Source organism: Pempheris klunzingeri, chromosome 7 (assembly GCF_042242105.1).
Source record: "Pempheris klunzingeri isolate RE-2024b chromosome 7, fPemKlu1.hap1, whole genome shotgun sequence".
Classification (NCBI taxonomy): Eukaryota; Metazoa; Chordata; class Actinopteri; order Acropomatiformes; family Pempheridae; genus Pempheris; species Pempheris klunzingeri.
The window spans coordinates 22,852,501-22,924,589 of record NC_092018.1 but is presented as its reverse complement, the minus strand read 5'-3'; the positions used below and the strand labels follow the sequence as shown (position 1 = coordinate 22,924,589).

At 41.1% G+C, this 72,089-nt stretch overlaps 3 protein-coding genes across 3 annotated transcripts; 2 read left to right on the top strand and 1 right to left on the bottom strand.

Annotated features, from left to right (window-relative positions):
• Nucleotides 1-2,449: 2,449 nt before the first annotated feature.
• Nucleotides 2,450-4,787, bottom strand: LOC139204275 (Golgi-associated plant pathogenesis-related protein 1-like). Its single transcript, XM_070834271.1, has 6 exons — nt 4,761-4,787; nt 4,516-4,538; nt 4,141-4,347; nt 3,945-4,022; nt 3,447-3,596; nt 2,450-2,792 (listed from the first exon to the last, which is right to left on the bottom strand). Exons 2-6 carry the CDS (start codon nt 4,520-4,522, stop codon nt 2,788-2,790), a joined length of 447 nt encoding a protein of 148 aa, XP_070690372.1. The 5' UTR covers nt 4,523-4,538; nt 4,761-4,787; the 3' UTR covers nt 2,450-2,787.
• Nucleotides 4,788-14,193: 9,406 nt separating this feature from the next.
• Nucleotides 14,194-23,147, top strand: LOC139203659 (folylpolyglutamate synthase, mitochondrial-like). Its single transcript, XM_070833486.1, has 15 exons — nt 14,194-14,252; nt 14,414-14,542; nt 16,016-16,069; nt 16,157-16,221; nt 17,504-17,618; nt 18,435-18,512; nt 18,686-18,747; nt 18,875-18,977; nt 19,541-19,618; nt 20,043-20,199; nt 20,281-20,361; nt 20,676-20,823; nt 21,949-22,024; nt 22,108-22,171; nt 22,713-23,147. Exons 1-15 carry the CDS (start codon nt 14,205-14,207, stop codon nt 23,072-23,074), a joined length of 1,620 nt encoding a protein of 539 aa, XP_070689587.1. The 5' UTR covers nt 14,194-14,204; the 3' UTR covers nt 23,075-23,147.
• A 9,661-nt stretch (nt 23,148-32,808) lies between these two features.
• LOC139204089 (protein crumbs homolog 1-like) lies at nt 32,809-57,150 on the top strand. Its single transcript, XM_070834052.1, has 13 exons — nt 32,809-32,878; nt 38,559-39,254; nt 39,989-40,184; nt 41,854-41,993; nt 43,964-44,149; nt 44,259-44,372; nt 48,629-49,582; nt 50,813-51,354; nt 51,852-52,017; nt 53,387-54,248; nt 55,404-55,520; nt 55,666-55,792; nt 56,929-57,150. Exons 1-13 carry the CDS (start codon nt 32,809-32,811, stop codon nt 57,148-57,150), a joined length of 4,392 nt encoding a protein of 1,463 aa, XP_070690153.1.
• Nucleotides 57,151-72,089: the final 14,939 nt, after the last annotated feature.

The following is a 72,089-nucleotide window of genomic DNA, read 5'->3' as shown; positions in this document are numbered from 1 at the left end:
CCCTCAGGTGCAGCTTTCAGGAAGCGGAAAAGAGGTCCCAGTGTAGGGGTGTGTCGTCTTTTCTAACATTAAAAAATGCTGTTTGACTTTTCATCTGTACAGCTAGATGCCAGCTAAGTTGAAATAAAGCAAAGTTGTCTAATAATGCTGCTGTAGATACTGTGTAACTATATAACTGTAGTGCAACCTCTTTTATGTTAGTAATGCATGACCACTACTAGATAATGATTCATGTTCTGTTGAACACATCAGTAGTCTGTCTGCTGCAGCTCCATGTTTTCCTTGTGCCGTACATTCTAGTTTTATGTTGTCTTGTTTGCACATTCTGCTTCTATAAGGCCCGTTTGTTACCAAGTATTCACTGACTTTCCATTTATGCTGTTGAAGAAAAAAAAGGAAAACAGATTTGCTGCCACTGGGACTGACTTTGAGTTAAACCCACACTGCAACTTTTGTATTCTGTTTTTATATTATATTGCACTGTTTTGTGTTGTTTGAACAAAGCACCTTTTTATTGTTCACATTGTGGGAGCTGTCAGGACTTTCTAAATATTTGCACAAAACCTGAACGGGAACTCTGGTTTTATTTCATTTCATTATCTTTATTGTTATTTTAGTGTGTGTTTGTTTGTGTGTCGGTGTGTTAACAATTGAATCTTTAAGGTCTGTCATACGGCTGTTGTCCATTAATGACTTTGGTGGTGTGTGCGTGCGGAGGGGTGGGGGCACCAAACCATAATCTCGCCTAGGGCACCAAAATGGCTAGAGCCGGCTCTGAGAGGAAAATGTCTGCAAACCAAATCCTGAGCAGGTGCTGATACAAAAGTTCAAACCAGAACACAGAGGGACCAGCTGTATACTGTGCAAACAGGATGGACTCTCTTTTAGTCCTCAAACCTCAAAGGAAGAACTGATCATGTTTCTCTCATCGCTGCATTCACTCCAGTGTTCAGTCAGTGAGGTGGAGGTGCTGTACATGAGAGCCTACAGCAACCAGGGGGCGCCTTATGGCAGCATGACACAGGACTGAGAGGGATCAGGCACATTCTTCATGAATGCCTGTGGGGTATTTCGAGGTCAATTTCTCCTATTTGGGATTAAGATGGTGATCATAGCCACATCCGGTTGGCCAGAAATGAATTTAACCTTAAAGAGACTCATACTTGTAGCTGTGATCACACCTGTGACAGGTTTTCCCAGCATACCATCCTGCTGACATTAGGCAAAACAGGCAGACACAGAGTACATTCATTCATTCATTCATTCATTCAGAGTACATTCATTCTTCTCTCTACATCCTCCTCCTGAAACACTGGATCTTTGTGTCAGGCTAGTGATGATGGTGGACTGCAGTTCCCCATAACAGTCTAAAGTTGTTAGTAACCTCCACTTGATTTTGAACTATAAATCGATGTTAATGAAATGAATGTACACCATCATTAACCTCGTAAGAAACAGTGGTTTATGGGGAATGAAGTCATTAGGTACACTGACTGAACTTTAAATGATAACAAGCATTGTCAAGCAAGTTTCATTAAATAGTTTAAAATATGTTTGGATCATAAATATCAAAGGTAAATGAATAAAACTCACTTAGTTTCGCTTTATTAGATTTCTGTTCCCTGTGCAGATCCTACTTCTTCTCTCACCATGCAGAGGAGGAAGCTCTCTCTGTTGGGTTTTGCTGCCACCTAGTGGTAGTTTTGGAAGTGTTCGCTGTAGAAAGATGCTACAGCAGCTCAACCTGGAGGTCAAGATACACGTTTGTTCTAGTGGGTATGAAAGTAGCAGTAGTCGCTTTTGGAATTCTGCACTTGAATTGTATGTTTTGATGAGTCATTTCAAAATCTCTAACAAATGTTCAGCTTGGTTGAGACCTGGGCTCATATTCATCAAACTGGTAAGAACAAATGCATTAAGGAATGCTCTTAAGAGCCACCTTAGGGACAGAATGCTTTGTGAATAACATTTATCCTGTGATTTACCCCTACTCATGACAAGGGGTCAGCATAACCTTTAAGACTAGCTCTCAGTGATCCCATGATTAATCCCATGTATGCTCAGAGAAGGAACGGCCTACTGTATACATTTAAAAGAGGGATGAATGTTGGAAACTAGAAATAGAAACATAATAGTTTGCAACTGTGAAAAATAAGAACTACAGTCATTATGGCAATGTCAGCCTTCAGAATCTTAATCTCAAGTTTACCCATCGATAATTGTTCATATAAGACTTTTCTTTTACAGCCATGCTGACAAAATTCATGCATTCTATTATTATTCCTAAAAATCTTAAATAAGCTAAAGAAAGATACAGTTGCCGATGTTTGTGGTGGAGTGTGGTGGTTTGATGAAGTCAAAGTATGGCAGTCATATATTATTTAACTGTTTAGGTTAAATAATATTAGGTGGGCCCATCAATAACGTGTTTCATTGACTCATGCATGGCATTTATTTGTGATTCTAAGCATTAGGATGAAATTACATCATTCTTTTCAGCAGAATTTTTGCCACAGATTACACACATTACACAACATAGACTGTTGTATCTATATCAAAGTTCAACACAATTAAGAGCATGCTTAATCAAGACAGTCAAGGTGGGTTAAAAAGAAAAGCTTGGTTTGCTTATTTTATAACTTTTAAGCAATTGTGTGCTGGGGGTTGCAGGGATGGTCCAGGTCATCTACAGCAGTGTGCATGTTTTCTTTGGTCTCATTCCACCTCCCTTATCGGAAGTGGTGTGTGCACCGTCCTCCTCTCTGCCAGCTGTAAAATGCACATCCTTTATGCTGAAAAATGACAGTGAATGAGCTTAAAACCAACACCAGGTAAAGTCAATCATCAATGGTTATTGCATGCACCCTAGAGGATGAAGTCAAACTAAAATTTTACAACCCATTCTTTCACACCTCCAGTGCTGTGGCATTCTTTTCTCTGTGCTATTTGCAAAATGAAACCAAAACAGCCAAAAGTTGTGATGTACAAGGGTCTTGTTAATGTCACGCATTATTTGGATACCAACACATTTACAACAAGCTGTCACAGAGGTTCAGCTAGTAACGTGCAACTTGCATTGCTGCCAAATACATGAAGTGGAGTATATAATATTTCTCTGTGACATGGAGTGGAAGTATTAAGTAGCAGAAAACAGGAGTCCTCAAGTCAAGCAAAGTGCTTGAGTAAATGTATTTAGTTACTTTCTACCATTGGTCTTTGGTGCGACATAGTCCTTGTATGAACAATAGACTAGACATAGTGTGAAGGTGCAATGATGCTGTATTTACTAGTTGTCTGGGCAATGAACTTATCCAAATCCAAAAAGACACTTTTTGTTCCCCTCGGGAGCTACAAACTCGTAAAAGCTGACTCCAGCAGCCTCGTGTGATCATTTGCTCCATCTCCTACTAAGACAAAAAATGTGTAAAATGACTGTAATATGTTACCTATTGGGAGGACATTTTTCTCAAAATATCCCTCCATGTCCATATTGCCAGCAGGGCGGTACCTCCCAACCACAAAGGCTTTGTGGCCATCGGAGGCCATGCCCACGCCCAGCTGAGTGCTGTCTTTCCACACCACTTGCGTAAAATGGCCTGGAGGAAGGAGCACGACAGTGTGAGTAACGTGTTGCTATGTTTTTAATTCGCAAAAGAAGACACCACCTTCCAGTGTTGTATTAAATGCATAATACTGTATACCCACATCTAAAACTAAATGGAACTAAATTCCTAGAAACTACAACATAATGGCCAGTATAAATCTTGATCTTTCCACGTGATGAAACAATTTATTACAGAGAAACATAACAACTTCATAATTGCAATTATTCTTATTCTAAGAAATCTATGTTTTACTTATGGAGGTATGCACATGCATGAAACATTAATCTACTAATTCCAAGTCTTTCTCTATTTATGGACTTCATATAGGACTCATTTTACCAGTATCGTTGCCGAATCCAGGCTGGCTCCACTTGTAATCCTTGATCTCACTGTACCAGGAATCTACAGCTTCTTTCCCTGAACCATGAAAGAGAAAGCATAAAGTTGACATCATTTTAACATTACAATAAAGGAATCAGTGTGGTTTAGAATACTGAAATGAATAACTGGCTAAAAGGATGGGTCTGTGATTCACCTGTCAGTTTGATGGTTGCTGAGCTCCACGTGTTAAAGATGTTCTCCCCCTTTTCATCACTGTGCTGCAGCTGTCCAGTTTCCAACAGGTGATCGGCCCATTTCTGAGCTGAAGCAGTCATCTCACTGTTAAGTTTCATTGGTGGCGTGCCGTGCTTCGCCCTGTAGGCGTTGTGGGTTGCCAGGAACTCCTGCTGAAAGCTCGCATCTGTCGATAAAAGGACATTAGCAATCAAGGAGCTTTTAGTGCTTAGAAGAAGATGTCTTGTGCAGTTCTGAAGCTGGTATGGCTGACAGGATGACTGTGATAATAGAACTCTCCTCAGTGATGCCTTTTCGGGTTCTTATTGTGGAAAACAAATTGCAACAGACTAACCTGCCATTGTGTCTGTGGTGTGTCTGAAATGAAATAAGATCAGAGTTCAAAATAATGAACAAAGATTGGAAAGTGATCCAAAACTCCAATAAATGGTCACAAATTCACAAGTTTTCAAAAACAAAGCATTAGCCAGGTGCTCAGGCACAGTGTGGTGGTGATGAAAGGACTCATTTCATGCAGTCTTATCTAGCAGTAGTAAATACAAACGCTCTCCTGTGCGCGCGCCAATCTCCGGCACTTACCTGTTTCACGGCCTGGAGGGATGTCTTGTTAAGATTCCTTTTGTAGTCTTGAGGCTGGTATTTATATACATGAGCCAGAGCTCTCCTTCCTCGTCTACATGTAGGAGGGACCAGACATATCAGGTTGCAGATGGAAGGTAATCAAACATGTGATGATAAATGGGTGTTTTTCTGTTTCCTTGTAATTTCTGGATCTACACTGTTGCCCATAAAGTTGGAATCAAATGTTTTTTACCTCTTCTCATGAAATGATTGTGACAATGTGATTTATTCTTGATAAATAAAGTGTATATCTTAATTCAACTTTATTGATCAAACTCTTCCAAACATATCACAGTGAAACTTAAACCACAATTAACCTTTGCAAACTGTGTATTCAGGCTTTAACAACATTGGGGGTATTGAACAATTATTCCAACTTTATGGGCAACAGTGTAGATAAGCGCCCTGTAACTGGAAGTGACTGATAAAAGAATTAAAGAGCAGCAGACATACTTAAGGCTAGAGAAAACATGTAAACAGAGAGCCGATGAATGAGGATATGTTACCGTCAAACAGGTCGTGGAAGAACAGGTTCCTTCCTGCCAGCAGTTGTCTATAGTTGGTGCTAATTTGAACTAATACTAAACAGAGGAGTTCAAACACACATGGATCTCATTAGCTCACTAAAAAACACTGTACTCAAATGGTTTCCAGGTTTCTGATCATCTGCATACATGTCTGTCTTTGTCTCCTCATATGTCAGACCCAGTTTGCCTAGAGTTGCATTTCTCTTCTCCGGCTCTAATGACAGGTAGGAGCAACACCACAACCTGTCTCTAGACTTCCCCTTTCATTTCAGCACCGAGATCATCATTACAGTATGCACCCCTAATGTTTTTTTTTTGCTTTACTACTATGTACATTAAGACACTGCACAGATACCTAGATGAGGTTTTTAAATGTCAGTGTATCCCACTTTCAACTGCAGTACATTAAACGGGGATGAGGCCTTACTGATGTTCCTGAAGCCAGGATACGGTGTTGATGAGTAAACACCCACCAAGGAGATCTGTATTGTCTAAGACATTTGATTGGCTCATAAGATCGGGAGCTCTGATTTGCATGTAGACAACTGGCAGAGTCTGTTTTGACATGTCCAGAGTGATTATTTTCAATGTACAATGTACAGATTCATTTGTGGGATACAAAGATGGAACCTTTCAGTGTGAACATGTTGTAAGGCATGTAAAGATTCATCAGAAACTTCAACTTAAAAGCCTCTCTCAGGCCCCAAGGGAGCTTGGAATTGCCACTTTGTGCAATCATGCAACCACGGTCTATAATTTGACAGACCATAAAATTTGCATGTCATGGACCCTTAATTTCAGCCTTTGTGCAACATAACAGAGACACATGTACGGACACGAAAACAAACACAAACACACCAAAGATATGCTGTTGATTAGCCTGTTGATTAAACTGTCAGATTTTTGTGGTTTGTGTGTCTTTGGGCAGATTAAATTCTGTGGATTGATGGCATGTGAGCTCACGGTGTAATTGCTTGTTGAGACTATTCTTTCACACACATTCACACACTGTAGCTGCTTCAGGAGCAAGTTGGGGCTCAGTGTCTTGCCCAAGGACACTTGGTGTTGGGTAGATTGCGTCCAGTGGGACACAGCTGCCTGCTACTACTAGAGATGACAATGATGAATCAGTCGACAGTAGCACTGAGAGTATTTACAAAAATAATGTGTAGGAGACAGGGCTTCAAAATGTTACTGCTTCCTCTACTTACTTGTTGTCATTACTAACTGAATGGGACTGTTTAATCTTACTCCTGTTCTTAAAGGATTGTGTGGGAGTGAATGGAGTGTTGTCTCTGAGTATCCACAGTGTGACGGGAGCACCGTTGCCATCGGAGCTTATCAGGGATTGCATTTTTATTATAGATTATTATGATGTGATTGGCCACATGGAAAGACATAAACAGATTAAAGGGGTTATCATAGAACCACAGTACAAATTTATATATATTTATATTAAACATTTGAAATGATTTCAGTATACCTGTATTATCAAATCGCTCACAATTGGAACAAAGTCTTTTGCTCCAGCAGACCACTTACTGCCAACATGTCAGAACAAACCAGTGTCACCACCACAGAGAATCAAAGGAATTTTGTTTCCTCCTATCAGCTTCAAGGTTTCCCAACACTGACACCAGTCTGCACAGAAAACCATATGTAGCTCAATTTGGTCGCTGACCTCAACCTTTCTACTTGTGAAACCCTGATGTAGATTCCCCAAAGAGGTTGTGCACAGCTGATGTTTTGTTACAATATGCATCCATATAGTCTTAAAATGTGAACTTAAGTGACAGAAAAATCCATATTCAATGTGGAATCAAACTTTAGAATGACAAACTGCATCATATCTGTGGCTTTATGCTGATTGATCCACTACAAATACACATACCACAAGTTTCCTTTTATTACTGACTTAAAAAACACGTGTTAAAGTCTGCCATTATACTAGATCAAAGCAACGTTCCGCACAAGGCGACATAATAAACTGTAAGTGATACTTTAATTGGCAGTTTACAACATCATAACACGCTGTCAAGTCCCCAGAGTGGTTCTGCAGAAATGGGAAATATGAACAAACATGCTGCTCCTAGAAATGGACAAAGACAGGAGACACACCTGCACATATCTGATTAATAACCAGCGTGAGAAAACATGCACACAAAGGAAGAAAACCAAGAGAATTGAAATCCATGAAAGTGTTAATTAAGTTATGTAATGGAAAATTTTAACTTGTGCACTTTTGACATTTTTATGAACCTTTGACATCTATCAAAAGGACACTGTGGCCTTAACTCTCTGTCTCAGACAGGGCGGCTGTGGGTCGTCCATCAATCGGAAGGTCGCTGGTTCGATCCCCGGATCCTATGAGTCAGCATGTCGAAGTGTCCTTGGGCAAGATGCTGAACCTGAAGCATGGCTTCAGTGTGTGAAAGAAGAGTCACCTCCAACTTAAATTCCTCCTGCATGAACGACATGTGAATGTAAAAGCGCTTTGAGTGGTCGAAATGACTAGAAAGGTACTATACAAACACTGACCATGTCTGTTTTCACCAGTATGCACCTCAGTTCCACTTTCAACAGCAATAATGCACACATCCCGTTTTTCCCTTGGTATAAAGATGACGCTCGAGATGCACACCTTGAGTCTCCTCTACAGGCTGCTCCTTCTTGCAAGAATAAAATATTCAAAGTCATTCTCTTTGCTTCAGAAACATTATTCTTATAGAGGAAAAATCCACAACAGTTTTTTCTCTAAAGTGGCTGATGGCTCCTTCTGAGAGATCAGAGATAAGACTGCAGAACATGGTGAAAATATGTGTTTTGATCATAAGTCAAAAGAGATGTTTTAATTTCTGGAAGATAATTTTAAGAAAAACACAAGTGAGAGAATAAAAGAGATATTCCAACCTGTGGTGTACGGATGTAAAAGACACTGAAATGTATAATCACAATGATTTTATGGAATACATTACTGAACAGATGGCCAAAAGAAAGCCTAATGTGACTTAAAAACCTTTTTGGAATAACACCTGAAGAAATTCACTGCAGAATTCTTTCGATGACCTTGTGTGCTTGTATGCATCGTTTCTAACGTCTGAATTCTTATCTCCATAGTCTGAGCAAATCAAAGCATTAAAAAAAGACTTAATCAAGCTTACCCTTAAAGTTAAACCTAAGTAAATAGTTTCTTCATTCCACATGATGGTGAAAATAAAGTTTACAAGCCTACAATCAATCAATCCATACAAATCCATACATCTTAGAACAAGAGGGAGCAGAAGGCAATAAAACAGTCTGAAATACAACCCTATCATCTTGTTTTACAAGCAGTGACGAATATAAAGAAGTTAAATAGATCTTCATTGTCACCGTGCTCAAAGAACAATGATGCAACTTTTCAGCAATGCACGGCATAAAAGTTGAATAAAAACAAATGAAAACATAAGTAAAATTAAATAGAAATCAGAGCAAAATATATACAAAGATAATGAGACAAATTGACCTCAATAGTTGATGTTTAGGTGGAAGCATATGGGCCGGGCTGTGCAAAGCTGCAATATGTGAAATATTAAGGTTATTGCTAACAGAAATCAGCCTTTCTCAGTCTTTGGCAATAGAAGGCAAACAGAGGTCACAGCTCTTGGAAAGATTTTGTTTTATAATATGATACAACCGGCTGACTGGGTCGTCTTATTTCTCAGTTCCGATCAACACTGACAATTGAGTTTTTAATGAGCTGTCAACATTGATACTAGAGAGCAATCACAAGCACAACCACTACCAATATGCACTTTATTATTATCATTACTATATATATTATACTATAATCCACATCATGTTTCCATCCCATCCCACCCTGTTGTTGTTTCTTTGTAATTATTGAATTCAGTGTACATTTTGTTTCTTTGTGTATATAAGGGAGCTGCTGTAACAGCAAACTTTCCCCACTGAGGGATCAGTAAATGCTATCTTATCTTATCTTATTACAAAAAAAAAATGTCAGAATGAAATGGTATCATTCCGGAGGGCACTTGATCATGTTGTGGCTAGACTTGTAGCCAAGCGCTTTGAGGTGATTCAATTAATTGCATGTTTCTGTAATATGCACTATAGCAAAAACAACTCTCAAATGTTAAGAGCATACTTTTATTTGCATCATATCAATCATATTCATGACAATCAGGTCTGCAGAGAGGATAACTGGGGCCGATCTGCCCTCCATCCAGGACTTGTACCTGTCCAGGGTCAGGAGGAGGGCAGGTAACATCTCTGCAGACCCCTCACACCCCGCACATAAACTCTTTAAACTCCTCCCGTCCGGTAGGCGCTACAGATCGCTGTACACCAAAACCACCAGACACAGACACAGTTTCTTCCCCCAGGCCGTTACCCTGATGAACTCTCACTAGCCTCAGAGTCTCAGGATCCACTGTGCAATAGTTCCACACCCCTGCACACCCCACCCCATGCGACATTTTTGCACTGCAATTCTGCACTACACCTACCTCTATTGTACATACCGTTGTTAGAGAGTTCTATATTGTTTATATTGTCCTGTTCTTTTCCTATTATTGTAGTTTATTTCTATTTTTCTCCTCGCTGTACATAGAGAGGCAAGTTTCACAGAGTCAAATTCCTTGTTTGCCTGTTCAAACCAATAAAGTTGATTCTGATTCTGATATATCCTACATTTGGCTTATTTTTGAGCACCATGTGCACATCGACCCTTGGTTAAAAGCTATCATCATCAGCGGCAGGTGTGGTTTAATACTACAGGTCCCATCATTCTTTTTAGCTGCACTGTTGACAGTGTTAATTATTTGGATCATAAAAAAATACAATATAAATCTGGACCGCGAAGAGTTAGAGTGTAAGACAGCAACATTTTTCCTGTCATCAGTTATGAAACCGTTCATGCTATGAAAGTCAGCAAGTCTGATTGGTTTTTAATTAAAGATGGAATTATATGCCTTTGCACTTTTACCCACATGGAGGCACTATTATACAAAGAAACTTCGTTATGTAAATGAAACTCCTCACCTGTACAGGTTTACAGAAAGGAGTGGGGAAAAGTGGGCAACCATTTGGTTTACCCATCTCCACAATTAATACCTCAGAAAATGAATGATTAGTATACATGTACATTTTTAGCTGTGGAATATAAGTAGGAGATAGGTCTGTCCGTTTGATAGTCTGCCCATGCCCTGAAGTGATCTCCTGTGACAAGATGGCTGTTTTGTTGATGCATGCTTGATGAACAATTGCTAACCTCACCGACACACGACATGTGAAGCAGCAGCAGTAGGAAACGTTAGGTTGACATTACTAGTATCTAAATACAACACTATGACTGAAAGAGAGTAAACAGTGAACAGCGAGACTGAGATCAGATCAGATCAAATTACAAATAGTAGCATTGGACTTCATGCTGCACCATTTCACATCATTCATCCTTCATTCAGGCAAATGCAACTAAATCCAGAGCAGGAATGGTGGACTAGAGAGGTAATTAGTGTACAATACATTGGAAGGCTATTGTTTGAAAAATGCTGACCATTTTGCATACCCTCAATCAAATTATAACTAAACTTTATGCCCATAGCCCCCATTTGGGTTAATCCAATCCTGAATTCCTGATCCACGTGAACAGGACCAAATCTTTCTGTATCTTGCAGGCTATGCTCATTTGTTGTTGTTGAGTTTTTGGAATATTAACATTTAAAAATGAATCTGCATAGCAAACAAACATCTGGCCTCGAAGACCTGCTTGCTGGCCCCTTCTAACTTTGCAAACGCTGGAGTTAATGACCCCTCGGCCACAAAATGTAACCATTACTGTACAGACCACAGAGGCCGGAGGTAACAACCACATTAAAGAGTCATGGAATCCAGCACACCGGGCCAACTTTCCATCTTAAAACCTCACTAGACACTTGCGGTACTGCAGGTAAAATGTAAGTTCCACACTGCATGAGCGAGATGTCATGTTATTTGTTTTTCATGAACTTCAGCTTCAGTCAAAGAGGTGCCTATAATAATACATTAAACATATAAAACATGATCATAGATTGCTTTCAGCACCCAAACAGTTGATAAGTAGCTCATTACTGTTTTTATTGCGCACGTACATACCATATACTCATCAATTACACCCATTGTGGTTGCTTTTTACCAGCCGGTACCTCAACTTAATGGTGGAGCAGCTATAGAGAGCAAGAGTAATTGGGCCTGTAACATTAAGGAAGGAAGCAGCTATCATTAAACATTTGGATGTAATTACCTCATGTTTGGAGATTTGGCAAATAAAGCTACAATCAATTGACAACTAAAGATAAAACTGATGAAATAAACCCCACAGTTTTATTTGTCAGATATTCTACTTTCATTTCTTTGTTTCTTGTCTGCTCTCTACTGACAAATAAATGCTATCATAGAATATCAAAGAACATCACTAGACGTGGATCACGAGTTACAGTAACATTATGAACTGTGTTGTGTTTAAATCTTTCCGTGCTGAATGATATATGATATCTCTGAAAGAACTTTGCAGAAGAGTTCAGTCAAAATAGACCAATAGAAATGAAACGAACACGAGGGCATGATGCACATTATACAATGTGAAAAAAATGCAACACAGATGTATCGGTGACGCCACGGATGTTAGCAAATTTCCAGGCGAGAGCACACATGTTTTAAAATTATTCTATTATATCCTGTCATTTTAACTTCCACTAGTCATTCATTTTTTGAGGAATTCATTTTGGAGACAGGGACTGCACCAGGAGCGGTAAGCGGAAAGGAGGGGGGGCTTGCCGTTCTGGTGAACAACAGGTGGTGCAGTCCTGCTCATGTTACTATCAAGGAGCGCATCTGCAGCCTGGACATTGAACTGTTTGCTGTTGGTCTTCGTCCACGTTGCCTGCCACGGGAGTTTTCACATGTTGTCATGGTGACCACCCAACTTCGGCGTGTGACGTCATCCACTCCGCCATAGCCCGGGTACAGACTCTACACCAGAGTGCATTCACTGCTATCTCTGTCTTCAACCATGTCACCATGGCAAAGGCACTGCCCAACTTCACCCAGTACAGGCACTGTTTCACCAGAGAGGAGAGGACCCTGGACTCTGGACTCACCTGATTTACTTTTGTGTTTGAAGTTTATTCTTATTCTTTTGGAGCTGTGTGTAACAAAAAGCAATTTCCCCCTGGGGATTATTAAAGGAATTCTGATTCTGATTCTGATTCTGAAAGAAGTCTGAAACCAAAACATGCAAGTCCCAAGACAAAATTAAGTAGTAAAACAAATAGTAGTAGTAAGTAGTAAACATTACACACAGTCAAAAACAGGATGCCTGGCTGGGCTTGTTGAATGCCACCTGTTTTGCATGTGAGGAAAATGCCTTCAGCACAAACTACCACTTTACAGCTTTTGGTAATCAAAGTGCCTCATCTCTCAGTTGAAGCGCTCAAGATTTTAAAAGCATTCTCAGACTCCAGTAAAAGCACCCTGCTATTTACAACATCTACTGTATAATTTAGTTGCTGTTTTTCATGATTTGGTGGACATTTACATTTTCTATAGCATCAGCAAACAAAGTACAGCTCTATAGCTTGAGTTAAAGTGCAGATACTCCAGGTAAAATATTGCTCCAGAACAAGTGAAAGTTGTCCAAGTGAAATTTGGTTGGTTGGAAGTGTAAATAAAATAAAGATTGAAGTGCAGCTTCACTGCTAGATGCCACTACGTTCTGCACTCCGGTCCTTTAAGAAGAAGAGAACAGTCACGCACGCATGTATGCAGGTCATAACAAAGACTTTTTGACCAGGCTTCCTAGATAAAAAAACATACATTCCATAAACTAATCCTAATTCTTAATTTGCATGTCTTCAGACTGTGGGACTTTATTGCCTTGCCTATATTAATGCACGTACCTGGTTTAATTCTTTCTGCAGGCGCTTCTGTTAGAGAAGAAGAGTGGGGAAGCCTTTCTTGCACACGTCTCCAAAATGAATTTCACAGAAAATAAGTCGATTAGTACACATTTTAGCTGAACCATATAACTGAAAGAAGTGCTTCAACTAAACTTGAGCTGCTCCGTTCACATGACATGCAGCTCAGTTTAGGTGGCAATCTTCTCTAAAAGTGTATACATCTTCTCTGACTCAGCTAAAATAAACCAGTCAGCAGACAGAGGAACCTGAAAATGTGTCCAGGCAGCTTAACCTCATCTATGGACAACTAAGCTGATCTGAGACCAGCAGAGGCTTATTTCTGATGGATTATGAGGTAGGACGAATACTTCACCATAGAACCCAGAAACTGATTTTACCATCTTATTGCCACATCAGGTGATAAATCTGCTAATCATCAATGCACTAACACGACCCCATCAGTGTATGAAGCCGGTCAACTGTATCAAAAACTGTCCTGCATTCAGTATGATTGCTTTCAACTGTTTCACTGTGCAGTATTGAAAGGTGTGGTGTAGTTTTTAGTATGACGTTTTCAATTGCTGGTTAATAAAAATCAGACTTATTAAGATAAATATTTTGACAGTACTGGCCCACTGTCTTTGAATGTGTCTTTGTGTCTCTGTCTGCAGGCGTACACGAGGCGGTAAAACTGGCAGAAATCTTGTGCAAACAGCCGCCTCGTGGACCGAAGGACAGAAACCTGATCACGCCAGTTTGCTATCTCTTGTGCTCAGTCTGTCATAATGCCACCATGAGAGCTTATTGCTGGGCAATATCACATGGAATATTCCTTTTGTTGGCTTTACCTGCGTGTAAATTCACACTTCTGTAGTTTTCATGTAGAGGCACAGCTGTAGCAGTAGTGGCTGTTTATTAACTGATAAGGTTTCACCAGCATGGTGCTCGGTCAAACTGCTGTCGCGAACAGGACCAAAACTTTTCAAGTGAGTATTGTTAAACATGTGACTATTTTAACACGTGTTCATGCTTGCTTTGCATGATCATTGATAGGTAAGATGTGAATAAAAATCTATTCAGATTTTGGCTAAATCTCTAAAAGTAGCGCTCTTTTTGTTTGTATGTTTGTGTGCCTGCATGTTCTCAGGGAGCTGTGTGCGTCCTAGACAGCCTGCAGAATAATGCCACAGTGTTGGAACGGCTGCGTGGACGCCAAGAAAATCCAGGTCTGCAGCTCCAGGCCATGCAGGGCTTCCTGCATCGCACCGGCATTACAGTATGTACAAACATAGCAATTATTCCATCATCATCATCATCCAAGTGTAGCTGAATTATTGACATTCCTATGTGTTTATCTCTGCATCTTAAAGGACCCCTGAACAATTTGAGACACACTGAGGCACCCCCAGTCTTTTCAGACTGCATAAAGTACTTGTAAAGTAGCTCAAAACAATAATGGGAGTAAAAAGATAAACCTGTTTTACACACGAGCGTCCACAGACAGCTATAGCTGATGGCTGTAGTGTAACTTTCAAGTAGTATGACCAGATTGCATCTTTTCAGTGACTCCCATAACTGCTGTGGCTTATTAAAGTGGTAGAATAACTATTTAGATCCTTTAAGCAAACTTACTAAAACCCCAGCGCAAAGAAGGAAACAATCCATTACAGAGAGGTTAAGGTGAAAGTCCTCAAAGGTTAATTAAGTATAAAGGCATTCAAAAGTAAATATAAAAAAAAGTAAAAAGTAAAAAGCTAAATGTATTTTTGGTACCAAAAGTGCTCCTTATACCATGCCGTGCTATACTATATTATTTCATTCTTATTATTCAATTCAATTCAATTCAATTTATTTTGTATAGCCCAATATAACAACAGAGTGTCTCACAGTGATTTACAAAGTTCACTGAAATAAACAAGAAGTGTAAGCGAACAAACAATCTAATAAAGAGTCCAGCAGTCGATGAGGCCAATGGATCAGTCCGGTGGATCAGTCCGAGGCATCACCTGCCCTCTATGACCCTCCTTCTTCGGGAAGGAAAAACTCAAAAAACCCAGTGGGAAAAGAGAAACCTCCGGGAGCACCACAGTGAAGGAGAGATCCAGCTCCCAAGGACGGACAGGCTGTAGCAGGGGTGTCCAAACTTTTTTCACTGAGGGCCACATACAGAAAAACATCCAAAGAGCTGGGCCACTCACTAGAAGTGAGCTATGCTGCTAACTTTAATCCACTAGAGGTGATGTATATCGCCTCCCCTCTGGTGGGTTAAAGTTGGCAAAATCAATCAAATGAAGGTAAATTCTGCTTGATGACTGAATATGATTCAAGAAAACAGCCTTTCCATTAGAGGGCTTTCATTTATTAGTTGTGGTACAAGCTGGTCTTTGCCTTGTAGGCTCTTGTTCAGGTGATCAGTGAGATCCACTAAACATGCCAACCAGAGAGGGTCACTGAGCTCATGAAGAGCTCCTTCTCTCCTCAAATCTGCTCCATTTTTGATCTCAGGGAATAAAACCGCTGCAGCACAGAGCCACGACTCAGCCAGCGCTACTACTACTATCACTACTACTACTATCACTACTACTACTATCACTACTACTACTACTGTTCACTACTGTATCTACTACTACTACTACTACTACTACTACTGCTACTACTATTACTAACTACTACTACTACTACTACTACTGCTAATACTACCACTACTGCTACCTCAGTAATTCCCCTAACCATTTGGACATGTCTTCAGGTGGGTGAACTGGACAAACTCAACATAATCCACGTCACTGGGACCAAAGGGAAGGTATGAAACAACAAAACGAGCTGTCTTCAGTACTCAGAGTTAACAATGAAACCCCACATGGACTGATCAGTGCTTTCTTTTTTCCAGGGATCAACATGTGCTTTTACTGAAAGAGTACTCAGGAGTTATGGTTTGCGGACCGGATTTTTCAGGTAACCCAAACACATGTTACATGAATTGTAGAGGAATCTGAGCAAAATAAATGCCATTTGGCATTCTAATGCTAACAGGTTTGAAGCTGCTCTTCAGTTTGCAGCCTGGACTTTGTCTTACTGATTAACTCTCCAACAATTAATGGTTAACCAACACCACTGTTGAAAGCCTACCTGTCTGAGAGATAGTACGAGATTATCTGTAGTTTGTTTTGGGTAGGAACGGTCATGTCCAGTCTTTCAACTTAACTATATACGATATAACTATATACACTACTCACAAAAAGTTAGGGATATTCGACTTTCAGATGACATTTATGGAAAATGTAAAAAGTGAATGCTACAGTGATATTATATCATGAAAGTAGGACATCTAAGTAGAAGCATGCACTGGTCATTTCTTCATCTTAAACTATTTATTGAAAGAAAAGCTAACAACAGTGGTGGGTATACCACAACAAAACATGTTCAGTGTCTCAATAAATTGGGATGTGGCCAAAGGACGTCCACTCCTCTCCTTTCTGTGACTCTTCCAGTCTCTGTATCACTGTTACAACCTCCTGATGACACTCTGTGACCCTCTAAGCTCAGTGAACACCTCTGTCTGAGGACTTCCTGTTTGAAGCCTCCAGTGTTGAGGTGCTGCTGATCAGTTGTTAGGTGGCGTCTTGGTCTCATGATGTCAGAATGTGAACAGCACGATGAGGAGGACTGTTTAAATACCAATTCTAACTGAAGCAGGAAATGTATTGGTGGATTCATGGATCAAACCTGTTGTGAATTTTGCTGTTAAGCTTCTTGTTAGAGAACAGCAACTGGTGCAAAAAGTACTGAGACACTGAACAGTTGGACAAGTTTAGAGAAGGTCACATTAAGTTCACCTGGAAAGGTTAGAATGCATTTTAGGTTCATCCTGAGATTTCACCCGAAAGCTGAATATCCCTAACTTTTTGTGAGAAGTGTATTTTCATCACTTGAAATTCATTGATTTGCAATTGTTTGCATGTTAATTGTATTTGGGCATTGGGGAAACACTTTCATGTCTCTTGGAGAAATTGAACTCACTGCATCAGGACAGCTAAGGTGGTGACATTTAGACAAATTACAATTTTAAACTACTATTGTGTTATTTCTCTGCTCTTTACTTAATCCTTGGTGCTTTTCATGTTTGAATGTCAGTTTAATGAAACGGTGCTTTGACTTTTGGTGCATATAAAACCGGATGCTCCTCAGATATTCACTCTTTTAGCTGTAAATATAATCGCAGTCTTTCTGCCCTCAGCTCTCCACATTTGGTTCATGTCAGGGAGAGAATCCGCATCAATGGATGGCCAATCAGCAAGCAGCTTTTCACCAAGTACTTTTGGGAGGCTTATGAGCGGTTAGAGGACACAAAGGTAGGCTCTGTAGATCCATACATGATACCAGTTCATGTGAATTCAGTGAAGGGTGGATGTTGGATGGATCTGTCTGGAATCTTCTTTGATTTTAATACCAAATAAAAACGTCTTAATTTTGCACATCCATCGTCATGATCTTCTGTTAAGTTTTTTATGTTCTCATGACAATTCACAGCAAACATTCCTACGGGTCTTGGTGCAGTCACAGCGGTGCTGCTGTAGTTAACATTACACTTCTGTAAAGTTGGGGGATGTACAAGAGACAGGTTGGAGCCATGTGTCGTAGAATATGGACAGTACCCCCATGAACAATCATTGATTGCAATGAGTTAAAGGACATAAAGGACGTGAATGTGTGTGCTAGATTTTATAGTTATTGAGACATTCCAGTCTGGACAAAGTGGTGCACTGACAGACTGACAGACTGACAGACTGACGGACTGACGGACTGACAGGCTGACATTGCCTTCCACAGAGCCACAGCACTAAGATTGGCCTCTTAGGAGCTGGAAGGAGAAAACAGGAACACCAGGGAAATGAATGTAGACATTTGTGAATGAAAATTGGGCATATTTAAAGATAGCAAATATTATTACCAGATACAGAAACATTGGAAAAGTCAGTCAAGCCCTGATGTTTATCAGATCCACAGCAGTTGTCCCTCCTGAAGCCAAATAAAAAGAAAACGTTTTTTATCCTAATATCAGCATCTCATTTTTCCTGTTAATATTTAAGCTAAAAATATTGCTTAGTGAGACGTCATCAAGTTAAACCTCTTCAACACATGATAATATGATTTCCACGAATGTACAGGACGTCCACGGAGGCACTATGCCCTTCTATTTCCAGTTCCTGACTCTGCTGGCCTTCCACGTCTTCATGCAGGAGCGGGTAAACTGCGAGCGCACACACACACACACACACACGCGCACACACACACACACACACACTGAACCTGCCCACAACAGCAAATCACACCCCTCACACCTAACCTACACATACAGTATGCTCACACACTCACATTAAGCCTGAATCTGTTCTCAGTGGCATTTTTGTGAACACAGGTGGATTTAGCAGTGATTGAAGTTGGGATTGGAGGACAGTATGACTGCACAAACATAATCCGGTAATGCTTTGATCAATGTGATTGAATAATTGAAAAATGCGGCTTCATTATCTGTCTTGCTTAATAAAAGGAAAGAAAATGTTTTCTGTTGATGCTGCGGCATTTAAACATTATGTCTGGTCCACAGGAAGCCATGGGTGTGTGGGATCACGTCTCTTGGCTTCGATCACTGCAGTTTGCTTGGAGACACCATGGAGAAGATTGCTTGGCAGAAGGCCGGAATATTCAAGGTTATACAAAGTCCTTTCACTGAGTGTCAAAGCAGACAATATAATGTATATGTTATATATACGTGTTATATAATCTTTATCAGGTAATCTCATCAAGATCTCTTTTGCAAAAGAGGCATGACTACAGCAGATAAAAAGAAAAAGAAAATAACCAGACAAAAGAAAAGCAAAAACAGCATCAGAGACAATCAAACTCGTCATTAAATCGATTCAGTTACAAGTTTAAAATCAGCCTTTAGAACAGGGTTTTATATTTAACAAGAGAAGAGACCTATATAAATAAAAATCACACGATCTTTTAAGATGTTATTCCACAACTTTCATTCTCTTCACTCTAGACCTCAGACCGTGGCCACTTTGTAGGGCTAAAAGATTCCAGAGAAAGTCAGGTGGCAGTGAAGACGTGAAGAAACAGCTGCACTAAAAACAGAGTATCACGAATAACTTTGGCTTTTAGAATCACAGAGAAAAGCAGTAAGAGACTACACTTGTAACAGCATGAAGGCAGACTGACAGATGTGCTGTTTGCATGTCAGTGCTCTGATGGCTGCCTCTGTCCTCAGCCAGGTGTCCCGGCATTCACTGGCAGACAACAGCCTGGCCCGATGAGAGTCCTGCAACGCAGAGCTGAAGAGATCAGGGTGAGCACACCGCACTCAGCCCCGGCACTTATAAGATACTACACGAGACAGATACACATTTTTGTCACCGAAATTCAAACACAATGGGGGACAGTATGGATACAAGCCACAGTTGAGTGAGTGCGTGAGTAAAAAAAAATGTAAATAAATAATAAATAAAATCCTGCATTGTATAACTATTTCAAAACAGTTTTTACCACAAACACGTGTGGATAACATTCACTGATTCCTTGTGGGATTCTCATTTTCACAGCTTAGATTCTTCCATTCTTCATAGCAGTCACCAATAAAGGCAGCACAGCCTTTAGGATTTAAAAATACAGGCCCTCAGCCGGAGGGTGGATTTGATGTTCTTTTGAATTTTCTCTTTTGAAATGCAGGCCCCTAAACCTGCCTGTGACTCACGAATCTCTGCCCCCTGCAGTGCCCTCTGCGGATCTGTCCTGAGCTGGATCAGTATGAAGCTATAGTTGGTCCTATGAGTCTGGGACTGATGGGAGAACACCAGCGCCTGAATGCATCACTCGCACTGCAGCTTAGCTACAGCTGGTTGCAGCGCCGTGAGGCCGAGGAGAAAGGTGGTACGTGCATTTATGATTGCGCAAATGGAGCTTAAAGATTGCAAAGTCGTTAAACTCATCTTCAAATGCGACTCCTTTCAGATGACCTCAGTTTAGCTCAACACACCTGCAGACCAGGCTCCCAGGCAGTCACGTTCCAACCAAGTACAACCATGCTGGAAGGCAAGTTTGTCAACAGCATGAAGGATGTTTGCAGATGGCTGGAGTTGTGATGTGAAATTAGAATTTACTGTACATTAATTATCTCTGATATTGCTTCCAAACTGTTTAAAAGCCGTATGAGTAGAGGTTCTTTACCCTGCCATAGTATTAAGTTAATCTAATCTCCCACTTCATTAATCTATAAGATGCTTGCAGATATATTAGTTTATTCCAACTGTCTGTGTCCATGTGTTACCTATCGGATGTTCTTTACACTCTAATTGTAAAAAAAGCCTGACACATGAGTTTTACTTCTCCCTTCCTAATGCCTCCAGGCCTACAGGAGACGCAGTGGTTAGGACGAAACCAGACTCTGAGCTGCGGTTCTGTCACATATTACCTGGATGGAGCCCATACTACAGCCAGCATGCAGGCCTGTGTCTGCTGGTTTAAACAGGAGACGCTGCAGAGAGACCAGACTCAGTATGAGAACACTAACAACACTGCGGCTTAACTCTACAGCCTCGAGACAGGCGTACTGTGGTGTTTGAACTTGTAGATCCCAATGCATAAGTACATGATACCTAAAATAAGATGCTTTAGGGCCATGAAGTTTAGGCACTAACCCCAAATTAAAATTTAGTGCACAAACACAAGACAGTTTGCACCACATCCCAACACCACGAAAAGAATCTTCAAACATGAGTGTCTGAATGCTGTTTCCAAAGCCTCTACGCTGCATTTACTATCAAGATTGAATGGAATTTAATGTTCATACATCTGTCGTATATTACGAGAACTGTTCAGTTGATCAACTCCACACTTGGCTGGTGATCCAAAGGAAGGCAGGGTTGAGTGTGAAGTACCAGAAATGGCGTTTATATACAGCAGGGGAACATAATGCCAGATGCCAGAATTGCATTTTCTATTAACATAATGAGGAAATCTTTCGTTAATTAGCCCATCTGGCAATCGGAAAAATGTTCATACTGAACGCACCGACCGGTAAAATGTGCTTTTTGTATTTCATTTCACATGTATTTTATTTTTTCATTAGGTTTCCGCCACATTAACCAAAAGGAAAATCTTTCCTTAATCTTAACCAAAGTGCTTTAGTTTCCTAAACAGTTCAAACTGTGAAACATTTCTATTATAATGGTGCGTATGTTTGTTTTTGGTTTTTATTAGTCCAGGTTTTGAGATCTCTGCCTCCAGTTGGCTCAAAGTGTTGAAAACTACAAAACTACATTTTGACAGTTTGACAGCAACGCTTCTTTTCCCCAAACACTCTCCCAGATATTTGCAGAGCTTGCCGCGAACGAGAACGTGTCATTACTTCCCACCAAAGGGATAGTAAAAACTGTTGATAGTGTGTTCTGTGGATCTGACGTGGGCAATCTTCAGGAAAGAGACGTCGTGTTGTTTTGCAGCAATGCTGTGAGCGCCGCAGATGAACCTGCATTCCCCGCTGCACTGCGGTGGCGACAGAAATGTCAGAGACTGCCATCTCCAAACCTGGACAAGTACAACCAAAGCCATCTTCATAGCTAGGTACCAGTAGAAATAACTAAGAAAAATCTGTCCATTACATCTCATTCTGTCTTCCAGGGGCCCTGGGGTTAAGATCTTGCTCTTTAACACAACAGGAGAGAGGAACTCTGCTGCTTTACTCAGACTGCTGGTGGTGAGTATGACGCCAACTATAGTGCTACAACATCAACACAAATGGATGCACCATTAAACTAAGTGACTCTGTGTGACTCCCAGCCCTGTCGCTTTGACTACGCACTGTTCTGCCCCAACATTACTGAAACACCTACGATCAGTTCAGGTGAGTGTGATGTATGTTTTCAAGATTTAAGATTCAAGACTTTATTGTCACATGCTCAGCAGTTACACGGAGCAATCACTGGCAGTGAAATTCTTGTGTCTCTGGTTCCCGGTAACACTGCTAACAGTATGATTCAGAAAAACACACCAGTGTCGTGGTCATTCAGCTGCAAGGTAGAGATCCAGTGTTGATCGAGAACACTTTGGTAAGGATCAGTGTGTTTGGGCCGATGGATGACGGATGGCACAAGAGGTCCCTTCGGATCTGAAAGAGCTCTATAAGTTTTCTGTTTTCCCACAAAGTTTATTTTCACTACCAGTGACTCTGATCGGAAATTTCACACAGCTTGTTTACATGTTCCACACATGTTGAAACAGTTCTCAAGCAGGCCGCTGCAAAGCTTTATGCAAGCATTTGACTGACAGCTTATGGGGACACGGACGATAGATAATAGATGTCATCAAATGTATTAATTTCTCTTAACCTGCTTTTGAATGTGTAACATCTACTCTTGCCTTCCCCGTGCTGCTGTTCTCTGCAGTTCACCGCAGCATGGATGTGTGTGTGCAGAACAGGTTGGCTCGCTGCAGAGAAAACCAGAGCAGCTGGCGGAGCCTGAACGCAACAGAAACAATAAATCACCACCATCGCCATCTGCTGATCAGCTCCGTGAGTCACAGCCTGGTGTTCCCCTGCATCGCCAGCGCCCTCCAGTGGATCACCCAGAGGAACAAGCCGCAGCCGGCCTCTGCTGGATCCTTGGGGTCTGTCTGGGTCCCTCCCCAGTCCGCTGAGCTCCCAGACAGGCTGAGGGAGGCAGATCACGTCTCTGTGCTGGTGACTGGCAGCTTGTACCTGGTGGGAGGAGTGTTGAAGCATCTGGAACCTTCACTTGACTCCTAGGGGATCAGAAGTCATCATCACTATTGATCACTGATCAGTCTCAGGAACATATATTTTCACATATATTTCAGCAGCAACACTACGCTCAAGAATTATTCATAGCGCCCTTTTTCCCCCCTCCGTTTTTTTTAGTACAACAGTATCTCTATAATATTCCATAATCTGTTCTGCTCAACAGTCAGTGTTGTCACGTTAAGTGCTTAACATCTTATTTATCTCGATCTTCTATAGTATCCACAAAACTGTGGGCCTATAACAATCCCATCACAGTGGCTACATTTATAGGAGACAATACTTCCTGTTGTTGGTGGGTTTTTTTTTTTCATTGTGTCACTTTGACATTGAGTAATAAATATCACACAGTGTAGCCAAAGGTTCGTGGGGTCCACATACTTTTGGCCACGTATAATCATACCAACTAGTATAAGATGAATATTATGCATAAGATAAAATGTAACAACAATTTCAAGGTCCTCTGATTTCACCTTCCTATTGGGACAATATTCCTTTTAGTACTGTGCAGTCACACGTCCCCGTACTGTATGTTGAATCTGACTGTAAGCCGATGACAGCACCACCATGAGCAGCTCACGGTCCAGAGGTGTTCCCTGCGCCGATTTAATTTATTTTCTGAAGTTTACAGCTCCAATAAGGGGAAGTCTTTCAGTCTTACTTTTTGGTGTGCTTAACCCTTGTATGGTGTTCAGGTCTGTGGACCAGATTTCACCTGTTTTTTATGTTCTTCATCAAAAGAAAAATTATACGATTAATAATTTTTTCAAACTCAGATTCATCAATAGGAGCCAAGGCCGAGTCTGAGTTTGAAAAAATAATTTATCGGATCATTTTGCTCTTGATAAAAAGATGAGAACGGGTCCCACAGACCTGAACACCATACAAGGGTTAATATGGAAAAAACAGCCTAATATCAGACCATGAAATTATTGCTGTAATCTGTGTAACATTCCTGTAATAACTAACTTGAGTGTGCTTTATAGTTTATAGATCTTTGGAATTTTCTTTTGAAAGTTTTACACATGCCATTTTAAACAGGATTTAGGGTTATTTGTGAGTTGAAAAGTATTTTAAAACAGATTCTTCTCTTTCATTTGAGCTGCATGTGCAGGATGTCATTTTCTCCATGCATAATTATGTGTTTTCTTTCAATTTCCAAAAATAATGCGCACTACTTGAAAGCTGTGTCCCTGATTATACCACTGTTTACACTCTACCTGCAGAGTTATGATGATATTTAATAAACCAAAATGATATTTGTTAATATGTTTTTCACTAGAACGTATTTGGGGGTCCTCTATTTGGAATAGCAATGGTTGATGATAAACACTGACACCTTAACTTGCCTTTGCTGCTACTTTAACATGGAATAAAATCTTTCCACAAGTTTGTGTTTAAATAGTTGGACTACATTTTTGACAAAGTCTGTATATATGTATACATATGTATGTAAGACAAAGACTGCATTATGTGAACAAACATTAAAGAACCCAATATGTCCGCGAAATGTTCACAAGCCAAAACACCGCTGATGACCGATGCCAAGCCTGGATTGCTGCTGCTCACATCCACAAACCCTCAGGTGCTCTGAAGGCCCCAGGCTGACTGGGAGGCGGTTGATGTGTGATTATTTGACTTATGGAAAATCAAGAAGGGATTCAGATCCAGAAGAACCATATCTATGAACTTTAATTAATAATATTAATATTAATAATTTGCCGTTGGCTTATGACAACGTCTTGTAGGAAACTTCTCTGTTTTTAATTGTGCTGCACTTGAATGGGCTCGTTTTGTCATCAGAATGATTGGTTCACCATATGTACAAGTAAACCGACCTTTATGTGTAAAACATGCTGGATGCTTCATTTCTAAATGCACACGATCACTCACTCACGTATGTTATGTTGCACGTTCAACAGATAGCGTTCCCTTGTATATATAACAAGAGCCATGAAGTGCAGAGTACTTTAATACAATAACACTGCTGCACCAGACAGCAAAAACATGTCTGGTCCGTCCTCACTCCCCTGCTGTGAATTCCTTGTAGTAATGTCAGAGCTAAGCTGACAGACAGACACAATCTCAGAGGCTAAATGGAATGCACTGTTTTACTATTACATTTACGTTCCAAATATAACTGGGGGAAGTTTGCTTTGATCCCTGCCAGCTTTGTTCAAATCCCTTTCATTACTTGAGCATTTGAGCAGGCATACTTCAGACCAGGTTTGGGTGATGAAGGGTTAATGGAGGATGTTATGGAAGGTCGTGGGGCCTACTGGGTGGTGGTGGTGGTGGGGGGGGGTCACTGCTGGGAGTCGCTGTCTTTCTGGCCTATTAGCCCCTCATCAAGATTACTGCAGACAGGAGGCCAGGGGACAGGACAACAGATTGAGGCCTGAAAATCTCTTTATACCATACAGAGAAAATATCATTAGAGAAGAGGTCAGCTGTTTCTCTCAACGGCAGACATTCTCATATTAAAACTTGAAGATTTAGCCAAACATCCACCTAGTTTACTGGAAACAAAGCGTATAAGCTGTGCAGGACGGTGCATTGCAGACTGGCTCGTGGATGACACCTTAATAAAAGCCAGAAAAGAACAAAGACCCTCACACAGACAGGTAGTGAGAAAGGCCCTAGTTGGCGTGTAAACTTCACTTCCTTGTGCTAATCAGCTATTAGAGACAGCCGGAGCAATTAGTGAATTCACAGCAGAGATTTGTTTTGGTGGGCTGCAGTCAGGCAACAGCATTTTTCCCCTCAATGAAAAACCTCGGGGATTTGGTCATGTATCCAAGTATAAGATGCTTGAACGGGCCAGAATCCTCTTACTGGGACTCCCACTGTCCACTCTAATTCCCAGTGGAGGAGGTGACCTGCTGTGTTGTGGTAATCACAGCCTCTTATCGTAGCTTCGGCTAGCTTCAGCTGTCAGACCGCTGTAGAGAAACTCGTTTTCATTTAAAGTGTGTTTGCAGAGGGAGGCTCTGGTGAGTAGCACGGCCCTTTTCAGCAGCATTTATACAGTTAAATGCAGGACTACTACAGTACATTTAGAAGGAAAACAGGTGGAGTGCCTGGTGCAGAAATAAGCTACATAAATTCAGTTACTCGCCCTTTTATTTGCACAACCAAGACCAAGAAACTTTAACAGACTAACTTCCATGCTTTGATCTTAACAATAACTGCTCACATTGCTGTTGAATTTTGTACAGAAACTCTTTTCTCTAGTTCACTCTTATATCAAAATTTCCCCATGACCAACACTTCTATCTGTGACAAGGTATACACAGAAATACTGGCTAACAATTCCCACTGAATTTACAGTTGACTTTCATTGTCCAAAGAGGATGTACCCTCACGTTTCTGCGACCTGGGACATGCTCAGCTCAGAAACCGTGTCGACAACAAACAAAAATGCCCTCATTTGCTGCAGAAAGGAGATCACCCACTGGTGAACGTACATTTGACTTTTCACACCCGTTTGTGGCATTCAACTTTTTCAAAAGCATCAAAACAAACACTTACACTTAGTCTACTGCGAAGCTGAGCTGCTGTGGACATGGGAACATAGATGTGAGTAATGGTGGGCTGGTTGTTAAATGGAGTTGAAGTGCCTCTCCATCTGAACCCTAGCAGCATTCTTTGTTGGCAAAGTTTAAAAAAAGGGGGGGGGGTGGGGGAGGGGGGGGTGAAGTTAGGGGTCACAAAGCAATTGGAGCTCTTTTGAGATGCCATTGTTGTGGAGGGCCAGACAGGAATGGATGTTAAGATGTGCAGGGGAGGAAATGTGTGTGTGTTTGTGTGTGAGCGGGGGAGAGAGAGAGAGAGAGAGAGAGAGAGAGGGAGGGAGGATGAGCTGGAGTAACCACTGCAAATCTCCTGTCTGGACCTTTATAAGGAACCCCATATATTATAAACAACCCTCTCCCTCCTCTCAAGGGAAGGTGGGATATGTTAGCTTGAAATGTTCTCATAGAAAACACAGAAGAAGAGACATCCCACTGTTGCACGCTCTCTACAAAAATCAGTGTTACCTGTTGCAGTACTAATCTTTCATATGTTTCATTCCAGATGCTTTAAGCCAGGTGAGAATTATTGCTTAAAAGCTTCATACATGAAGCGTGTTAAAGTTAGTCTGACTGTAGCTCTGTGGTCAGTGTAATAATAATCATAATAATAATCATAATAATAATAATACATTTTATTTATAGGCGCCTTTCAAAACTCCCAAGGACACCGTACAAGACACAGATAAAAACAAACAGTGAAAAAAACAAGTTAAAAGTTAATAGAGAGTGTTAATAGCTGCACCTCAATGGGCAATGATTTACTGTCATGAACCTCTATTACCATTCAATAGCAGAATTAGCGTCGGCTCCCTACGAGCAGGCAGCTGCAGTTCTTCCCACTGCTTGTAAAATACCACCAACAGTGTTTGCTCTTTAACTGCTCTGCACCAGTGGGAACCTGAGCGGACAGAGGACACGTGAGTGCTCTGTTCATATCAGAGATGACTCACAATTTAACAGAGTGGGAACATTTTTATTAGAATTCACACGGTAAGTTCTTTACCTCGAGATATTTATGGTGAATTATGACAAAAACTACAAACAAACACCTGTGTGCTACGCCCTGGGGGAGGTCAACTTCAGTCCGGTTTAAGTTGATGTTTTCCCCAATTGTTCCTTACTGTAGAGCATCAGTTCTCAAATTCCCAAAACAAACTAACTACAAATAAGGGTTTTATGTGATTTCCGTGTAATTTTTATGAAACATTACTCAAACAGGACGAAATAGTTTATTTGCAATTTATTTGTGTAAATCTATATTTGGTGCTCTTGTGAGTGTTTGGGGAGGAGGACGGTGTGTGTGTGTGTGTGTGTGTGTGTGCGGGGGGGGGGGGGGGGGGGGGCTGAGTCAGAATAAACTAGTGTGTGTTCAAGGTAATGAAGAGACATGTCACCCAATGCATCAGTGTGGCTCACTGATTGTTGGTTTTGCTGTTTTTATTGAATTTTTTGGCAGAAACTTAAATATAGAATATAAGCCTTACTCTTTTCCGACCCGTCTGAATGCAACAGTTACAAAATGATACACAAATTGCATCATTTTGTAATGATCCCAATCTGTCTCCACTGTGATTAAGGTTTGGTTAGGTTCTTGCACAAAAAGTGTTTGGTGAATTTTGTGGGATAAGACTCACAACAAATGTGCAGTATGTAAAAATAGGGGTCAGTATTTCACCTTCTCCTCAACCTTATAGTATCCTGAAAAGTGTGTCATCATGGCCTCATCTCATAGAAGGTTCATGATTCATTTGTTTGTCATTTTCAAACATATGGAACAGAAACATCAACATCCTAAAGAATACACAGTTGTTTATATGCATGTATAATATACACAAACAGAAATAATTCAGTTGTCCTTTTTTTGAATTTGCATCAGGAGGAATGTAAACAGCAGATACAGGTTAGTGATGATAATATGGTCTGGGAAACATTGTCCATCAACTTTGACTGCGTTTGAGCACCAAGCTTCACTGATGTCTGCCTCAGTCATCCTCCTCTCCCTGTGTGGGTCAGTGCAGCTCCTGTCCTGGCTCTCCTCTCTCTCCTCTGGAGCGGTCGCACCACCTTCGTCTGGCTGGCGGTTGTAAGATGCCGTGGGCAGTGATTGTCTGCTGCTCTTCATCTAAAACCCCTACATTTCCAATGTCTGTTAAATTTGTCAAATCTAAATTTGTGAATATTTCTGTCACTCCGCCCGCTGCACCGTTTGGCTGGAAGCTGTGGGCAGTGATCTTTTCAAAGCCCACTGGTCTTAATCCAGTTGTTAGTTGCACTAAAGGTCCCACGTTAGCTTTTAGCTGGGACAGCGCTACCTCCTCCTGGATGCTACAGTGACTCACTAACAGTACTGTTATTTCTACACATTCTGGTGATAGTGATTTTTTAAAGTTCTGCCCAATTCTTACATGTTGTACCTTGATGGGATGCTAATAACGGTCTACCGTGTCGAAGTCACGCATTTGACTTAATTATACTAATTATTATGTTCAGTGAATAATTATGTTGACTTAAGCTTCAACACCAACCTTCTCTCATCCCTGAAAGGATTTGTGACATTGTGTTTCATACTTTCCCTGTGGGTTGAAGATTCTTTAAAAAAAAGTCTTGTGATGAGTGTTAATGTCATGTTCCTGAAATGCACCATTTGGTTTTGGAGCCTTTTTACTGGAAAATTTGGATAGAAAACATTCTGGTGAGTTATTTCCCCAGCTAATCATAATCATGATATTCCCTCAGCCTTCCAACTGTGAAATCAGTTAAAACAGGACAAAATCACTTGACTTCTGCAGACCCCCCCCCCTCCCCCCCATTTATTGTCTATTAGAACATCACTGTGTGTACACAGTGGAATGGAACATTTCCTGTGACCGTCAAATGGTTGATGATATTTATATATATATTTTGTATATATTTCTTTATTCTGTACAGTCTATTTAATTTCTTTTACACTATTTTCATCTTTGCACATTCTGTCTTTTTGCACTGTCCATGAGAGCTGCTGCTTCTATTTCAATTTCGTTGTGCTTCGTGCTCAATGACAAATAAAAGAATTCTGATTCTGATTCAGTGAAAAGGCTCATTTTACTTTTTTTCTTTCCAGTCACGATGCAACAGTTGCTATTACCAGCTGTTTTTGATGTTTGTGATGTTCTTTCTGTTGCACTCTCTGTAGATCCATCTGCATTACCATACAGTGCAGGTGTAAAGGAGGAAGGAGTACTGGCATCCTGTTAGCTGGCACTTTCCAGGCGTGAAGTTTAGAATTGAATGCGACTCTATTGTGTATTGTGAGCACATTTGTGTACCCACAGATCTCTGCCACCAGCTCCCCAGCAGATCTCTCAGCCCACTGCTCCTTATGGTGCCGTGGGTAAGCTGCAGATACTGACTTAGAGGAACAGATTGGCTTGTAATCTGCACAGTATTTGTTTAGAAAGATGATGACCCCCTCGTGGTTTGTCTGCACCCTGGATGAAACTGTCATACTGCACTGAAAGGAGACTGCAGCAGTCATCCAAGGGCTGAGATGATGACAAGCTGCACCTCTAATTAATACTTATGTCACCTGTAGATCATTAGATTGTCCTAATAATGACTTACTGAATGATTAATTCTACCAGTGGGAGTGTGACGATTACTTATCACACTTGTTACACATGATACAGTACCACTTCTGATATGTATTTTCCCCTCACTACATTTTTTTTAATCTCTTATGTCAGTTGTTGTTTAAAGACAGGGTGTGCATCATTGAAGAAACTAGCAAGAGAAGCTAGACATATGATAAAATAAATTGGAGATGCGGGTGGTGATGTGGAACCAGGCTATTACTCCTTTACACTGGGGAGTGGTGTTCTGTAGTGGCATGTGAGACACAAATCTGAAGTAATAAATTAATCAGTCTTTCAGGGAAAGCATAGCAGCATATTAAAGAAATGTGTTCCCACTTTTCCTTGACAGAAAGACAGATAGTCAGACGGACTATCAGCATCCTCGGGCCTGCTCTCTGTGAGACTCGGTGTCAGCCTGCTGTCTATTTCTCTATTGTGTGGAAGCTTTAATGAAAGCAGCAGCCAGTCACTGAGGAATGCGGAGCTGTGACTCACTACTTTACACATTTGCATGTTGCTTGTGTAGGGTGCTGAAGTGAGGAGGCCTGCCTCCCCTTAACAGCCCCCACCCGCTCACCTCCACACCCCTCGCAGAGTATTTAATTAAACTTTTTGTTATTGTGAACGCAGCAGGTTGGACTTAAGCCTGACGCTGGGCTCAGGGCCTGGGGTTGCATTTGGTGTTGGGGGTGGGAATAGGAGTCCATGTGGGAGTGGGGGTGAATAAAGCATGTGTCTAGCTGCCGCAGAGGCCTCCCCCAACCAGATAGGTGCTGGATAAGCTCCCTCCACCACTGATTCCAAAGGTGGGGGTGGAAGTTGAGCGGGCCATTGATCCAAAATCTACACCGATAATAATCCTGGACTGGACTCCAGGCTTGGCTCAAAACAAACTTGTCAGTGGCTGAGAGTTAGGAGTTTACATTTTATATTGAAAATGCAAATTTCATTCTTCACATTAATTTAAAAAAAAAAGTTATTTGATCTCATATTTAGTAAACTTATGTCAGTGATGAGTTTTGCTACTGCTGATTCATTAATGCGCGCATCATGTTATTACATTAAAATGGCACTTCACTAAAAAAAAGTTACAAGTGCACCTTGAATGGATGACATCCACCCTGACCACCTCCCTTGATCTTCTCAAGGGGGCAAGACTTGTGCACTTCCTGAAAGGGGAAAACATTACCGGGGATCATATTTATATTTTCTCCACAATACTTTATAATAGATACTAGGCTAAACCATCTAATGGCAGAGAAACAGGAGACCTAGACACACAAAAACATCACGGTCTTAAAGCAGTCGTTCAAGATGCAAACATCAATTTATTAAAAAGGAACTTTCTATCATATTTCTAATATATAAAAATGTATTTAGAAATGTCATGATTGTTTGGATGCAGCATGGCGGTGTGGTGGTTAGCACTGTTGCCTCACCGCAAGAAGGGTCCACGTTTGAACCTGCTGATGGCTTTGAAACTCAAACCTTTCTGTGTGGGGGGGCTGCATGTTCTGTCCTGTGGTTTATTCTGGGTACTTCCACAGTCCCAAAGAAATGTAGGTTAATTGATGACTACAAATCGTCCGTAGGCGTGAGTGGTTGTCCGTCTCCATGTGTTGGCCCTGCAGTTGACTGGTGACCGGTCCAGGGTGCACCCAGTGCACTTGCCCAAAGTCAGCTGGGAGTGGCTCCCTCATGGAGAAGTGGTATGATGGACAGATGGATGATTGTCAGGGTGGGTGCGTGGGGAGGACTGCACACCTCCTCCATTAAGAGATTTTATTTTTTGTGCCACAAAAGAGAAAACTGGTGACACGGGGTGATTTGGGAGGCTGCATGTCAATAGTTCATAGTTCAAACGCTTTTAAAAAGAGTGGAAATCACCCTGAATCAGTACATAAACAGCTGTCATTTCTCAAAATGTTGGCAAAACGTTTTAGTATTTATCGTGTTTTATTCAGAAATGTACGTTTTCTGACATTTTACAGTCCAAGCAATTCATACGTTTACCAAGAAAATAAACAGCAGCTCACGAAAACGTCCGTGAGATTTTGAATCCCAGCATCGCTGCGATCGACTGGAGTCATTCTGGACTAAAGTGTGTGTGTGTGTTCATGGAGAAATCGCTGAAAAACATGTACATTTAAAAACATGTAGATATAGAAAGGATGGCAGTGAACACAGTCCAGTTCTACTCTGGTTTAGTCAGAGACAGAGAGAGACTCAATCAGTGAACCAGTGGTTGAATCAGTCCAATCCAAAGTCCATCTCATGTTTTCCTCCCCTCACCCTCTGCTGGGGTGATTACTTTGCTCTACTCTAGCCAAGCTTGGTCCCCAGCAAAGCACACGCTCACACACACTCATACCCAGAGTCCCATTGGTCAGGGAATGGAGGTTGTGGCGCTCACTCTCAGCAGCTGACTTGGGGCAGCGTGGATGGAGTGCTGCAGTCCTCTGGATGGAGAACCTGTAGACTGACAGCTTCATTCTTCGCTGACTGAAAGCCTTAGCGGCCCCTGGAGCAGCCTACCATGGAGTTTGGAAGAGTTTGGTCCAGATATCACAGGACGGTGCTGATCACCATGATGATGTTCAAACTGGGTAAGGCTTCAATATGTGCCGTTTACTACCTCTACTGTAATGTGAACACATTACCCTAATATATATATAGATGTTATACATCAGATTGGAAACTATTTTAGGGGAAAAACAAATAATACCAACTACAACTGTAGCTGTAAGTCTTGTGTGTGAAGTGTGTGTGTACAACCCTGCTTCCACACAGTTTGTGTGCACATGCATGACCATATTTCAGTGTATATTTAGAGCTATTACAGAAACTTACCAAAGTGAACAATAGTTTGGTAACCCTTTTTACACGTCTGCATTTCCCAATAAATAAAAATTCACATGACGTGTCCTGGAAAGAACCATGTCATTTGGTAGTAAATATAAAACATAACCCAGTAGGACTTTTAATCAGTGCACAGCAGGTCAGCTGAACATGCAAAAAGTTGCTGTTGCTCATATGTGGAATAATACACAAGTAATAAATAAGTGAAAAATAAAATACATATTTTACCTCTTGTTAGCGCCAAACAACAAAGTTTTTTCCAGAAAACTTTTGAGGAAACTGTAAGTAAATCAATTCATCACAAAGTAAAGATTTAATATCTCATATTTGGGTTTTTTTGTCATAAATTAAATAACAGTAGCTTAAGCATCATCATTTGCTTCTCTACACTATATTGTATATTGTTGACTCCTTCATGTGTGATGAATCTGCCACTAGTTTAGCACCAGTCCTGGGGTGTGTCTGCGTGTGTGTGTGTGTATATGACACTGTATGTTTCTAAAGGTTTTGTTTTTTTTGGGGGGGGGGGGGGTGTCTTGGTTGACCCCAGCACCTTATGAAATCCTGTTGACCCATTTTTCCCGCGACCTTCATTTGTGTGAAACGTCTGAAGCTCGTTTAAACGGTGGCGGACCAGAGGCTGGGACTGGCTGTGGGTGGCATTGTTAAAGATCACCATGGTAACGAGCTGAGCGTCCGGCTGCACTGCTGCACAGCTTTTTTGTCTCGGCTTTGAATGGAGGGAGTGATGGGTATTAAGGAGCATGGGAAGGGACCTGGCATTCTAAGCTCTTAAGAATTTAAAGAAAAAGACAGCGGGCAAAAACACAAACGGGACGTAGAGTGCATGTGATGATGAAGATGGGGTAAAATGAAGGATTTGCCAGTAAGACGACTTTATTCAACAATTAAAACAACCGAAGCATTTAACAACCGATTTAAAATGAAGAAACAGCTTTAAAAGTTGAGCGGGTTAGGAATGAGCTTAAAATGCAGACTGTTAGCTTTAATGAAGTCGAGGCTGAACAACAGTGTTTGGACCATCCTCTCTGGGCCTCTGAAGGGCTGCCATCTCCAGATGACTCAGAAGAGACGAGGACAATCGAGGCTTCCAGTGTAACTTCCAGCGTTTATTTGGAGTTCATTGTAACAGTAATGACAAATCCTACGATTCCTCCAAGTCAATAAAATAAAGATAAAAGTTTTAAACCCCCAGAGATAAATGACCAAACAAAACACATATTATGCCCCTAAACTAAACCAAAGTGATGTGTTAGAATTGACGCAGTCTTTGCAGCAGCTTACACAGGAGACAATAGGATGTGTGTCTCTGACTCAGTGTGTAACCGTGACTGATGCACAAAGGATTTGTGCATTTTTTGTATAAGGCAGAGCTGCCACCTGCTGTGGAGCCTTTGGAGCACAAAGCCGAGCCCAGGCTGAGCTGCCAGTCTCTTGAGGTGATTCAATAAAATTCCTCTTAGCTCAACTTGTGCGTTAGCCAGGGGCTTCCCTTTCTCTGTGATTCATAGCGTTGCTGCTTCCTCTGCCCTACAGCGAGACTCTTTGTTGACTCTGTGATGCTGTTTTCTTGACTCGGGGTAAACACTTTCTCTCTTCTCCCTCTGCCTTTAGCACCTGCCAAGTATGAAACAATCCTCTCCCATTTATGAGTGGCTTTATCTCACTGTGTCACCCTGAGACATGCACAACTCTGTGTGTAAAATGTCTTCATTTATCAGACAACTTTGTCTATTTATTAACTTACATTCTCATTGTACCATATTTCCACTGTCGCTATGTGCTTTAGTTTGACTTTAGATTGAAATTTTACTCAGGGTGCTCCTTAAAAGTTTGCTCTCTGGACTTCTGTGTTGAGTTTTCCTTATTCCATATGCTTCTTATTGTGTGTTACCCCAGCTGAATACTGTTTGCCTCCCCTACCCTGAGTGTAGCTAGTAGTGTAGGAAGAACATTTCAGAATGTACTGAATAATTCAAATAGACCCCAAATATTATATGGGTGAACCCTGTTAGTGCCTGGCTCCACATACTGCCCTGCTTTTCTGGTGAGGAACGTTAACCCCAGGATGTTCTTTATTACTTCTGAATCAAACCTTTTGCAGAACACGAACATACTGGTTTCTCTACATGTCTTACTTATTGGTTGCCACATACTCCTAATTGGTTTTAAGACTGATTTTTAAGTTTCATTTTTTGAAAACATGCAGATACACTTATTATAACAAGCAGACTTTATCAAAGAGGGGTGGTGATGTGTCTACGTTAAACCAAACCCACTCTGAGAAGACTCTGTCAAGTCTCTGGAGAGCATTTGTGCTTTGATCCTGACAACCTTCTACCTGCTAACAGTCAGAGGCTCTGCTCAGCGTTTCTGATGGGTTGAGATCCTGGTACCACTCAGTGCCAGGGATCAACCCTGTCTGGCCATAACCATGATCTATGAAGTGCTCAGCAGTGTCGGAGGTGGGTGTGGGGGGTTGGACCTGTGTAGGAGGATGTGTTATCAGCTCCCTGGAATGTGTGAGGGGTTGGAGGGGTTGAATGGAGGGCTGAAGAGTGAGGATACCCACACGGTCTCTGTCAGCCCTCTTCTACACGAGTCATGAGATTAGCGGCAGTGGAGTTAAATGTAAATTCTTTCTGTTCTGTGAGTTCAGATGCGCAGACCGGTTCTAGGATAGATCTGGGTTCTCTTCGAGAGGCATAGTGGAAGAGAACAACGGTTAGAAAAAAAAAGTGAACGACGATCTCAGTACAAAAGTGAGAGCCACCAGAGTGAGGTAAAAGAGAGAGGTGTAAGGACGTGTTGCAAGACAGAAGAAACAACACCTCTGAAGACATCACAGGGAAAAAATGACCTGGGTGGGGTGTTCAGCATCACTGCCTGACTGCACGTAGGCCTGTGTGGCAAAAAAATACACAGCCTCAATTGATGACATCACAAATATGTATGGCTCAACAAGTTTGCAGAGGCCCAATACAAGCTCATAGAGAATAGCCTTGTGACAGGGTAGTGTTTCTGATAGCTGATTTAGATGTGAAACTCTGCTCCAGAGCAGGCGAGGTGCTGCGGTTACCATGGTCACCTTTGTGACATTAAAAAACTCTGGCTTTAGGCTCAACATACCTGGCTATACACTAATCTCGCTTCCTAGTACACTCTCTGGCGTATTTACCCTTTGAACATCATCTTAGGTTATAGAAATTATGCTGGGACTTGTTACCAACATTCAAATTCAAATTGAGGAGGCACAAAGCACAGTTCTTCTGAAGGTTTATCAGGTATGGAAAGCATCAAGATGATGGGAGAAGTGAGGGACTGCTGTGAGGAGGAAGGCTCTATGTTAGCACTAGATAAGGGAAGTGATAGCGTATGCATGTTAGAGGAACTGGGGGTGTTAACATGCTAGGATACTAGGAATAAAAGTGTTGCAGGGAACTTATAAACACTTTGTTACTAGGATGTTGTTGATCATTTGCAGGTGACCATCATTTGGTAAAAAATTGATCCAAAGTACCCCACAGTGCTTTTGATTGAAATCAAATACCCTGTTAGGAGACACAGGGGAGAAGGGAAGGTGTCAGAACTAGACTGGGTGATATGCATGTGGTTCCCCTGCCGCGTTGGTAGAGAAGAATCTTAAACCCAGACAGTTTGACTTTTGAAAGAATAATCTTTTTCTTAAAATTGAAAAGCTGAACACGTGCGCTATGAAATGCATTCTTGCTCAAGCCAATGTCGTCAGGGGTTTCAGCTGCTATGGCTTCACTTGGTCTGGTATGACTGGTCTGGATAGTATTAAATAAACACATTCTCAAGGGAGCGTGTTTTTTCTGCTTGTTGTCCACATTTTAAGGAAATGTAATACACTATCATCCTGTACTTGAGGTTATGGACGCCATCGTTTACTAAAGTTCTCACAGTGTTACGTTAAAATCCGTGCCTTTATCACACCTCATTTCACTCATTAAAGAAAGTATTGATGAGTGCCAGCAATAGTAAGGCTAAACTTTAAATTCCATATTCAAGAAGGTTCTTCCTCTGTGGAGCATAATGTATGACGTCAGTGTTATAGAGATGCTAATAGAATAGTCATGTTAGTGGATTCGTCTTCTATGGACCATGATTAACCACGACCAATTCAACCATCAGATATTTTGACGCGGGGGTAAAATAAAAGTAAATAGTAAGTCAAAAGTAAATAAAATTTCCAGGAGGGTGTGAATTAAGTTCTATTTGTATTTCTTATACAAACAGGTGGTAATACAGAACTGTCAGAAGATAAGGGAACAGGAGGAGCTTGAATTAGACTGGAGGGTGTGAAACTGAACCAGCGTGTTGGACAGATTAGTGTGATTGTATAAGCATTGCATTTTTCAGGTGTGTAATGTCACTGCTCTTCTACACATTGCAGTCCTATTACATGTTCCGAGCTGTGTAGAAACTGCAGTGAACTTCTTCTTCCTTGAGAGAAATGACATCTGCTAGCTTGGTCATGTAATAAGTTTACTTTGCTATGACCATCTGCTATGACCTTAAGACCAGAGGAAAGGGGGGCTTGTTACTTTTCCTCAGCAGATTGGTTCCTAAGCACAGCTAAAGGTCAGAGTTATAGCAAACCATATAAGCCAGAGGCTAATACAGCTAAAGCAGTATTACATGGGAAGGACAGCGTACTGTGTTAGCCAACAGGTATTCACATCACTTACAGTTTATACAAATGCTTATTCACAGTTGTGAACCTTCATGTTAGGCTTTCAGTAAGTATGTAGTCACCACTTTCTTTCCTCCCCTATGTTCACCGATGAGTCACTGTATTTGTTGGCCGTCTCATTGAAAATGGCTGGAAACCAGGTCTAAGACAGCGTTGAGACTGGACCAGAAAGTAAAGTTGTGAGCTGTGAAACATGAACAAAAAGCTGAAAGATGCTAAAAAGCTCCCAGATTTGAGGGGAACTGCAGACCTTGTGATAATTCTCTGTGGGCTCACCACAATGAGTAACTCCTTTTGCATTACACATAGTCATTTTATGCATTGTTATGCCATAATATTGATTGAAGCACCTTTAAAGCCTCAGCCAAGGTGCTATAAGCATCACAGACTGAGGCTTTAAAGGTAGCACAACCGACAACATTTTCTTGAACATATATATGCTAATGAAGTTATTAAACATAGCAGATATGCTTAACCAAAGGGACAAACATGCATAATTTACGCTCAAGATGTTACGGGCAGCATGACGTTTATATAAAATGCAATTGTTTACACAGGAATTTGGAATAGACAAAAAAGGTGGATATGTAATATTTCAATTTTTTGGCAATTGAGTGCTATCACTCTCCTGGCTAGTAAGAAAATGTTGCCTATTTTATCATTAATTGCAATTTTGTCTTCTATTTCAGGCCTACTGTGTACAGCAGCAGCAGATACGTGTTTATCGTCTCCCTGTCACAACGGCGCCACCTGTCTGGACCACTTCGGTGACTATGTGTGTCTGTGCCCCAAAGCACCAGTGTGGTACACGGGCAAAAACTGTGAGGAGCTGTATGACGCCTGTATCATGGCACCTTGCGCCAACTGCACCAGCAGGCCTGGGACAGATGAGTTCACCTGCCACTGTCCAGACGGCTTCACAGGGCTCAACTGCACCCAGGATGTAGATGAATGTCAGAGCAACCCCTGCAAAGGCATCCAGTCCCACTGTGTTGACAGAGCCAATGGCTTTAGTTGCCATTGTCCCCTTGGATTGGGAGGTGAGGACTGCCAGGATAATGTGACCGTTTGTTCAGAGGAAACATGCCAGAACGGTGGCACCTGTATAGACTTTCCTGACGCTGGGCACTGGTGCCAGTGTGCTGCCGGGTACGAGGGAAAGAACTGCGAGGTGAACATTGATGAATGCCAATCTGAGCCCTGTCAGAATGGAGCCATCTGTAAAGACGGGGTGAATGCCTATCAGTGTTTCTGTGTGCCTGGATTTCAAGGCTACCACTGTGACTTGGACATCAATGAATGTGCCTCCCGACCCTGCCAAAACAATGGCACATGTGTGGATGAGGTGGATCACTACAGATGTGACTGCACTCCAGGCTTCAAAGGTAAGACACTGTGTACAGTAAGTCAGGGCTACAACTGACATGTGTGTGAATATCTGACTTTCATGTGGGGGACCGTCATCCTTGCCCCGTCACAGACTTTATCGTGTTTAAGCTGTCTAACCACAGCCATACCTTAGGCATACTTTATTTGCCATAACCATGAGCTTCCTTAACCCTAATTAACTATACTGGAGTCCAGTCATTCCTAACCTTTTTGACTTGCAACCCCAGAAAACAAAGTCTGCCCGAGACTCCTCACAGTTGGGTTTTCAACCAGTTCAACCAAAGACTTCATTGCAACATTATATCTATTATACATCTTGAGGTTGCAGTTATCTCCAGTCTTTTTAAGGGGGGGGGCTACAGTGCGTCTTTCTAGACGGTTAATCCAGCCCTGCTGGGTCTTTTCATGGGCTTGAAAATAAAATATATACATCAAAAAAATTTGATTAAAAAATACCAGATCTTTGCATAAAAGTCTACATCTTTGTGCGTATAGATGAATAAAGTCAGCACAGATAGTACCATTTCACTGTTTCATACCATTAACTGTATGAAAGAGGTCGCATGGCTCTGTTTAAGCAGCATTAGTCTGTGTTGCTGTTGTCCACTTGCAGCTGAGCTCTTGGCAGCTCCCTTGTTATTGTGTTATATCTGTACGTGTGCTAAGATAATTAGATGTGTTGCCAATCTCACGCCTTGGCACGCTGCCATCCTTGGTCTATCCCATGCAGGGATTAACTGTGAGGTGGAGATCGATGAGTGCGAGGTGCACCCCTGCCAGAATGGCGCCACATGCAGAGACCACATCGCCACGTACACGTGTGAGTGCATGGCTGGCTTCCAGGGCCAAGACTGCGAGGTCAACATTAATGAATGTGCCAGCATGCCCTGTCGGAATGAGGGCAAATGCATAGACTGGGTCAACGGGTAGGATTACACACACAAACACATACGTTTGTTGATAGTGTTTGCACATAGCCACACATAATTTTAAACGTAAATGGGCTTTTGGAATTATTTGATGCTTGTTATGTTATCCTGTTTGGATTTATAAAAGTCTCAAATGTAAAAAGAAGACAAATCACCATAGTTCAAACTGAGGAACAGATGTGTGCTGAATCACGTAAACATACAACAACACAGATAACAGAGTGGTCTCCAACAGAAACTAAACAACAATGATGTGACAGTACAAACTAGCATTTCTGTCAAAGTGTTTCCAATGATGATTTAGTTCCAAGTTAAGGTCCTCTGTATTTTTCAGAATTGAGGCTTCCACGAGGCAACCTTCAAAACAGATAATGCCTCCATATCTTTATGTTTGAGGACATTTTTCTGACATGCACACTAGGATGTGTTTGATTAGATGTCTAAATATGAATAATGCGAATTACTGTAGAATCTAATCAAATTCCCGATTATATTCAAGGTCAGACCCGTGCATTGTGTGAGACTGATTGGAGGAAGAGATCACCCTTTTATCATATGTAATATGATGGTAATAGAATACATGATTAACGTACGTTTCTGTGTGACTTCACCGTCTTTGTCTGTGTTTACACTTTCCTCTCCCGTTGAGCCTGGTAGGGCGATGCGTCATCCAGCACTATGCTGGATCGGCTCGGCAGACATTAAAGTTGACCAGGGATGGGGATTAATCCACTTACTGTCAGTCATTGCGATGAGTCATTAGATGTCTGGAGGCGGTGAGAATACCTGGTAGTAGAACTGATTGGAACATCAGGGAATGAGAATGCTATATTTTACATAGGCTTAGGGACAAGACGACTCATTGTGAAGTGGTCCAGAAAACATTGGCTTATTGTGCAAGTTTGAATAAGGAAGATGAAGGAGTTGCTACACACCCCCGCGCATGACTGAGCGATCGTTTTAAGTGCCCCTTCAGAAGGTCAACTGCAATAATGAGCAAACGACAAGTGCAGTTAGTGCTTCAATTGTGTGACTCAGCTGAAATGATATTGTTTTTATTTGTTTAGGTTTTATGCCATCTTTTAACCTCACTAATCAGAGTGTTGCAATAAGTGCCCTAACATTCTACGTGTCTTTACATTCTCTACATTCTCTCTCTCTCTCTCTCTTTTCTAACTATCTTATCATCTTTGAATATTCAAAGCCAGACTTTTGATAGACAGAACTTCCTCTTACAATTGAAAAGGTCATTGAAATAAGACACTGCTGCTCACATCAGTAAACTCTGGGGTTTTGTCACTGCTTGGTATGGTATGAACCATTGTTGTCTCATTCCACTCACTCCTAGTCAAGCTATCAAATTATAATTTCTTTACTGACTTGAGAGAATCTTGGGAAACAAGGTGAAATTCATTGTCCCCCTTTTTCACAGTGGCAGTTGTGAAGCATAATGAAATAGACTTGCATTACATTTTTGTTCACTTCCACATTTCTTGCTTATTTTTCCAGTGCCCGCCCCCCCCTAGAAAAGTGAGGAATTGATTTAGAAAATTAGAATTCAAAATGTGCCTTTGCACCATGTACTAATCAGTTTTTGCACAAACCTCATGTTGTCGACTACCACAGTACAAAGACAACCTTATTTTTGTTCTGTGCTCTTTTCTAGCTATGAGTGTGACTGTGAGGGGACGGGCTTTGTGGGTGACCACTGTGAAGAGGATATTCCTGAATGTGCCTCTGACCCCTGCCAGCATGGATCCACTTGTTTGGAGGGCATCAATCAGTACAAGTGCAACTGCTGGCCAGGTACAGCATTACTCTACACCTGTTTTAAACTGACTCTCAAACCACAGCAATCACACAAACTAATCTCTATAAACAGATATTCACAGTGTTTGATCAGTAGATTGCCACCGTCAGCGTGGGTACAGCTTCATCATTAAACTGTTGTCACATAAGAGAATGCAAAAAAAAACAAACCTAACCAGAACATAAAAAGGCTGGAAGTTTCCCACACATAAATCAAACTAACAAAGGATTTGGATGATCTGACCCCTCTGATTTTAGAGGACAACAGAGGACTAGAGCAGGGCATTCACTGGTTCATGGTGTAGCCATATAAAACAGCAGTGTGGCACTATTTAAATCCTTCAGGGCTGTGATTATTTATGAAGCGTGACGCATGAGCACACTGTGACAGGGAGGGATGCAGATGTTGGGAATCTTCATGTGATTTTTTTTCTCTCATAATTGTTGTTTGTAAGTATGAGTGTGAATGTGTGTGTATGCCCAAAATATGTAGAATAGATATGTTACTAGGTCCTTTTTGGAAACATTTCTATAAAGGTGTCTTAAAACTTATCAGATCTAGTGGGGAAAACGTGAAGTTGATGGAAAAATGCTTTCAACTGAAGCTAATATAAGGCTTCAGAAGTCTGACTTAATCAAATAAAGTGGGCATCGACTCAGTCTGCAGCTGCAGCGGAGCAATAGGTCCTGGTACACATGCATGTCCTGCATGGCAGAAAGAGCACACTCACAGAAAATGTACATTTTCAGCTTGCTTTATTAAGACAAAATTCCACGTGTTTACGCGGCCCGTGTTTATTTGACGTAAATGGCAAATGCCAGTTACAGTACAGACTTAGTTACTTCCAGCTAGAGAACAACATGTGTGTGGAATGTGTTGGTGTGGAAGTTAGGACGGGATCACTTCACGGTCGGACAAAAGAAATGATTACAGTGACCAGTAACTCTTTCAACATACTATATCAGTGAGCATCATCAACTGTTTCTATGGAGACTCACACGCTTTGCATTACTTTTATTATCGCTATGGTACTTATATATCCTTTCTATTATTGAATTGAATCATAGATCATCTAGAGGCAGTGCTATTACCCATTCAGCTTTGCTAGATATTTGATTTGTATCTAAAAAAAAGTACACCGTGTTGTGGGCATGTTTGACTATTGTTTTGGCTCTCTGGCCTGTGACTGTAAATGTGAAGTTGCTTATTTAATTTCATACTTAGAGGAATATGTGGCTGTAATGAACATCTAGTAAACGATATGATAGTATTATAGTGATATTAAAGGTTTTGTAACAAAGCGGATTTGGTCGGCTCCATAGCAGCAGTTGGGACTCATTGATAATGAAAAACGGGCAGAAAAGCTTGACTGCTTTTACAATCAAGGACTAAGACTACCTTAAGGGTAGTCCACCATATTGTTGAGCTGTCAAGGACACTGTCGTGTTTTTATGTTGGGAAATGTTTAACAGGAAAGTGGTGATGGTTAGGAAGAGCAGAGCATCTTCGTCTCCATAGAAACAGTTGAGCCGCTTTCGCTATTAAAAACTGACACAAAATAGGAGTATTCATGATGGAAGGAGTAATAAATAAAACGGATGGTCATGGCATATGGTTGACACGAGAGGAAACCAAGGATAAAACCTTGTGGTTCAATGTTGAGTAATGTAGCAGTTATAGTTGAAAAGCTTCTGTGCTGTCAGGTCCTACGTTAGTCCTATAGACAAGAAAAAAAAGATTTGTGCTCAGGAACAGGAAAAAAAAAAAAAGATTTTTAAATTTACGTTCACAGACAGGAATTCATAGATTGGATTTCTTGACTATTTCGCAAACCTCTGTGAGACTGGATTGTATGGGCTCACATGCCCATTGTACTAAGACAGACATGTCATAAAATTCAACCCTGTCCTGTAAACATGTGTTTGTGTTTTTGTGTGTGTGTGTGTGTGTGTGTGTGTGTGTCCAGGTTACGGGGGAGAGAACTGCCAGGTGGATGTAGATGAGTGTGAGCAGTATCCCTGTGAGAATGGTGGTGAGTGTTTCCAGCGCTCAGATGTCCTGAACTACGGGACGGTGCCTGAACTCATAAAAGCCAATTTCAGCTATGAAGAGGCAGCTGGCTTCATCTGCCACTGTCTGCCAGGATTCATGGGTAAGCCGCTTCGCAAACAACAGACCTTCGCTTTTCCTGGTATGTTGCCTCGTTAACTCATCATGATGGACGTAGATACGAATCTCATGAATATGTTTTCCGTTTGCAGGGGACAACTGCTCAGTCAATGTGGATGAGTGCGAGTCTGCTCCGTGTCAGCATGGAGGAAGCTGCCAGGATCTGGCCAACTCTTATCAATGTGTGTGTCCAGACGGCTTCACAGGTAGAAGAAACCTCTTATCTGCTCTCCTGCTCTTATCTCTTAGCAAAACAAAAGCGACAGGCTCTTCATGAAATTCACACAATAGTGTTTGCGTGGGCCTGTGTTCAGTGAGCCTGTGTAGTGTTAACGGTGACTTACTGAGGCAGAACATTACTACAGCTAAAGATAGGGCTGTCCACTTCATCTAGACTGTTGTAGAAGGGCAACGGTAAAAAGTGTACCTTGGTATAGTGATGAAATTGAGCTTTGACTGGAATACTAAGGCGATATGTAAGAAAAGCACCATACCAATTCTAAGCAGGTTTTGAGACTGTTATTATGTTTCACACTGTAAAAGTGACAAAATAAATAATGAAAATAGTGAAAACTGCTACAAAAAGGTTTATGACATCAAGAAATAAGTGTTAAGCTGGCTGGTAAATTGTTGAGCTGCAGCCCTTATTGTCAAATGTAACTCACAAGTTATTACAAAAGAAATGGCTGGCAAGCCCAGGTTGTCCTCTTAAACACTGAGACCCTCTCCTCTGGTAAGTGATTCGGGTTTCAAAACAAATGACCTGAAATGTTTTGCTGATTCCAGAGGCTTAACAACTAGTCAATCAACAGAAATTTCAATTTTTAATTATTTTTCAGGGCATTTCGTGTCTTTATTTGGTCAGTAACAACAGAGACATGATAGGAAATGAGAGAAGAGAGATGGAGACTGAAATGCAATAAAGGTCCCCAGCCAGAGGCAAATAGAGGATGGCGACCAGGTCCAGCAGGACACGCCACAGACTATTCTGATAAATGATACATCAAGTAATTTCTTCTCCAATATGAGGATTTGCTATTTTATTGGAGTAAGTTGACTGATATTGGACTATTGGTCAGACAGAACCAGAGGCATTGGGAAATTGGCATTTTTCACCATTTTCTAACATTATACAGACCAAATCGTCCATCAGTTAATCAGATCAATCAAAGAAGAAAAGAATCATTAGTTGAGGTTTCATGCACGATGAACACACTGGAGAAACGGTTTTGCCTTCCTTACAAAGTCTGCACTGGACCTCATTTCATTTTGTCTGCCTTTTTTCGACTTTTTTCTTAGACTAGATTAGATTAAAAATAGATAAAATTAAACAATGTATAATTCCTCTGAAAGTTTTCAACCACTCAACTCTCCTATAGAAAACTAATACGTTACAGTGATCATTGTATGTGGACATTATCTTTAATCTAGTTTTTGTGCTGCAAAAGAACCTTCCCTGTGAGGGACAGGAGAAGTCTGAAGGGAACTGAATGGTAGTTTATGCCAATGTAGACAGAAAACCTTCACACCAGGTCTCACAATCTCCTTTGCCAAACAACGAAGGGTTAATCTTCCTCCTGCTGATCATTCCTTGTGGTCAGCCAAGGTATTAATTCCCCATTAGAGGAGATTTGTCACTGCACTACTCAAAACAGGACAAACCGCACCAAAAGCTGACCTTGAAATGCACAACATGGGTTTAAAAGTGAGGAATTTAGCCAAAAGCTTTCATAAAAAAAAGAGAGGCTAACAGTATTATGGCCAGGCGATGTGGTGGGGATGAGAGGGCATATGGTATGGAGGAGCATAGCAGAAAACAACAAAGCCAATAAAAGGTGCCATATGTCAGGCGTCCAGATTGGGCATTAAATGGGGGTCTCCTAAGAAATTCGTCAGGGGAAGGGGAGATTACAGCAAAGCTGCTTAGGAGCCTAATTAGAGCTTGATGAAAAAAACACGATATAAAATGGGAGCAAAACAAGGGCCTTTTCCTACATTTTGTGCTCTTCATTCTTCTGGTATGATTCACTATAAATATACTAGTCTTGTGCAACAAGCAAAGATAGAAGAAAACTCCATGTGACTAAAAATGATGATACTGTTAACTTTGTATGGCACGTGTGCAAGAGGTTGACTTTCCACGTGCATGAGCTGGTCATCACTAATTGCAATTTTGCGACTTTGGCGCTTAAAGGGAATAGAGGTGAACCCCTCTTGTGCCCTCCTCGTTGCCCCACGCTCATAGAGTCAGGAGCTAGAGTTTGGTTGAGTTTTTGAAAACTGATGCAGGACATTTCATAAGCGTTATTCATACACTCTATTTCTAGATTTCCTGCCTCTTAACTTGTTTTCATGCAACTAATTGCTGATGCGTTTGCTGGTTCTGTCATAAGTAAATTTGTAAAAGGTTCTTTCGAGGGCTTAGGTCCAAAACCATTTATATCAATGGATACTGTGTGGGAATACTGTGAATATTGCCATTATGGTAGAAGATGATGCCTGAGATGAATCTCAGAATTATGTGAGTAAAGGCAAGATTAGAGAGAGAGAGGCCCCCCAGGTGAACATGTGAGAAAATACATCATTTACATAGAGACTTAGATAGACAGTAAAGTCTCTATCTCTGAAATTCTCAAAAATTTGACTTAAACCAGAACTTTATTAATTCATTTTATTAAATAAAATAAATAAATTGAATAATTAATCAAGTCTGAATTTAATCTCAGTCTTTAATTTGTAATTATTAGTGTTGGAGGTCTGATTTTAATGTGAGACTTCCCAACTTTCATTACATAATTGATTGACTACTAAAAGACTTAAACATTATAATCTTTATAAGCCAAAGTCAAGTTTGTTTTCTCCCTTCTAATTTCAAGATCAATTTCAGAAACTCAAAATAATTTCTTTCAGTGGCACTAACCCTTATTTTTAGTCACTACGAGTAATAGCACAGCATATTTAACTATAAATATAAATCATAATAAATCTAATGGGATATAATCAGGCACAATGTTGGATGAGACTAACTAGCTGATGTATAAAAGTTAATGATAGATCAGTATGGATTCCATGTATTGGTCCAGCCGTGCTCAGACCTGCAGTACCTCCAGTGGGTTCATTCTAGCAGCTCCTGCCGCTAGTGGGCATCTACAGGCCAGCATATGGAGCAGGGAGGGAACTGCAGCACTGCATTCCTCTTCTCAAATACTGACAGGAGCCAGCTGGAGGCAGAGCTTACCACTCTGCTTGGGCTGGGCTGCAGACAGGAGAGGGTGAGGGAGGTAAGGGAGGTAAGGGAGGGAAGGGAGTTGAAGGCAGGGAAGGGAGGGCTTCTTGGAAGGATGGAGGAGGGAGAAAGAGGGAGGAAAAGAAAAGGTGGGCAGGGCAGCCTTGTAATCACTCCTGCCTGTCTGCCTAGTACAGAGTAGAGGAGTGGAAGCACTTCTGCTTCGCAAGCTTAAGAGAGAGAGAGAGGAAGAGAGAGGACCTGGTGGTGTCTCTTCTGTCATCCAGCAGTGTGAGGAATGTGCTGGCTGCTGACTCAGTGGATCATGAGGGGAAGCAGGTTGATGCTGGTGCTGCTATGCTGCTGCTTCTGCTGTGGGCCCTGGTGGCTGACAGGTACAGTATGGTACAGCACTTTAGTGCTACATTAACAAAGACAAAAGTTGCGTGCTTGTGTATGAGGGTGGAGTCCAGGCACAGATCAGATGGGCAGCTTTAGGGTTCCTTGGGTGTAGAGTACTTTAACGGACTATGTTAATGCAAGTTGACTGCTGCTGCCAGGGCTTAATGTTGAATGCCATTTGATGAGGCAGCTGTGATAACTGTAACCTGGCAGATAGGCTGCAATTCTGTCACAGGGTGTGTGTTTTTCTGACAAGCATATAGTGCAATATTTCAATGTCTGGCTGGTATGATATAAGACACTGGTTTAGTTGTATTGAGGAAATCTGTGCAATGATGAATCCATCAACCAAACCAGTTTATTCATCTCTACGCTTTAGCTTTGTATCTAAAATAATTTACTGTAGTTTGAATTTCCAGGTTTCCACTGCAGTCCCCTAGTTGTTTGATTGATCAACCAGATATACTGTATATGATTGAACGATTACTTAGAATATGGCTTACATAGTGATCCTATGCTATTACTGTTAGTACTACTATATGGTCTATGTGCAACACCTTTGCAACCAATATCTGTGCAACTGTACAATCCACATAATGTGTCTTTATAATTACTGCATTACTGTGTATATAATGTTTCTGTATATATTATGTTTATCTCATTTATCTTTCTTTAATTGTTTGCTTTATGTCTGTCTCTTGAGCTGCTATAACAGTGAACTTTACCCACTGTGGGATCAATAAAGTTTATCTTATCCATGTAAAGGATGTGTTTTAGCTGCTAAGGAGGAGTGGTAGTAGCTGTAGTCTTAAATGTGAGTGTCTCTTCATACAGGCATAGACTGTGAGGTGGACATCAACGAGTGTGATAGCAATCCCTGCCAGAACGGTGCCACATGCGAAGATGCTGCCAACTCCTATAGGTGTCACTGTCCTATGCCAGAGCCTGGCCAGGAGCCCTGGGGTGGGCAAGACTGTGACGTCCGTCTGGTTGGCTGCCAGCAGCACCAGTGTCAACACGAAGCAGGTTGTGTCCCTGTACTGACCGATGATGAAGAACACAGCTACACCTGTCAGTGTCCGCCCGGTTGGACCGGAGAACGCTGCAACACCTCCACCACCTTCTCTTTCAACTCCGAGGGCTTTGTCCACATGCAGCTGCCTATTTCCAAAGACAGGATGAAACGACAGACTAGAGACCACAACCACGACATCCACATGCAGCTCAGATTTAAGAGCACTCTGCCTGACATGGTGCTGTACTACCGGGGCACCACGGAGCGCTTCGTCTCCCTGGAGCTTGTTGGAGGCTCGCTTCAAGCTAGAGTGAAGTCAGGGAAAGTGCTGCAGGTCACTTACCCAGGCCCAGTCAATGACGGGGAATGGCACCAGGTCACTGTGACTATGGATGAGAGGCTTGTTCTGGTTGTAAAGGGACCCGGCTGTGAGGAAGAGTGCCAGGTGAAGAATGAGGACTACAACCATCTGATCTTCCTCCAGCCCAGCTCTTTTCTTCAGCTTTATGTTGGTGGGGCACCACGGGAATATTTAGCCCATACATCCAGTGGAAGAGGGTTCATTGGCTGCATGGAAGACTTTGAAGTTGACCATAAACTGCTTCTACCTCAGGACCTCATTAGAGAGGACAACCAGGGCTTGGAAATGGGCTGTAGCAAAAAAGACTGGTGTCAGGATGACCCATGCATGAAACAAGGGCAGTGTGTGGACATGTGGGTTCATGCCAGCTGTATGTGTCATCGGCCCTACTATGGAGAAAGCTGTGAGAAAGGTAAGAGTACCTACAGTATACTTTATAGGTTTATAGGCAAGAATGGGCTCGGGTTTTACTACTTACGGACCACTGGATAGATTACTGGGGCTGGAAATCAGTTTTTTTCATAGTTTCTCTCGTAGTTTCTTTTTCATACTTTCTTACGGGTCTGCAAGACTATGTGTCATGCTTCTGTAGGTAGTATTCTTGCTCAACTGCTAATACATTAGATAACTACTGAGTGATGGCCCCACCTTTTGCTGCGGGTGTGACATATCAGTATGTTTGATTAAATTCCTTCCGGTTAAAGAATTACTCTAGCAATTTAGTATTGTACTTCCATAAATTTAGGGCAGAAAATAGAAAATAAAGAATGTTAAGGGCATGGTAAGTACATTTGTTTCTACAGCAAAGTAATTCAGTAATTCAAAGTGTTTTGCACAAAACATTCTCCAAAACCACTGGATCCTACACTTCCCATAATGCAGCACAACAGGACCTTTTCGTCAAACTCTTTTTTCCTGGTAAATGTGTTAAGCACGGGGCTCAGAGACAGGGTGGACCCAAAAGCACAAAGCGAGAACTCACAGACAGTTTAACAAGCTTTTAGTTTCACAAGATACTTACAAAGACAAGATACTTAATACTACAGACAAGATACTTACTACAACATGGCATGGAAAACTATGGCTTGGTTCTGAATACTATAGACCATTGATGCTCAGACAGGACAAGACAATCTGGCCCAAGACAAAGGGAGACGCAGACTATATATATATATACACAAGGTAATGGGGAACAGGTGGAGACAATCAGGGCGGGGCAGACAATCACCAAGGCGGGAAAACACACAAGGGCAGGAAGTCAAGAGGAGAGTTTAGTTTTCAAAATAATACAGGAAGTGAGACAAGAGACAAAACACAAGTGAACAAAACCAACTTAACAGACACCACGAGACATGACAAAATGTCATATTTCAAAATTCCTGTTAAAAGTTGTACTGTTCAAGCCTCTAAGCCAGGACACACAAAACATGTGTCTTCAAAATGCTCCCCCAGAGCCACACAAGACATCATAGAATGGTGTGACAGGCTGAGTAGTGCACCTCTGACTAGTGGACTGATATTTCATATAAGACTGGAGTGCTCCTTTTAAGAAACTATATAACCAAACTCTAGCTGATACAGACATGTGCCAGTGTGTTGTGGTAAGATATTCACAACTTTGTGCTTCCCACCCCCTCCTCAGAGTATACATCCTGGACCTTTGGTCATGAGAACACCACCAGCTATGCCGTCTTCAACATCTCAGAAACCCATGGAGACAACTTCACCTTCTCCTTTTTAGTGCGCTCCCTCAAACACAACGGCCTGCTCCTGCAGCTCCATCGAGAAGGAAAGCCCTACCTGACAATATACCTGAAGGAGGGCACTGTAGCTATTTACAGCCCCCACACCACACTTCTATCAGAGGCCCAGTATGTCAGTGATGGCAACAATAATTTGGTGACTGTAAAGGTACTATATGGCCATGTGGTTTTTGCCAAAGCAGGCAATCATCGTTCTCTTGGGAACGTGAGTGTAGAGGCAGGGGATGTGGTGTATGTCGGAGGGCTCCCTGCAGGCAAAAGCATGCACGCCTGGGGTGGAAATTTCAAAGGCTGCCTGCAGGACATTCGGCTGGACCACAAGCACCTGATCACTGGGGATCATATGGAAGAGGTGGAAGTTTATCAGGCAAGCTCAGAGGAAAATGTGTTGCCAGGATGCCAAAGCGATGACACATGCAAGGTAAGAAAAATGATATAGTCGGCTGCATGATCATCACTACAGAATAGACTAAAATAGATGAAGTCGGATCAGACAGCCCATTCAATAGTTTCGAGAAATTTTAGTTGACCAATGTGTTGGACGGAAAAACTGACCAAATAACATTGCGAGCTCTAGAGCCCCTATAACATCATACTGTATGACATCCAACATATGACAGATTGACAAAACTGTCTGGCAAATATTCAGCTTTAATGAAAAGCCCCAGATAACTTATATTTTGCCAGCGCGTGGCTCTAACACTGAGCGCATGCTAATTGTGTTAGCACCTTGCAGCACCGTCTGATAGCTGGGCTGTACTCTATTGCCTCAATCCTATTTACATTGATCTGGTTGTGAATCCCTTTGATCTGTAAGTTACCGCTCGATCCTCTCTGCAGCTTTTACCTCTGCGGTCATATCAGGTGAGAGATTTTACAAGTGGTCATCTAATCCATCCATCTGTGTTTGTGCTGCAGGACAAACCCTGTTTCAATGGTGGACAGTGTCAGGTCACCTGGAATGACTTCAAGTGCAACTGTTCCATTAGATACTCGGGCCGACTCTGTGAGACACGGTTGTGGTGCATCGACAACCCTTGTCTTGATGGAGTGCGCTGTGTGAATCTACAGGATGGTTATGAGTGTGAGTAATTCTTTGGCAGTGATTATCTCTTTCAAGGCATCTGTATCAAGGCAGGTCAGGTCAACTTTATTTGTCTAGCTTTTCATTTTTGAATTAGACTTACAGTCCTGAAACGTTTCTACAGGTAATTTACAATAGATGGTGAGGACAATGTGCCAACCTTAGACCCTCACTGACATCAAAGCAAAAACTTCTTTATAGAAGAGGAGCACAAAACTCCATGACCTCAAGAGTTTGACTGCAAGAGGTACTGAAAAGAAAGATTATTAGCATGCTGGAATACAGAAGCAGAAAAAATATAGTTTATGGTTGATGGCAGAAATGAAATGGGAAGAGGAAACAGCATTGGTCTGTATCTGTCTGAAGTAATCACTTCCTGAGATAACTGTAAGATCCAAAACAAAACTTGACTGGCTTATTAGTCTCTAAAGAGAAACAGGTCAGTATTCAGTAATAGAAAATCAGTAAATCCTTTATCATCTGTAACATGCCCCATTTGATTACTGTGGTGGCATCAAAGCATCACAATTAAAGGGGCATACTGATTTTATCAACAAAATCTGTTTACTTAGCTTAGCTTATTCCAGTGATCATGATAATGGTACATTTACTTATCTTTTGATTTTGATTTTAGCTGCAGTGGGATTTGAACTCCTCACTGTGCTTGGAGTAGATTTTGCGCTCAAACAATACTTCAGCTGTTTAGATTTAGTATTGTGCTCTCCCTTAAACTCATATGAAACCAATTTCTGCCCATGGAGTAGGTAGAGTGTCCCTTCAATTATACTAATACTGTAGACAAGATAATGCCATTTTTCCTTCTCCACTGGGTGTGGCTGTCCATATGTGAGAGTAGTATGAATGTCCTGTTCACATTGTTTGTCCTTGATTAAGGTTTTACCAGCAGTGACATTGAAATGACAACTGCCAAGAACATCTTTGTTATGGTAGACCCTCTGAATAGGACATACAAACTGGGGCTGCAAAATGAACTGAAATGAAATGAGATGGATACACTTATATGTGACTCTTTAATGTTATTGTATCTATACTATATGAGAAAAGTAAATGATAAGTAGCTACATCAGTGGATTGTTTTTGAATAGTTGTTGTTTTAGTTTGATTTGACAGACTTTATGAGAGCTTTACTGTACAAAGAAACTAACATTATTCAATCTATAGTTAAACACAGCCTTACACCAAGGAGTGCTTCAAAGACCTTTTTAAAAAAAAGAGATAAGGACAACAGATCAGTTGGTGGTTTTCTGATCCATATATTGACTGTATAACATCTCTTTCTCACTCAAAGTTTTGAATGAGCGTGTTAGCACACAACTTGTGTTTTCAGTAACTTGATTTTCTCCCACAGGTTTAACTGAAGCCATTTTTCAGGACAACGCTCTGCAGTATGTTGCCAACAGCTCCCTGTTGAGCCCTGTAACCAACATCACCATGGATATACGGACTCGGGACACAAACGGAATCTTCTTGCGGGCCACCAGCAGAACTGAGGTCTTCTGCCTGGGTCTGCTCAACTCCTCCCTGTTGGTCAAACTGGACAGCGGGTCGAGTGCAGAGCTGCTGGCCTTCACAAGTGACAGGGGCATTGCAGATGGAGCATGGCATCAAATCCAGCTGACCATGGTTGATCCCACGCAGGTAGTGTCCCGCTGGCTCCTTACCGTGGACGGGCAGAGAGTTGGTGGCAGCTTTGGCGTTGGAGGCAACCTCAACTTCCTAAATGAAACAACAATCTGGCTGGCTGAAAAATACACTGGATGTTTAGGGGAGGTGAGAGTGGGTGGAGTCTACCTGCCACTCATAAATGTACCAAATGCCCCTCAGATGAGCCAGTTCTCCAGACTGGGTGGGCATGAACCAATCATAGGATGCCAAGGTGTACCAATTTGCGATTCACAGCCCTGTCTCAACCAGGGTGTGTGTCAGGACCAGTTTAATGAGTTTAACTGCAGCTGCAGCGCAGGATGGGAGGGGGTACTGTGTGAGACGGAGACAGATGAGTGCTCTTCAGATCCCTGTGTCTATGGTACATGTAAAGACCTTCTGGCAGACTACCAGTGTGACTGCAAGCCTGGATACAAAGGGAAAGACTGTAACGATGAGGTGGATAACTGTCTGGAGTTCAGCTGTGTTAATGGAGGAACCTGCGTGGAAATGATGGGAGCTCACACATGTTCATGTCCTCCTGGCTACGTTGGCAAGCACTGCCAGTGAGTACACACTTTTCTGGTTCTGTACAGAACATTTTAGGGTTTTAGATATTGCACCTATTTTTGGGAACTGTAATGATCTGACAAGGCTGCAGAAGCTGTGTTTACATGGACCCTAATATTCCACTAATAATCAGAGTAATAACGCAATCAGAATAATGCCTCATCTAACCACCTCAGTCAGAAGAGACTGGCCCGATACAGCCAATCGGAGGTAATCGGGTTGAGAGGGGTGGTGTAAGCCTTTGATAATCTGTTCAGTATTATTACCTTATAACAAATTTCTCTCTGGTTGGAATAAATATTATCTTTCTGCGTATGTTTGCTCTGTGTGGGGGTAACGCCCTCTGTTATTACATATTATATATATTATATATTTTTGGCAGATTAGGTCGAGTCCCCAGGATGTATGCTGTATGTGGCATAGTGTCTAAGATATGTAATTACAACCTCCCCTGCAAATTGACTTGTTTCACTATCAGAATTTGATTCAGTCAGTCCAGTAACATTTGGAAACTCTAGAAGATCCCCAAGGTTAGATCATTTTATTCTTTTAAAATGTCAGCAGAGGGCTCAACTCAAGTTTGCCAGTACAGTGCATAGACACTTAGATTAGACACTTCACAGCAGCAACGGCAACCACCGCACATATCAAAAAAGTTGTAATCTGATTAAATGCCTTGGGGCATGAAAACACATATCTTATCAGATCACTTAATTCAGCATCCTTGTGAACAGTTAAATTGGAATCTCTAATCAGAATGATTTCAATCTGAGTGAATATTTTCCATGTAACTGCAGCTAGTGTAATGACACCAGACCGAAAACGCCCTTTCTAGTAGACTAGCTAGAAGGCTGTGTACAGCTGAGGGGAATTGCATAGTTGGTGATAATTGGTGATAATGGGTGCGTCAAGATGAGCAACACAAGTTGCCTCTTCAATGAAAACTACTATTGCACCATTAATGCAACATCACATTTTCCCCACTCAACTTTAAATAATTGCGGAAGCCAGAATCATTATTATCATTATTATTGTGGGATTCATTGCACAGTTGCTCTTTCTCACACACTTTGTACAACTACAACTATAACAATTGTACAACTACCAAATCATACATTGGAGTTTAATGCGTATGTTTCTGTGTCCAAAAGGTGGCGTTTCCCTCCAGTGGCATGTGATGCAAACACAGAGTGCCTCAATGGAGGGGTTTGTATAGGAGGTGACTCTGGTGGCAACTGCACCTGCAAGCCAGGATATACTGGTGCCAGGTGAGAGAAGCGCACTGCATATTCCTCAGCACACACCTGCTGCTCAGGGGAAAGTGTGTCTGAACCACATCCAAGTGTAAAGGTCAGGGAGTGTGTGTGTGTCTGTCAGTTAGTGTTGTGTTAAAACCCTGTTGATGTGTTTCAGGTGTGAGACAGAAATAGACGAGTGTGAGTCCAGCCCTTGTCTTAACAGTGCCACCTGTCTGGACAGACTCAACCACTTCCAGTGTGTGTGTGTGCCGGGCTTCAGTGGCACACTGTGTGAGAGCAACGTAAGTGACAGACACAGCTTTTTATGGACACTGGCTCTAATGTACTTTCACAGCACATGTGCTAAATTAGAACTTAAATCAAAGTCTATAGCTTACATTCAGGTTCCCTTTAGCTGCCACAGAAGCAGTCATCTTGGAACAGGAAACAACACAGACATACATGATAAAGTATGGTTTAAAACACAAGGCATGTTCATCTCATACTGTATTATCCTGGTCCAGTTTAAGACTCATTTCAGGATTTCTAAAATAGCACAAAAGGTTGGAGAACATATGAGGGAACCACGTAAACTTTGAATTTCCCAAAAGGAAGCTATAGTATTGTATAACTAAAGATGGATCATGAAAAATGTGGTTTTTGTAGCTCTTATAGGCTGATAAAACATAGTAAATAAAAGTGATATAAATGAGAATGTGTTATACATATGTTATTTAAGTATGTCAGTATATTTGGAACTTGAAAGTCAACCTTTGCAAGACAGAGATACAACAAATGACCCTACCTGTATACATATGCAGCAATGATATGATATGATATGAGATATGTGGAAAATATAAACATTCGCATGCAGAATGTAATACAGAATATGAAAAAATGCTTGTTGTATATCTTTCAGCTGCAGAGTGCAGGAAGTTACTTTTTATTGGCACCTTTTCCCTTCTTAAATACAATTTTTTAAAATTGTATTGATGTTTCCATGACAACCACAGTAGACAACGCGATAAACTAATGAATTCATTATTATTAATAAAAACCCCAGCTAAAGAGTTACTGTATAGAGCAGTTATAAGACACAAATAAGAATAACTTTTAAGTTGTCATGTTGACAAAAATACCTTTGGCTGATGTTTATTCTGATTTTCAAATAGACAAAGGAATGCTTTTGGAACTTATTTTTTCCCATTTGGTTAAAATGAGTTTGTCTTTTCAGCTCTTAACTTAAAAAACTCTATTAATGACACATAATGGTTCATTTCAAGAGTTCAGTTACTAATTTTTTGTCCAGTTTCTCTACAGACAAGGCAGCTGTCTTGCTAGGGGAGCATAAGGACCTTTCTGATGTGTACCATATTAAAAGGTGGCACCCAAATATTCTGGTCAAGTATACATAACATTCTGTCCTGTCCACCTGCAGAAAGAAGAGCATAGGGAGCTGGTCCCCTGGATCGCTGTGACCATTCCCCTGACCAGCCTGTGTGTGTTACTGGCCATCCTGGTGGTGTTTTTCCTCATCTTGACTGCACGGAAGAAGCGTCAGTCAGAAGGCACGTATAGCCCCAGCTCACAGGAGGTGGCTGGTGCCAGGCTGGAGATGGGCAGTGTTCTCAAAGTGCCCCCAGAGGAGAGGCTGATCTGAGGCCTGCAGCGCTGCCTCGCAGCCTCACATCCAGTGGATGTCTCTACGTAAGGGGCAGAGAATGTATGCTCTGCAGTGTCTTGACAGCTGGGCCCTCCTGCCCTACGAGAAAGCGAAGGAGGATAAATCAATGACTGATCCTTAACCTGGGGAACGTACTGACGCAAAGCCCTAGAGATGAACAAGTAAAGACCAGCGGCTGAGAGAGACAGTCTCCTGATCACCAGGCTGTTATGTTGGGGACAGTGTTGTCAAACGATGCCCTGACCCTGGACGTCACTCTGAAAAGTGTGAAGACTATCTCAAGCTTAAACCTGATGGGACCACAATCAAGCCCTAAAATCTGTGGATATTAAGAAATGTATTTAGACGGGCTGATAATCACTGACACTGAAGTTCTCTGATGCGCTCCTAATGGTCATGTACCTCGAGGGCAAGTAACATGGTGTAGCATGGCAAAAACATTCAAAACCTTGAAGAAGAAGTTTGTAGAGGGAGAAGAATATATTTGAAACAAATTCTGTCTAATCAAGACAATTTCAGTTTGCATTAGTATAAATTACAACATCATCGGAGGGGCTATTTCTTCACCAACAAACTCCTTGCAGTACTGTTATATTACATATACGAGATGGCGTCTGGTTAAATGTGAGCTTTTTTGGAGACAGACACTCATTTAAATATTTTTTTTACCTTCATAGAGGTCTCTTAGAGATGCTAATCCTGCATGACTTCGACCAGTCTCACCACCTGATTTCTTTTTTTCTGCTGCTGCAGCCTTTAGTGTGAATGAAAAAATGTAAACATCCACAATGTGTGGATGAACATCTGTGCAGCCTCTGCAGGAGTCAAAAACTGTTGTGTTAATAACTGCTGTATTATATTGTCAGTGTCCAATGAATGGCTCAACAGGCTTACTGCTTTGCTCATTCTTTGTTACTGTTTAAGTACGCTGTGAGTTGTTTATTCATGTCTTTGTGTTGTGTATAATGTGCTGCAAAAGTTCAAGGCACTGTATTTTCATTTTTGTTATATTTTATGAGGGGGCAGTATTTAATTGTAGGAATCTTATTGCGTGGTCTGAGGTGGTCACATCAGTATTTATGGACATAAACAATGTTCCTCTAGTGTCAGAAAAAAACAAGTGGAAAAAAGGAGACTGATTTTGCAAAGAATATCTACTTGAATTGTAGCTAATTTAGAGGAATTATTAAATGCTTTTGGAAGTCCACTTCAATTATATACCTTCACTCCAAGAGTGAAATGAGACGATAAAAAGTCAAGATGGAATCAATCAGCTGGAGTCAAGAAATGGTTAGCCTAGCTTAGCATAAAGACTGGAAGTAGAGAGAAACAGCTAGCCCTGCACTGCCCATTGTCCAAAAATTACACCTACTAATGATTGACACATTATGTCTTATGTCTAATGTGGACACAAACAGAAATGTAAATTCTTGAATCCTTAAGTTTGAACTCCTGAATCGTTGGGTCTCTCTCTAATTAAAGAGTTTGGTCTAGACCTGCTCTTTATGGAAAGCGTCTTGAGATAACGCTGTTATGAATTGGCGATATATAAATAAAGATTGATTGATTGATAAAAATGATGCTTAGAGGGAAAGTAACAAGCTGGAACTATTCCTGCAGCAATTGTGCACAGTGCAGCGTGAGGAGGTTGTAGTATTTCTTGAAGCTGTGATATCAGTAAAAATTGTCACGTCATCATTTTTCATACTATAATCTTATGGAGCTGCTTAAGACAAGCCTGCATTCTAGATATGGAATAATGTTTCACAAATACTGATCGGACTTCCCTAGACTCCAAAAGTCATGTAAAGAATTCTTCATTTAAGTTAAACTGTTTCTTAAACTGAGACTTCAACTAGGAAGCTGTACCACTCATTTGCCTTTCAGTCTGTACTCACCAGTGCTGCTAACTTAATGAAACTACTTAACCAGGATGTTTTTACAGGTAACTGCATGTGCTGATGTCATATATGTTCAGACTGAGACACTGTACCTGTTTCGTGTTCATGGAACAGTTTGTGAAAGGGAAGTGAATTCGACAGTCAGTGTTCATTACAATTGAATGTAACAAAAAAAATGCCATTTTAAAGGAGTATAATGTAGAATTTTGATCATGATCTGTGAAGGTTTAGGTAGGGCTGGTACCAATGACCAATGACAATTACCTTTCAATAATTGGTGTGGAAGAACTTGACTGACCTACAAGGCCCTGACCCCGTCTAACACCTTTGAGATGAACTGGAGCCCCAACTTTGAGAGACCTCGTCGCCCAACATCATTGCTGGACTTTACTGATGCTCTTGTGGCTGAATGAGCGATAATCCCTGCAGCTAGGTCACAACTGGTCAAACTCCAGTAGAGTGGAGGCTGTTATAGCAGAACATTAATGTACATGGTCTTGGAATGAGATAATCAGCAGTCAGATAAGTTTATAACATTCAGGTGTCCCTAACCCTAACCCTAACCCTAATCCTAGGGAAACCTTATGTGCATAAAGTACAGTTTTGAAAACAAAAACAAAAAAAGACCCAGATTGACTTCCTCAATTATTTTCTCCCACCATGGAAATGATTAGAGCTCAAATTCACTCTGACCCACTTGAATATTAGACATATTGACTCTGACTTGAGACCAGTGGCACTAAAATCAGACCTTTCTAAATCTGAGTTGAGTTGGACCCATGAAGACCTCAGTGTCTTATGTCATATCTATTCATGTGAGCCTGTGATTACCTTGTGAACGCAGGAATCAAGCCCTGCCTTCCAGCGTACTGCGGCTTCTCTCACTGGGTACAAGGGTACAGAATTCTGACTGGCTGGCTGTAGAGTTGAACAAAAGTCAGAAATCACCTATTGCTCCTTTAAAATAACTGCAGGGAATGTAGGGGTATGTGCATGATGAAATGACAGTATGTGCCTTCATGTTCTCCTGCATCCATGACACACAATAATCCTGTGCTCTGTTTCAACGATATACATTCAGATGGATAAAGCCTTCGTTTTGACTGTAACGGACATGAGGAGTGGACAGAGATGCCACTCTGCTAACATATTCAAATGCTGCTAAATGCATTATGGTGTTGTGCAGACATACAGTATTATACAGTGCTGTGACTTAACAACAGAACATACACAGGACAGGTGCGACCCCAGCTATGTACAGAATGGTAGTGGTTTTACACTGGAGTTGTTTTTACTAAAGCTGTACCATGTACAGCACACTGTAGATCAATACATCAGGAGTTCTATTCCAAAATATTATATATTCACTTTAGGAAATAATACTCATTCCCTGGATTTGTCTAAAGACAGGATTCGTTTTTGAGTGCTTCTAATGGATCATCCCAGGATTCACTTACTGGCACATATTCTACATCACAATGTCTCACACTTCTCTGATTCTGGGCAGCCCGAAATTTGCAAGTAGTTGCTCTCTAAAAGTGAATATTCCATTTTGAAATAAAACTCTTTTGTACACTTGTCAATGGGGATTTTATGATTGTCTGTAAAGTAAGATGTATATTTTCAATCCAAGTGGATAGTGGACACTATAATTTTGTGTATATAGCACGAAAAGGTGTTTCATTTGGAATCAAGGTTAGAAAATGTGAAAGTGTGTCTTAAACAGTGTTCAAGGAAAAATAAAACACAATTGAAATAAATAACCTGGATGGATGTTTTCCTCTTGAAAAAAAGATTGGTTTGACGGGAATAGACTGGTGTGACAGCTCTCCTTCATGCATCTTCAAGGTGACAAGTATTCACACACACCTACAAGCAATTTACCATCAATTAACCAAACCTGCATGTCTTCTGAAGTATTTAAAAAACAAATAAAACACAATATCTTAATTTCAAAATGACTTAAGTTTAAGTTTAATTGGCCAATAACAACAGTGTGTCTGACAAAGATTTAGTTTGGTATTAAGAAAGAAACACATTTGTCATTGATATAAAAATCGTAACCAACAATTCATCAAGACAAGAAAACCTCCATCCATAAGGGATGGCAGAAAGAATGATGGTACAACACTGTTTAAGGTTTTGCTGAACATATTTGTTCAAACTGTAATGTACTGCTTCACCAATAGAAAGAAATATCTGGAAAACCGGCAATAACTGCTCCCAACAAACATACAAACAAACAACAAAAACATTGATGATAAATAATCTGTTGAACGCCTTCCACATTCCCTCTCCTTTTTAAAGAAGATCCTCTTTTCCTACTTTGCACAGCTCGTTCCACCCCCTCCCAACCCTCTTTGATGGTGCATTCCTTTGTGTCTTTGAGTGACTCCCACCCAGCCTGGCCGCTGGCTTGGTCAGTGCTTCTCCTCCCTAATGATGGCAAGGCAAGCAGCACAAGCATCCTCCTCTTTGTCGTCTTCCTCCTCCTTAATCCCACAGTGTGTGTGTGTGTGTGTGTGTGTGTGTGTGTGTGTGTGGGGGGGGGGGGGGGGGGGGGGGTCAGGAATGCTGGCATGAAACCCAGAGATGATCCTGCTGCTCCATGGAATTTTAGTAAAAGCTGAGGAATTGTTCTTAAAAACTAAAGAAACACATGCTTGGAACTTTGAGACTCGAAAATGATGTGTAATCACATTAATTTCTATTGTTCTAATGTGAAGGCAGACATCTTAAAGACAAATATGTGGAGTGTGGACAAATGAAAGCAAATATCTATATATAATAAAAAAGTGTCTTTTGAAATTTTCTGTGAATTGAACCTTTAAATCAGAGCTCTAAACCTCTCCCATAGCCACTGTGCAGTCTGAACTTTGCAGAAAAGTTTTAAAACTGCTCTATATTTTTTTAACCAATGGTCCAACTGTTTTATTAGCGTCATAAACAGTAAGTAGACAGTACTTACATTAGTGGCTCATACATTTCCTTAGTATTTGGTAGCTTTGCCTTTAAACTGTATAACTTGGGTCACAAGTTTCTCACAATAGTTTGCTGGAATGTCCCATTCCTCCTGACAGAACTGGTGTAACAGAGTCAGGTTTGTAGGCCGCCTTGCTTGCACACGTCTTTTCAGCTCTGCCCACAAATTTTCTATAAGATTGAGATCAGGGCTTTGTGATGGCCACTCCAAAACATTGACTTTGTTGTCCTTAAGCCACTTTGTAACTAATTTGGCGATATGCTTAGAGGCATTGTCCGTTTGGAAGACCCATTTGCGCCCAAGCTTTAACTTCCTGGCTGATGTCTTGAGATGTTGCTTCAATATTTCCACACAATGTTCTTTCCTCATGATGCCATCTGTTTTGTGAAGTGCACCAGTCCCTCCTGCAGCAAAACACCCCCACAACATGATCCTGCCACCCCCGTACTACAGTTGGGATGGTGTTCTCAGGCTTCCAAGCTTCCCCCTTTTTCCTCCAAATGTAACAATGGTCATTATGGCCATTTAGTTTCATCAGACCACACGATGTGTCTCCAAATATTAAGCTCTTTGTCCCTGTGTGCATTTGCAAACTGTAATCTGGCTTTTTTATGTTGCTTTTGGAGTAATGGCTTCTTTTTTTCGCTGAGCGGCCTTTCAGCCCATGTCGGTACAGGACTCGCTTCACTGTGGATAATGACACTCTCTTACCAGCTACATTTTGCACCAAAAAACATTCATCTCTGGGACACAGAATCCGTCTCCTTCCTGAGCGGTATGATGGCTGGACATTCCCATGGTGTTTATACTTGTGTATAATTGTTTGAACAGATGAACGTGGCACCTTCAGGCATCTGGAAATTGTACCCAAGGATGAACCAGTGTTGTGGAGGTTGACAATTCTCTTTCTGACATCTTGGCTGATTTCTTTTGATTTTCCCATGATGTCACACAAGGAAGCAGTGTGTTTGAGGTGTGCCTTAAAATACACCCACAGGTGTGCCTCCAATGAACTCAAATGTTGTCAATTAACCTATCAAAAGCTTCCAAAGCCTTCCAAATCATCTGGGCTTTCCCAAATTGTTTAATCTTAGTGTATGTATACTTCTGACTTTGAAAAAAGTAATAAAAAATTCTCTATTAAATTCTCTCTCATTATTCTGGCATTTACCAAATAGAATCCTAACTGACCTAAAACAAAAGTTTAGTCTTATTTAATGTCAGACAGTGAGAAAAAAAAGATTATGTGTCTTTTTATAAAGTGTATGTAGACGTCTGGTTTCAACTGTATAGCTTAAACCAGTCATTCCCAAACTTCAGAATGCTGAGGCCCAATTTGAAATCTCCTGCGGCCCACCCAAACCTAATCACAACTCTTGAGACTAACATGATGTATTACCATATATAGTTTTTATTTCATGAACATAACGATTCATAACTGTGGCCTGGGTGAAACTGTTTAAGAAAACGTTTCTATATAACATTTTTCAGTATCCAACACAATATCAACGTGAAGAAAAATCAGACAGAAAAATATAATGTGAACGTTGGCTCAGGCGAACACTCGCATTTCTTTCAACACATTCATTCTGATGCAGATATTAAAATCCATCACTGCCATGCAACTTTTGTAATATTAAACAACACAAAAGAAAGCGCTAACTGTCAGAGTCCTTAAATTGACATGAACTCAAGATTCACTCCAGTCGCTATGATACCATCAGTTTATCTTGATACACTGGATATGAATCACATGTGAGGTAACGTTACACTGCGTTACCTGTAACTCACCTAATGAGAGGGATGATGTTGCTGCACAGCAGCTGTCAAAGTCTTGATGTCTGGCTGAATAGATGTCAGCTTTAGGCGCAGATCAGGCTCAACATTTAGTTTATTCCTGTGCTTTGTCTTTTGAGCCATAAGTGCTGAAAATCCAGTCTCACGCAGGTAAGTGGTAGCAAAAGGCATCAGAAGCATCAGTGCCTTGCTTGACAGATCAGTATATTCCGAGTAGACATGCAGCCAGAAATGTGCCAAATGCTTCTGTGTGAAGATCAGTTTGAAAGCAGGATCACGCGATAACTCCACAAGGCTGTCCTGCTCCCAAGAACTGAGACCCATCAATCTGGAGAGCGTAGAAATGGCTTGCTCGTATTCTGCTAACGAGCTGCTTCAACACATCTTCAGCCACATCCTCAATACGGGGCTTTACTGTGTTGTCAAAGAAGTCACATTCAGTTGTTTAGCTGCTTTCTCGCCAATCATCACTCCAACCATCTCTTTGGCAGCAGGTAAAATAAAATCCTCCCTGATGGTGTGTGGCTTCCCGGTTTTTGCAATTAGCTTTGCTGCTCAGTAGGATACGTCCTTTTCTTTGGCGTTTTCACTCCCAGTGACACATGTGGTTTTTATTAGCTCTCTTTTCCAGTTTGTTTAATGTTAATTTCAAACTTAATTGCACACTTGAAAATTAATTAAATTATTGGATGTGACATCCTAAGCCATCCATAAATCAGGTATTACATTCAATTTTTCAAATATAAACAACTACTAAACACATAGAAACATCAGAAACTATACTACTATCTATAACAACTTAAATGTGCCTGAAACTTTAAATATACACAAAGACAAACTTTGCTGTCACCACCAATATAAAGTTATGCGTATTGCACATTGTAACTGTGTGATCCAGATAAAGCAGCTGTGGAATGTATAAACAGGCTGCTCCCGCTCCCGCAGATGGTTAGTTACTTTATGGTGAAAGATCACTTTTTGGTACGACAATTATCTGGTATTTGAAATATCTTATTTTTGTATTTGGGCATGTAGACATCATATTCCCTATCTCAGTTTCAGAAACGTAGCCTTTCACGCATAGTGGTCACTACAGTGGACAGCTACTCAAAGGCTGTTTTCTTGTACATGAATGGGTTTTGCTGGAATAGTTGCACATAAGCCACCACAGTGGACACTTTCCCTACATTGACACCCACTGGCCACCAATTGGAAGTCGTCCATCAGTAGAGCAGGTCATCCTGCATGTCAAAGTGTTCACGGGCAAGGCACTGAACCTCAACTTGATCCTGAAGCAGCTTCAGTGTGTGAATGTGTGTGAAAGAATAGTCTGAATGATGTGTGAATGAGGATGTGATTAGAAAGTGCTTTGAGTAGTCGAAATGACTGAAGGTGCTACGCAAATACAGACCATTTAACAAAAATTTCAGGTCAGAAATGCTGAGCAGCTCAGGATTATCCTGCCAATCCTTCTATAGTAGGAGTGCCTTGAAGGTAAATACAATTTGGTGACATTTAGTAACAACCAAGGCATAAAACAATTGTTAAAATTTCTGAGTATTGATTTTAGGTAATTATGATCACTTATAATCTGTCCACTAAATTGAACACTGTGCAACCATTATATTTAAACTACAGTTCATACAATTACTGCAACTTTGATAGTCTTGAAAGGACTTCATTTGCCGTAATTATTTTGGCTGTAAATCAATTGATATGTGATATTGTACTGTAACTTTCTGTTACAAAAACTGTTGTTTTTTGTAAAATACTTCTGAGATCACTGGCCCCCAGTTCACCGAAACAAAAAAATAAAAACACTGTGCTGCATGTACATGAAAAACGTACACGACGTACATCTGCATGCAGTGCCTTGTGGCTGATTGGCCCTGACTTGGTGAGCTGATGTACAAGACTGTAAAACTGAATACACTGCCGAATGAAATCTGTATTTGAGTATTTTGAGTGCTAGTTTTGTAGGAAATGTCAAATGTAATATAAATGTGAAATGTGTAAAATATACACAGTTCAACAGGGGGAGATTAGGAGGACATGTGAAAAATTCCTTGAAAAATTAGTGTTTCAAAAAAATGAATGTCAGTTGTTTTTTTCATACCTACATAGGAATAAAAATTGTTGTCATGATTCATGCATGAAAGGGCTGGATAAAACTGGGATAAGCCTCATAACTGATACTCACGTCCACGGGTACACGCTCACTGAATGGGTTTGGGGCTGAGTGCTATTGACACAGTAGGTAGGTCAGAAAACCACATGGACTAACACATTGCTGGCTTTGGTCATTTTATGGGATTTTCTGACAATAAGAAAAAATATAATAATAATAACACAAAGCATATTTTTGAGTTGTCTCTGTAGATTTGGTTTACCCTTACAAAATCAGTTCTATTTTACTCTATTGCTAAAATCATCTTATTCATTGACAATGCTCTCGTATTTTAAGCCACCTTTCAGCTGAGTTCTCTGAGGCCTTTAACCCGAGTGCTGTACTGTTTTCTCACACAATGATCTTGACAGTCCAGACCACTCTTTTAACTCCCATTGCTCCGACGTCCTAGACCAAATAGCTCCCAGAAAGACAAGACTCATGCCCCCTGTCACTCCATCCCCATGGTTGAATGACACTATTCGTTGTCTCCAGCGTAAATGTCAGAGGGTAGAGTGGTTGTGGGAGACCTTTTAGCTGAATTTAATAACATGGTTAAGGATGTGAGAGCCACCTACTTCACCAACCTTATTTCTTCAAGCAAGCGCAACCCTAAAGTCCTGTTAAATACCACAAATAACACTGTCTCTCCAGCACCTCCTGATCTTCCTGTTTTTTCAGATAACGATTGCAATAACTTTCTCAGAGTTGTCCGGGCTAACATCATCCCCTCTTCCACTCCCATATCTCTCCAACTCAATTTTTGACCAATTTTCTCCAATTTCTCTCCAAGACCTCAGTGACCTGGTGGGCAGTATGAAAATTTCCTCAAGCCATGTTGATATAATACCAACTTCCTTGCTCAAAAATGCTTTTGGGTCCCTTGGTCCATGCCTACTCACTATTTTAAATAACTCTCTGCAATCTTCCCAGTTTATTTTAAACATGCAGCCGTACAGCCTCTTCTGAAAAAAGCCAACGTTGATCCATATCTTCCCCAGAACTACAGGCCCATATCCAAGCTGCCTTTTATTTCAAAGATTTTAGAGAAAGTTGTTACTAAACACTTTCGATGAATTTCAATCTGGTTTCCGTCAGAAGCATTCCACTGACACAGCTCTTCTCAGAGTCTGGAGTGATTTAATGGTGTCATCTGATGTGGATGAATGCTCTGTTTAGGTGCTGTTGGACCTCAGCGCAGCATTTGATACCGTAGATCACAGCATCCTGATTGAAAGGCTCTAGCAGTGTGTGGGTGTCTCTGGGAGAGCCCTGGACTGGTTCTCCTCCTACCTCTCAGACAGGAGTTTTTCTGTGTCACTTGGTCCCTACACGTCTAAATCAGCTGCTGTTTCCTGTGGTGTGCCTCAGGGTGCTGTCTGTATTATTAACCTTGTATATGCTTCCCTTAGGAGATATTATCTTCAGTTTTAAGGGTATTTCTTGTCATTGCTATGCTGATGACACCCAGTTGTATGTCTTTTTCAAACCTGATGAGACTGACAAACTGGCTGTTTTAAACAACTGTCTGTCTGCCATCAAAGACTGGATGGCAAACAACTTTTTACTATTAAATGCAGACAAGACTGAGGTCCTTATCATTGCCCCAGATGGTGTAGCCTAGTGTAGCCTCCAACGTTGCCCAATACACTGCTTTCCAAGCTTAGAAATCTGGGTGTTATATTTGATCATGCCATGTTTTTTGATCAACGCATCAGATCATTGACCAAGACATGCTTCTTTCATTTAAGAAACATTGCCAAACTTAGGTCCATTGTTTCACAATCTGAGCTTCAGATGATTATTCACGCTTTTATATCGTCCCGGTTGGACTATTGTAATTTCCTTTTCACCTGCCTCAGCAAGTCGTCTGTGGACCATCTACAATTGGTCCAGAACGCTGATGCAAGGCTGCTAACCAGATCCAGCAGATCAACTCGTATCACACCCGTCATATCCTCCTGACACTGGCTTCCCATCAAATTCAGGATTCGTTTTAAGGTTCTTGTTTTTACATATAGAGCCCTGCATGGTCAGGCACCAGCATACATCTCTGAGCTGCTTCACTCATACAACACCAGTAGGTCCCTGAGATCCTCTGACCAGGGTTTACTGTCAGTCCTTTGCACAATGAAAAGTGATCATGCTTTTGAAGTGGTGGCTCCGACATTGTGGAACAGCATTTCTGTAGACATTCAATCTGCAGTCTCGGTTGATGCTGTTAAAAAGCAGCTGAAAATACACTTATTCAAACTGGCTTTTTCCTCGCCTCCTGCTGCCTAACGTTCATGGGTTGTGATTGGTGTGTTTTAGATCTGTTCCTTCTTATGGCTGATTGTTGTTGTTTCTTTTGTTGTTTTAATTTTCTTTTACTCCTGTAAAGCACTTATGAAAAGTGCTATACTAAATAAACTTTACTTGCTTACTTAACTTAATCTTTATCAGGTTGTTATTTCAAACAGTTGTAATTAAGGTGGCTTGGTGCCAACCAACACTGGGCCTCACCAACTACTGCAGATATTTCTATGAAATTTGGTGACATATCTATGACATATTTATGCAGGATAATTCCTAATATTATTGTTGCCCCCTGACTTTCCCTCAAACCACCATCAGAAAAAAAATCTACTTCCAACAACATCATGAACTCACCGAACACATTCTTGTTCCCCAGACCCGTTTTGTAACATTCATCATCTAGTGCTCACTATTGGGGCATCAGACTTTTGGTTTTGATTGTTATTAGTGTTTACCACCTGTGTTAATTCCTTAATCATCCACTTATTGCTCTACATTTCTATTATTTTTGGAGTTTTTCTGTTGCACAGGCTTAGTGTAACCCTGGTTTAAAATCATTATTAGATCTATTTACAATTTGCTGTCACCACACTAAAATGTCAACCATGGCCCACATGTCCTTCAGACAGTATGACATATATTGACATTTTGCTATACAAATAAACTTCATTATTGTCTTTCCCTCCCTAGCTCTCTGAGTAGGGTGCATGATGCGCCCTCCCACCCTGCCCACCCACACCCTCCTCCTCCACCCATCTGCCCCTCGCTCTCCCTGACTGGATGGCTGGCTGGCAAGTGACAGGACTGACAGACGAGGCCTGTTCCTGGGTTAGTATCATGTCGGCGGGGAGCGAAGCCTCCCGGCGGTGTCAGCCATCATGGTGCCAGCTCCAGGTCTAATGAGGGAGACTGCCGCCTCGGCATTCCCTCCCCAGTGTCAGGAATCGGCCGACAAATCAGCAGTGCATCACGGGCCCAGCACAAATGATATGTTGACAAATGCAGATATTTCACTTTTAATTGACACTAAGAGACAGAGATGATCCGGCTGCCAGGGCTTCTGAGGAGACAAGGACAAGACAAGATGGGAGAGCGATATGGAGAGGAAGAGAGAGAGCAGGGAAATGGGAGGTGGGGGGAGGGGGTAAAACAGTGTTAGAGAAAAGAAGATAATGGAATAGGCCTTGGAAGATGTTTAATATTTGCACAGGGTGTCATTTTTTCTGTGTATTATAGTTGAGGGGGAGAAGAAAGGGGGGTTGAGATTAGAGGTGTGTGTTTCTGAGACTTGTCAGCACTGACAGCAGCTGTATTATATGGCAGCCTCACAGCCGACTGACTCTTCTAAACCCTGACAACATTGCCTATTCATTTAGCCAGGTGGGCTTTCTCTGTAAAGTCCCCTATCTCAACTCTGCCTGACAAAGGCTGGATTAGGGAACACTTGATATTCTATTTTGTGTATTGCTCTTATTGTCTACTTGCTAATTCTTTTTTGGGGCTATAAAGCCCTCACCACTATAGTTTATGATTAATATTGATGAATACGACCACATTTTTATTATTGTAATGCATACTGCCCACATGAGTGTATATGACACCACATATAACCCACATATAACCAGATAAAGTGTGCTATGTGTTCATTTTCAAAAAATACTGAAAAGAAAATGAATACTACTAGTTCACATTATTCATGTGTACAGCTATATTGACAGATTACTGGTAGAGCATATTGTATGCAATTCTAAGCAGATAAATCAAAGTAAACTCTATAGCTTGCATTCTTTTGAGCGTTACATTAAATACAAAATCAAAACTGAATGATATTATCCAATTATTATTCTCCATACTCGTATCGTACTTCCCCTCAGAGAATGTATGTCATTGTTTTATACTGTCTGATTTTCTTAGTGTAATGATAATGATAATAATAATAATAATAATAATACAAAAACAAAGTGCTTTACGTGGTTAAAACAGGATTAAAAACATTTCAGAACATGGGGTGAAACAGATCAGACCATTAACATAAAATGAAAGAAAAAATCCACAATGATAGAGATAAGATCAATTACAATTGCAGTAGTAATAAAACCAATAAGACATGTTGGGAAAAAAATAGAGTGGTGGCAGCATTACTAAAAAGACTAAAGACTACAAAGAAAACTTAGAAGTATGGTGATATGAATCACCACACAGTGAAGATGCATTAAAGAAAGGCACTGATCCGATGTGTGAGACGCTTTTTTAAACCATACGGCCCGTTGTCATAGCTCTGCCCCTCATTACTATTAGTCATGATCACATGTTATTTACCACGCAGCTCTGAATTGTCAAAGTACCGGGTAAGGCTCAAGTTCACAGCATCATGGTGTGTTTAGTGTCCTTCCTGTCAAAATCTCTGCAACAAAGCAGGAGAGGAACATCCAGTGGTAACTGATAGAAGTCAGTGGCGAAAACATGAACACAAGACAGAGACTGATACTCAGTAAAAGTTACTTTATTCAAACCAGAGCACACGTCTGTAAATGACACCCAAAATAAAATGGTAAGTGTTGTTGAAGAATAATGAGTATAGTCTGGTCTCTACCGGACAGCAACTCTTTGGAGTTTACTATGAAATTTTCTGAATTAGTAACATTAATCAAATTCAATTTTTGTAATGTTTTGATGCAGTCTTGTTACAAAATATGCAACTGTACATTTAAAATAGTTTAAAGAGACTTGCGAGAGCTGCTTGTTGGTTTGTCTAATTTCATATCCATAATAAAGTCACAAGCCCACTCCTTGCCCAAATTCAGGCGATGAGATATCCCGAGTTTTGGCTCAATGGAGCTATAGATCAATTTCAAAAAGCAATGCGACCTCCTTTCCCCTACCATTCAACCCACAGCATCTTTTCATTGTACGTGGTAAACACCCACCTCATCCGCTGAACTTCTGGGGTGGTTCCACATTTGTGGCTTATCAAGGTACAGTTTAGTACTCACATGATCCTTGTATTTGTGTACTTGCTAATTGTCAGTTATAGAAGAAGTAATAAACAGTTGTGCATCATTTGACAGAGAATGTTTCTGAGACAAAAATATGTAATGAATTAATTATGGATTTTGTCTTTCCTATGTGTGGACTTCTATGTACTATTCCTATGTTATACGATCAATCTGATGTCACCCCCTTTAAACTGAGTTGAAACTGTTGAAAGTTTTTCTTGTCTCTTACTCACAGAAACCATCTGCATCAATTCTATAGAAGAAATGTATGTTTCATGGAGCTTCTGTCTCCATTTCTTATGATTGTTCCCTGTGGTGCAGCTCCGTGCTACTACCACCAGAGAGCAGACACAAGCTGCAGCTACAACTGAGCACTGACAAGCTGCGGGAGAACAACCAAGTTTCAACATGTTTATTTCACATGCTCAGGCTTTGCTCATCAGATCAGTTTAAATAACCAACCCTCCCAGCTTCCACATCTCTCTCATGAATAAAGCTGTGGCCCTTAGTGTTTCCTGCGCTGTCTCTTGGCAACGCTAGACTGCTCTGTGAAGCTTAATACACAGTCACTCACAGACACACACATGAAAACCCTCAAACACACACACACACACACACACACACACACAGCACCAGTAATAGTTGTGGGTCACAACAGAAACATCATTAGATATCCAGCTGTCAGCCACTTTCTTGGATTCTAAATTGGACGATGGGGTGAGAGTGATACAGCACAGCCGAATAATGGCTCAATTGCATATTGTCTGATCTGT

Bases quoted from the DNA above. Each gene is read 5' to 3' on its own strand.
- LOC139204275 (XM_070834271.1), bottom strand. The intron at 4,023-4,140 runs GTGAATCACAGA...TTCATGGTTCAG, and splicing joins AGCAACCATCAAACTGACAG to GGAAAGAAGCTGTAGATTCC. The intron at 3,597-3,944 runs GTAAAATGAGTC...TCCTTCCTCCAG, and splicing joins TGGATTCGGCAACGATACTG to GCCATTTTACGCAAGTGGTG.
- LOC139203659 (XM_070833486.1), top strand. From the start codon at position 14,205: ATGGTGCTCGGTCAAACTGCTGTCGCGAACAGGACCAAAACTTTTCAA. The intron at 16,070-16,156 runs GTATGAAACAAC...TCTTTTTTCCAG, and splicing joins TCACTGGGACCAAAGGGAAG to GGATCAACATGTGCTTTTAC. The intron at 19,619-20,042 runs GTGAGCACACCG...TGCCCCCTGCAG, and splicing joins GCAGAGCTGAAGAGATCAGG to TGCCCTCTGCGGATCTGTCC.
- LOC139204089 (XM_070834052.1), top strand. From the start codon at position 32,809: ATGGAGTTTGGAAGAGTTTGGTCCAGATATCACAGGACGGTGCTGATC. The intron at 51,355-51,851 runs GTAAGAAAAATG...TTTGTGCTGCAG, and splicing joins AAAGCGATGACACATGCAAG to GACAAACCCTGTTTCAATGG. The intron at 54,249-55,403 runs GTGAGTACACAC...TGTGTCCAAAAG, and splicing joins TACGTTGGCAAGCACTGCCA to GTGGCGTTTCCCTCCAGTGG.